Source organism: Theobroma cacao, chromosome 7, assembly GCF_053813885.1.
Source record: "Theobroma cacao isolate CCN51 chromosome 7, ASM5381388v1, whole genome shotgun sequence".
Taxonomy (NCBI): Eukaryota; Viridiplantae; Streptophyta; class Magnoliopsida; order Malvales; family Malvaceae; genus Theobroma; species Theobroma cacao.
Window position 1 is genome coordinate 2,250,963 of NC_142645.1, and position 72,089 is coordinate 2,323,051.

The 72,089-nt window shown below is 32.3% G+C and overlaps 2 protein-coding genes, 1 long non-coding RNA gene and 2 pseudogenes across 5 annotated transcripts; all 5 read right to left on the bottom strand.

Moving 5' to 3' along the window:
• Positions 1 to 5,807: 5,807 nt before the first annotated feature.
• LOC18593548 (uncharacterized) lies at positions 5,808 to 16,463 on the bottom strand. Its single transcript, XM_088808214.1, has 10 exons — positions 15,946 to 16,463; positions 14,698 to 15,526; positions 13,806 to 14,450; positions 12,818 to 13,510; positions 11,977 to 12,558; positions 10,589 to 11,647; positions 9,236 to 10,294; positions 7,874 to 8,941; positions 6,432 to 7,169; positions 5,808 to 5,966 (listed from the first exon to the last, which is right to left on the bottom strand). The coding sequence occupies exons 1-10, from the start codon at positions 16,461 to 16,463 to the stop codon at positions 5,808 to 5,810; spliced, it is 7,350 nt and encodes a 2,449-aa protein (XP_088664340.1).
• A 60-nt stretch (positions 16,464 to 16,523) lies between these two features.
• Positions 16,524 to 20,179, bottom strand: LOC108662926 (putative disease resistance protein At3g15700; annotated as a pseudogene). Its single transcript, XR_016027509.1, has 6 exons — positions 19,582 to 20,179; positions 19,309 to 19,410; positions 19,078 to 19,169; positions 18,678 to 18,815; positions 17,943 to 18,020; positions 16,524 to 17,860 (listed from the first exon to the last, which is right to left on the bottom strand). The product of XR_016027509.1 is annotated as a putative disease resistance protein At3g15700 (transcript).
• A 15,199-nt stretch (positions 20,180 to 35,378) lies between these two features.
• LOC148761422 (uncharacterized) lies at positions 35,379 to 39,658 on the bottom strand. The gene is made up of 2 exons (XR_016027340.1): positions 38,932 to 39,658; positions 35,379 to 35,741 (listed from the first exon to the last, which is right to left on the bottom strand). It is a non-coding gene; the product is annotated as an uncharacterized LOC148761422 (long non-coding RNA).
• Positions 39,659 to 46,574: 6,916 nt separating this feature from the next.
• LOC18593542 (uncharacterized) lies at positions 46,575 to 55,469 on the bottom strand. The gene is made up of 9 exons (XM_088808215.1): positions 54,952 to 55,469; positions 53,704 to 54,532; positions 52,865 to 53,455; positions 51,483 to 52,541; positions 50,130 to 51,188; positions 48,768 to 49,835; positions 47,328 to 48,065; positions 46,790 to 46,873; positions 46,575 to 46,631 (listed from the first exon to the last, which is right to left on the bottom strand). The coding sequence occupies exons 1-9, from the start codon at positions 55,467 to 55,469 to the stop codon at positions 46,575 to 46,577; spliced, it is 6,003 nt and encodes a 2,000-aa protein (XP_088664341.1).
• Positions 55,470 to 55,532: 63 nt separating this feature from the next.
• LOC108662972 (disease resistance protein UNI-like) lies at positions 55,533 to 59,169 on the bottom strand (annotated as a pseudogene). Its single transcript, XR_016027514.1, has 6 exons — positions 58,633 to 59,169; positions 58,264 to 58,343; positions 57,928 to 58,091; positions 57,423 to 57,517; positions 57,064 to 57,165; positions 55,533 to 56,884 (listed from the first exon to the last, which is right to left on the bottom strand). The product of XR_016027514.1 is annotated as a disease resistance protein UNI-like (transcript).
• Between the last annotated feature and the right edge of the window lie 12,920 nt (positions 59,170 to 72,089).

The window sequence follows — 72,089 nt, forward strand, 5'->3', positions numbered from 1 at the left end:
AGCAGGTGGATTCTTTAAAGGAGGTGATAGGCAGTGTATTATTCTGTGAGTGCTGATTTTTTTGGCAAAGGAAGGTGCAAGGAGAGAGTTTTTATTGGATATTGTCATTACCTTGAGATTTACATTGAGCCAGTGGGATTAATTTTTTTTTTTGGTTTTTAAGAAAAAGAAACACTTATTGTAAACCTTGAACTAATGGAGGTAATTGGTTTTATATATATATATATTGCTCTTGCAAAACATTGTAATTTAGAAATTAGAAGCAGAGGTATTCGTTAATTTTATTTGCCAAACGAAGAACTCGAGAAGTCAATTGCATTAGTAATTAGAGAAATTGAGCATAGCAAAAGCTTTATATGGAGAATATAACATGTATTCTTGAAGCTTACCTCACTTCGAATGGATCTTCTAAAGCTGCATGGATTTCTATTTCACCAACTCCGGAGATCGGGAAAGAACAATTAAGGACCAACCCAAAGCAAAGAAATAGAATAAGGGTAATTACTTCACCAACTCCGACTTCTTTTTTTAGATAGAAAGCAGAGAAACCAAAATACTAGAGATAGCAGCTTTGGTTTTTTTTTTTTTTTTTTTTTTTGACTTTGTGGGATCAAAGAACAGTTTTTTGTTTTTTTGTTTTTTTTTTGGTGAGTTAAAAGAAAATGAGGAAAGTAGAAACCAATGAAGATAAACCAACAGAGATGCCCTCTTTTTTTGAGTTGAAAGAAAAGTGGAAATATCAAGGAACATGAAATGGAAGAGTATGGCAGAAATCAAACTAAGTCTTTGGGGTAGTGTAGCTCGCAGATGTGGAGATGATAGAAGAAGTTAAATTTTGAGTTAACATATTGCCCTTGTTTAAATTATGTAGACCTCAATAAGTTAAATTTTGAGTTAATTAAATGATAGAAAATTATCCAATAAACTGTTGAAGGAATTTAAAAATTTTATTAATGGAATTAGAAAGTTGTCACGTATCCATTAGGATATATTTAAAAAAAATTAATCTGATAACTAAAAGGACATTTGACAATATTTTAACTTTACTAACGGAGTTAAAAACCCACCGATTATTATACAAATGATAATAATCCCAACACTAAATCGCTTCTATCTATAATCCCAACCACCCACTGCTTTTGCTAGTGGAACATGGAATTATTGATTCACTTTTGAACTATTTTTATTTTATTATTCAAGACAAGTCGCAGCAAAGACTTGGTATTCTTCCGAGTCTTTTTTTATTGTCATTTTCTTTTATTCAAATAACAATCGACCCAAACATGGTTTGCTTTATGGAATTATTAGCCTCACTTTTTTTTTTCTTTTTAATTGTTATATGTGTTGATCATTAGATTATTAAAGGGAGATAGATAATGACATCAATCATCTTTAGGAGAAAATTCCAATTAGAAAAAAGACCAGCATTGAGAAAAAATAAGCTAAAATTGTCCAAGAAAGTTTTGTCAATTGTTTTTCTCCTTGTGATAGGGAATATTTTGGTCACTGGTCGCCTAGTTGATTATCTCTGCCTCAAAATTAGTAAAGAATACTGGCAACTTGGTTATGAATAATGAATTGATTATTGAGAAGAGTAGGTGTAGCAGCAGGACATTTGGATAAATTATGGGCAACTTGGCTCAACGTGGTCCCATTGAGAAAGCTACAATAACAAAGCTACTTCTATACATTGAGAAAGTTTATTTTATTTATTGGTTTCCAGCTACAATCCAAAACATTGTTAGAAATCCTTTCATTTCACAATTCCCATACAAAACAAAAGCTTGGCAGATGAACAACATCATTATTTCTTCAGGTTTGTTTTATATGTGTAAACATTATTTCATTTCACACTTTGTTTTATCAACAAGGGCATTTATATTACTTGGCCAATTGATTGTTAGCCAACTTGATGGAGACTTGTCCATTTACCTCCATATATCATCAACTCCTCCTTTGTTTGATCTCTTCTTGATAAATAGCTTGCTCATCAAAATTTTCTAATGGCAAACCAATGTCAGGATATAGTTAACTATTTCAGAGAAAGTGAAATGCAAATTTTAACTAATCAAAATAGCTTTCCTCTGTTGTTTAAAGAGTGATTTTCTTTGTAGTTGATTTCTTAGTTTAATTAGTCTTTATTAATATAATATATTTATTTAAATATATAATATATTTCTTAGTTTAGCGATTTTCTTTTTATTAAAACATTTATTATAATATATAGCCCTGTTTAAATTACCTAGACCCCAATAAGTTAAATTTTGAGGTAATTAAATTATAGAAAATTATCCAACAAACTGTCATGGAATTTAAAAACTTTATCAACGGAATTAGAAAGTTGTCCCATATTCTTTAGGATATAGTTGAAAAATTAATAAATTAATCTGATAAATAAAAGGACATTTGCAGTTTCTGTATAAAAGGCTTGGAGCATTTGCTACAACTTGAAAAAAGGAAGCATGACAAGATTGTATTCAAATTTGCCTATAACTTCAAATTCAGTTCAGCTTCACCATCAAGAAAAGAAACTCTCAGTTCAGTTTGTAGTGTTTCAAATGCATGCATGCTTGCGAAGTTCGTTTGGTAATATATAGCACAAAAAGCATTGTGAACCCAAATACGAAACACATGGATCCCATCTCGTTTTCTAACAACAGGCGTGGCAAGCGTGGGCGTACCAATTCTAACATTGGTTTTAGACCACTTTATCAAATTTCAAAGCCATGTTGTAGTGCTTGTTTCCCCTGGCTTTCTTGGGAGAATATCAAGATTAAGTGGTGCTGTAAATCAAGGCCATCTTAGGGATGGCAGGGGACGGATTTTAATAGAGTATTCGACGTGATCATACTCGATTAATGTAATTTTTTATAATTATAATTGAAACAGATTGGAGGAATGCAGTTAATTGGATATTGAACCTCGACAGTAGATTATGGAAATGGTGGAAGACATTTCAGCAGGTGGATTCTTTAAAGGAGGTGATAGGCGGTGTATTATTCTGTGAGTGCTGATTTTTTGGCAAAGGAAGGTGCAAGGAAAGAGAGTTTTTATTTGGTAGGAATTCATGGTGACAAAGTAATATGACTTTATAGATATGGAGTGGGTCTTAGTCTTTAGAATTAAGATAGACATGTAATCTCTATATGATTTTATGGCATCCGTCTCTGTCCTTTAAGCTCATGTGCCTAAAATTCCACGGAATAATAAGTTATTGTCATTGCCTTGAGATTCACCTTTAGAATTCTGATTCTTCTGATGCAGCTTTGTTTATCCTGCAGGGAGCCTTCAAAACCAAACAAAGTGAGACATAAAGAACAAGAATTAATACTAATTTTCGTTAACAAGTAGTATAGGACATAACAAAAAATAAACAAAAATCAGTAACAGAGCAAATTGCAGATTGTTAAAGACATGATATATGACTATGTAACACAAGTCAGACAGAAAAGAGCAAATAAGCAAAACAGGGTATTCATTCATTATATATGAACTTTCAGGAGCAAGACAGAGCTTCTATTTTGATCCAGCCAAAATACAGACACTAACAAAGTCGGTGAAGTTTTTTTTTTTTTTTTTTGAGTTCAAAGAAAATTGAAGTAGAAATCAACTATAATTAAAAGGACGGGAAATTAGAAAACAACAGACTTTCACTTATCTTGTTTTGAATGCACGCAGATAATTCTGCTTCTGATAACAAAAACAGTAGTCGAACATAGAAAGTAGAAACTCTCAAGGCAAAGACTTGTTTTCTTTGGAATCCGTTGTTCATTTTATTGATACTATTTTTCTTATTCACATCCTTAGTGGAAGACAAGGGCCCCAACATCTTTTGCCTTATCATTGACTAGTTCTCTCTCAGAGAAGTAAAAAAAAAGAAAAGGATGGAGTCAAGGAGATGCCCTGCTACGGGCCCTACTGTTTGGCTTTCCAGGAAGTGTTATGGAAAGAGGATGGGAATCTATCTTCTTGGTTTAGTTTATTGTATGCTTTGCTTTCATGATCTTATCTTTTACTATTTTAAAACTTTTTGAATATTAAAGTTATGAATGAAATAATTTTTACAAATAATTCTAAATTTATTATAAGTAAAAAGTCAAGTATGGTCCAACCGAGTAATTACTTGAGCAATATGTAAACCTTTATCATGAATAAGAATAATTTTATACAGGTAATAATGTCATGTCAAGTCAAGGTTCCAATGCAGTAAACGGTAACTTGATTATCCAGCTGATACATTCTTTTAACATCTCTACATATTTATGGCTTTTGAATTATTGATCTAATACCAGAAAGAACATCTAAGCCTAATTGCTCTAATCAAAACTATTTGAACTAATTTCCAATAAATAAAAGCAAGAGCTTCAAGGAATAACCCGACCCATCAAACTTTATTTGGATTCAAAAATGAGACAGAATTGATCAGTGTATTAATATATTATAAACAACTTTAATAACCAAGGCTAATGTGACAAATTCTATGCAATAATAGAGTTCACACAATCTCTCCTTAGAATTTTATTCCTTTTCTTTATCAAAAAATCATGCCTTGTCCTTGTCCCAGTATCTGTCTCATTATTTAGTTGGGAGGGTAAAAGAAAATAAAATCCCCATTTCTACCTTCCTTCTCGTCTTCCCCATAGAACAGTGATAGTGGGCCTACACTCTGAAAAATTGTCTGTAAATGTTGTTGGTTTTACCGTATTCTCGATCCCATCTCCATTGCAACGTAGTTATAGGTATAAATGGCACCCAAACAATGCTTTTCATCCTTTTTGGCTAGTAGGACATGGAACCACTATTATGAGCACTTTTGAATTATAGGTTTTTTTTTTCTAGTCTCTTTTTATTTTCATTTTTTTATTCAAATAGCAATGGAGCCAAACATCATTTGCTTCACGGAATTATAGATCTCACTTTTTCTTTTATAAAAAAGCTTTATTTAACGGGTAATTAATATCTCAATTCTAAAATCTTAAAATATTAAAATACGTTATATATTTAGATCGTTATATTATAAATTTTAACTACTATCAAAATTGATTATTAGAGGGAGACAAATAATTAAATCCATCGACTCAATGAGAAATTTCAATTAAAAAATGGCTAGTATTGAGAAAAGCAAAGCTAAAAGGAATTTTAAGAAAGTATTGTCAAATTTTTTTCTCCTCGTGATTGGGAAAACTTTATTTAACCACTAATGGGAAAAAAAATGGGGGAAGAAATAGTTTTGGTCAATCTTCGGCTAATTGACTATCTCTACCTCAAAATAACAAAGAAACATCAATATGGAATCAAGACTCTTCTTGGCTCTTGCCTTGAAAGAATTAAGTCTACCACAGAAACTGAATTTATCAAAGTAAAAGGGAAATTTCCAGAACATGCAAGTAAACATAACTATGTACTACTCATTCATACAAGTAGTTACAGGTGACTAACATTACCGTACAAAAAAGAGTTTAACATCGTAAAAGAGAAGCAAAGATCAGCCAGCTGCAAATCAACTAATCACAGAGAAAACCATGTACTCTTGGAATACTAGAATTTCACTCAAAAGTTAAGAACATGTACCAAACAAGCAAATGCAATAAGAGTCGTAGAGTAAACTAGTTCTTCACCACTGCAAAATAAAGCTGAAAGCAGAGACGGTGCCATAAAGTAGACAGCTCAAATGTTGTTAAGCACAATCAAGTACCAACCACCTGTATCATTGAAGCAAAGAACCTGTCATAAATCATAAGCCATTAGACAAGCACCTTATTTAAGAAAAGAAATAAAATTGGGTTGAAAAGCCATATCTACCTGGGTTAGTTATCCTCTGCTTCGTCCACGTTCATATATAGAGGTAGTGTCTCTTCCTGATATCCACAAAGCCAAAATACATCGTTGCAGGCGGCCTGATTATCAACTATTTCTTCCTTAGTGATCAAACCCTCCCTTCTATCATTCTCAACTTGTTCGGGTGCCTTCAAAACAAATTAACAAAAAATAACAAAAAACAAATGACATAAAGCAATAAATCAATACTGTTTTAATTATTTTCTTCTTAAGATGCTAGGGAAGAAAAAGCCAACCATTATTAGTCTTTTTTTTTTTCCTGATCTGAGGATGAGTCAATTTGAATCTTGCTTATTGAGCAAAAAATCATACATCATTTATTAAGTCAAATGTGTGAGAATAATTATTAATTAATTTATTTTAGAAGATAATTAATTTCACGTTTGATTTTTATGAATATATACTAGAGTTTTTCAAAAATATTAATAGATATTCCTTCCATCCCATTATGGTTATCTTTCAGAACATTTTCGATCAAACGAATTCAACTTTAATTATTATTTTCCATAATGTATATCTCATCGTTAGTTCTATCAATATCATTGTCAAGAACGACTTATTAAGCCTAACAAAAGAAAAAGCTGAGTGGGTACCTCTGTTATGGCATGCACAACACGTTTTGAATCAATGCTGAAGCTTGTACTCAACTTGGGGCATTCTTTTACTTCAGCATAATGCATACAGGGGAATCGAAAATGGTAACCCTGAGACAAACTCTTGAGGCTTGGCAGCTCTTTAAGAAGCAGTCCTTGCAAGTTAGGGAGCACTATTCCCTTCTGATCATCTTCAACGTCTAAGTTAAAGACTCGCTCAAGTTTAGAGGCCCCATCAATTGAGATGATCTTGACTTTTGAAGGAGAACAGGTGATACTAAGAGGAAATAAGCTTTTCAAGTTGCTGCACTTATAAATTCTTATAATTTCAAGACTGGGGAAGGATATAGGTTGGAGATGAGCCTGTGATGATGATGCTGAAGTTTGATCCATTTCAATGATTTGTTCCAATTCCTCACAATGATTTATCTCCAAATGGGTCAAATGCGGCAAATTTCGAACAAGCATAGGAGAGAGGAGGTATTTCAACCTATTACACTTTGACACATGTAACCATCTAAGACATTGAAGGCTTGCAACTTGGATGGGACCCTGCAACTGATGTAAATGCTCTAGCTGTATATTCTCTACCCTTGAGAAGAATTGTCCAGCTTGCATTTGAAATATCTTCACACAATTTCCAACAGTTATATATTCCAAATTTACTAAACTCCAGCTTGATTGAGAATTAATTGTGTTGCACCCCTTGTCATTTCCCAAGTCAGAGAGGTATAATTCCTGCAAAGATATTAAAATATCTTAATTTCATTAGAAATTGAATAAATTACAAAGGTCCAACATATTGTTACCTAAATATTGACAGAGAAAAGTGCCTTGAATCCCAAAGAAAGTACACATCACTCTATGCATCTAATGCCTCATAAATCAAGCAATTACTTTAATATTTGTTTGATTATAAGTTTACACTATGAAACTTGATTACAAAGGTCGATTAACATATGACTTGAAGAGTACAAAATCGAAAGCGAACCTTTTTTGTATGAAATGAGGGAAATAGCAATTTTTTCTGTATATCAATCTGGAAATAGCACCCAGTCGTGCTTAGTTCAGTATAAGTGCAAACAAAGTGGGGAAGGTATTTTTTTTGTTTACAGGTTCTTGGATGGGGAGATTTTGTACTGATATTATATCTATTGCTACATTTCAGGGGTGATGTTCTGATCGCCCATATTAATGCATATTAACTTTCAGATAAAAAAACGAAAAAAATCAGAATTAACTTGTAAACTAATGTGCTATTCTTTTTTTTTTGCTTTTAATTCATGAGTTTTGATTTTTATATTCATCAAAAATAAAGAGTATAAAATTATTTTAATGGCAATTTTAAGATGTCGTTGAATTAGTTTATGAAGGTTGAAAAGATTTGAGTCCAAAGCAAAATCTGGAACAACAATTGAAGGAAAAGAGTATAAAAAAAGTACCTTTAGTTGAGCCTGCTGGTTAACTTCTTTTTGAATGGTGAAATTTGTCAATTTAGGACAATTGAAAACTACCAACTTCTCCAAGGAAGGCGATGCAATGAGAAAATTTTTCGAGCAAAAGCAACTCAAATTTATCAAGTTTCCAAGCCGGAGATCTTGTAGGCAAGGGAGCACAATGGCACGACCAACTCCATTCTCTTCTTTTGTCACATTGAACAGTTGTTGTAACTGAGGAGAATTGCTTATCCAAACGAATTTCAACCGTGGAAGAACTTGAGCCAATGGAATTTGAAAAACATATTCCAATTTTGGACAATCACTTATGGTAAGAGTTTCCAATTTTGGCCAGAGCGGAGAATAGGGATGGTCTTCTGATTCTATTTCATCATCAAATTCCAACTCAGTGATAATGTGTTGGAGTCCATTGCAATGATCTATCTTGAGTTGTTCAAGGAGCACCAAGCTTTGAGCAAGGAATGGTGAGAAGAGATATTTCAATCTATTGCAATAACTAATTTCTACAAACATCAAGCTTTGGAGGCTGACAAAATGGGTGGACCCTTTCCATATCAACTTCAATTCTGGTAATGAGTGCAACTCCATGAGTGTTAATTTTGACAGCAGTGGTCCTTGATTTTCTTTTGTATCATGTAGAATCTCATCTGTCTGAAATACTTCTTGCAATTGGCCACAATTAATAACTTTCACTTCCTTTAGATTTTGTGGCATGGGAGATAAAGAGACCATTTCCATGCAATTCGTTGCTTCCAACTTCTCTAGTTTCTGTAGAAATCCCTTTGGAATCCGACCGTTGCACAACATTTTGAAACCAGTCATTTCTTGTATGACTAATTGCACCAAATTGAAGAAGGCATTGGTTGAGACATGGCCTTCTGTTGTATCAATCAAGCATTCCAGCTCCTTGCCATCTTTAAGTCGAAGAAAAGTTAATTCATTCAGTCCCTTTGGATCCACATTTGGAACCAGATTTTTCTGATACATGACTCCTTTCAGCGTAAGACTTTTGGCATTGTATAAGAACTCCTTCATGGCATGCAATCCAAGGTCCTGATAAATTCACAACAAAATGCTTAGTCAGGCAGATTTTGTGCTGGTATCTACATTGCTACACTGGTATAACACCTCAAAATCCTTTTATACATTTCAGGGGTGATGTTCTGATCACCCATATTGATGCATATTAACTTTCAGAAAATCAGAATTAACATGCTAATTAATATGCAATTCTTTTTCTAACAGCAATTTTAAGATACCGTCGGATTAGTTTATTAATGTTGAAATATTTGAGTCAAAGGTAAATTTTAGAGCCACAATTGAAGGAAAAGAGTATAAAAGAAGTACCTTTAGTTGAGCTTGCTCGTTAACTTCTTTTTGAATGGTGAAATTTGTCAATTTAGGACAGTCCCAAAATACTAAATACTGCAAGGATGGCGATGTGATGAGAAAATTTTCTGAGAAAAAGCAACTCAAGTTTATCAAGTTTCCGAGTTGTAGCTGTTGTAGGCAAGGGAGTGCAATGGCACGATCAACTCCATGCTTTTCTTTTGCCACATTGAAGACTTGTTGCAATTGAGGAGAATCGCTTATCCAAACGAATTTCAATCGTGGAGGAACTTGAGCCAAAGAAACTTGAAAAACATATTCCAGTTTTGGACAATTACTTATGGTTAGAGTTTCCAATTTTGGCAAGAAAGGAGAATGGAGATGGGCGTTTGGTTTGATTACATCATCACAGTCCAACTCGTTGATAATGTGCTGCAGTCCATAGCAGTGATATATATTGAGATGTTCAAGAAGCACCAAGCTTTGAGCAAGGGATGGTGAGAAGAGATATTTCAAGCTGTTGCAAAAACTAATTGCTAAATACTTCAGGCTTTGGAGGCGAACAAAATGGGTGGACCCTTTCCATATCCACTTCAATTCTGGTAATAAGTGTAGCTCCATAAGTGTTAAATTTGACAGTAGGGGTTCTTCTGTATCACGAAGAAGCTCATCTATTTGAAATACTTCTTGCAACTGGCCACAATTAATAACTTTCACTTCTTTTAGATCTTGTAGCGCGGGAGACAAAGAGACCATTTCCATGCAATTCGTTGCTTCCAACTTCTCTAGCTTTTGTAGAAATCCCTTTGGAATCCGACCGTTGCACAACATTTTGAAACCAGTCATTTCTTGTATGACTAATTGCACCAAATTGAAGAAGGCATTGGTTGAGACATGGCCTTTTGTTGTATCAATCAAGCATTCCAGCTCCTTGCCATCTTTAAGTAGAAGAAAAGTTAATTCATTCAGTCCCTTTGGATCTACATTTGGAACCAGATTTTTCTGATACATGATTCCTTTCAGCGTAAGACTTTTGGCATTGTATAATAAATCCTTCATGGCATGAAATCCAAGGTCCTGATAAATTCACAACAAAATACTTAGTCAGGCAGATTTTGTGCTGGTATCTACATTGCTACACTGGTATAACACCTCAAAATCCTTTTATACATTTCAGGGGTGATGTTCTGATCACCCATATTGATGCATATTAACTTTCAGAAAATCAGAATTAACATGCTAATTAATATGCAATTCTTTTTCTAACAGCAATTTTAACATACAGTTGGATTAGTATATTGACGTTGAAAGATTTGAGTCAAAGGTAAATTTTAGAACCACAATTGAAGGAAAAGAGTATAAAAGAAGTACCTTGAGTTGAGCTTGCTCGTTAACTTCTTTTTGAATGGTGAAATTTGTCAATTTAGGACAGTCCGAAAATACTAAATTCTCCAAGGATGGATATGTGATGAGAAAATTTTCCGAGAAAAAGCAACTCAAGTTTATCAAGTTTCCGAGTTGTAGCTGTTGTAGGCAAGGAAGTGCAATGGCACGATCAACTCCATGCTTTTCTTTTGCCACATTGAAGACTTGTTGCAATTGAGGAGAATCGCTTATCGAAACGAATTTCAATCGTGGAGGAACTTGAGCCAAAGAAATTTGAAAAACATATTCCAGTTTTGGACAATTACTTATGGTTAGAGTTTCCAATTTTGGCAAGAATGGAGAATGGAGATGGGCGTTTGATTCAATTCCATCATCACAGTCCAACTCGTTGACAATGTGCTGCAGTCCATAGCAGTGATATATCTTGAGCTGTTCAAGCAGCACCAAGCTTTGAGCAAGGGATGGTGAGAAGAGATATTTCAAGCTGTTGCAAAAACTAATTTCTAAAATCTTCAGGCTTTGGAGGCGAACAAAATGGGTGGACCCTTTCCATATCCACTTCAATTCTGGTAATAAGTGTAGATCCATAAGTTCTAAATTTGACAGCAGCGGTTCTTCTGCATCATGAAGAAGCTCATCTATTTGAAATACTTCTTGCAACTGGCCACAATTAATAACTTTCACTTCCTTTAGATCTTGTAGCGCGGGAGATAAAGAGACCATTTCCATGCAATTCGTTGCTTCCAACTTCTCTAGTTTTCGTAGAAATCCCTTTGGAAACTGACCGTTGCACAACATTTTCATGCTAGTCATATCTTGTATGACTAATTCCAGCAAATTGAAGAAGGCACTGGTTGAGACATGGCCTTCTGTTGTATCAATCAAGCATTCCAGCTCCTTGCCATCTTTAAGTGCAAGAAAAGTTAGTTCATTCAGTCCCCTTGGATCTACATTTGGAACCAGATTTTTGTGATACATGACTCTTGTCAGGGTAAGACTTGTGACATTGTATAATAACTCCTTGACTGCATTGATTTCAATGTCCTGATACATTCACAACAAAATGAAAGATATGAGAATAATATGAATAAAATTTAAAGATCTGGGCCAAAAAAATTATCTTTTCCAATGAAAGCTTATTAAAATCAAAAAATAAACCAAAGCTTAGAGTATCAATTTATGTAGTAAAAATTACACTTACGAGTAGATGTGAATGTAGTAAAAATTATTGATGGAAAATATGTTTTTTTATGAGATAAATAATCAATTTATAATTACCAGAAGTAAAACTGAAACGAACACAATGTTAAAGGAATTACTTTCAACTGAAATTGCCACGTAAGTCCTTGTTGATTTTGGGAATGACTCATTACTTGGGGTCGGGGACCAACATTGGAAGCTTCCAACCCTTTGAAAGATGGCAACTTGACAAAACAGTTTCTTGGACAAAAGCTCCTCAAGTTTTCTAAGTCTTCAAGTCTTAAAAACTGTAATTTAGGGAGCATAATATCGTGCTTATCTTCTTCTTTTGCCATGTTGAAGACATGCATTAGTTGAGGGCAATCAATTATCTGAACTGATTCCAAGTACGGAAGTCCTTGAGCCAAAGTGATGGGAAACACATATCTCAAACTTTTGCAACTAGCTATCTCAAGAGATTTTAATTTTGGCCAGCACAGAAGAGAGCGATCCTTGTTTGAAACTATTTCATCACCAATTTCTGCTTCGATGATTAAATGCTCCAAACAGTTGCTTTCCTTTATCTTGAGTTCTTCCAGATGCACCAAAGCTTGAGCAAGGGTAGGTGAAAAGAGATACTCCAGTTTAGAACACGAGCAAATTCTCATAGTTTTAAGATTTTGGAGGTTAACAAGATGAGTGGGTTCTCTCCATATGCACCTCAATTCTGGTAAGGACTCCAGCTCCAAACAAAATAAATTTGAGAGTGGTGGTGCCTGATTTTCCTCATATAAAAAAATATTATAAATTAATAATTATTTAAATATGAATTCATTGTACTTGTTCAAAGAAGTACTTAAATATTAAAGACATACATTTTTAAAAAATTTAAAAGGAAGTGTAAAAAGCCATAATTTACAAAGATTACAACTGATGATTACTTATTTATTTGATAATTTAACAAAAAAAAAAACATAATTAGATAAAGAACAAATGATAGAATTATTAAAGGAAAGATGGAGAGATAAGAGGTACCGCGAACTCGGCCATATCTTGGGCAAAAGCAAATACTTGCTCTAATTTCTTGCATGCAGATATCTTGAGTTGTTCTAAATGCAACAAACTTTGAGTAAGCCAAGGTGAGAAGATAGATTTCAGCTTATCACAACCATCAACTTTTACATCCTTCAGACTTTGTAGGCTTACAAGATGAGTTGGCTCTTTCCATATATTCTCCAATGCCGGTAATGAGTTTAGCTCCATAAGTGTTAAATTTGACAACAGCAATCCTTGATTTTCTTTCGTATCATGAAGAAACTCATCTATTTGAAATACTTCTTGCAACTGGCCACAATTAATAACTTTCACTTCTTTTAGATTTTGCAGCGCAGGAGATAAAGAGACCATTTCCATGCAATTCCTTGTTGTCAACTTCTCTAGTTTTTGTAGAAAGCCCTTTGGAAACTGACCGTTGCACAACATTTTCAAACCAGTCATTTCTTCTATTACTAATTCCACCAAATTGAAGAATGCATTAGTTGAGACATGGCCTAGGGTTGTATCAATCAAGCATTCGAGCTCCTTGCCACCTTTAAGTGCAAGAAAATTTAAGTCATTAAGTCCCTTTGGATCTACATTTGGAACGAGACTTTTTTGATACATGACTCTATTCAAGGTAAGATTTTTGACATTGTGTAATAACTCCTTCAATGCTTGCAATTGAACGTCCTGATAAATTCACAACAAAATGAAAGATATTAGAAAAATAGAAAGGTAGATAATACTCCTTAAATCAGAATTGAATTTTTTTCTATGCATCAAATTTAAAAATTGAGGCAAAAGAAAACTGTTTTATCTTTTCATTGAAAGCTCATTAAAGTTGAAAAACATACCAAAGCTTGGAATATTCTTATCTGTAGATATTGATTTACTAAAAGAAAGATGTTTTTCTATGATCAGATAAATAATCAATTAATAATTATCAAAAGTAAAATTGAAACAAACGAAAATATAACAGAACTACCTTCAATAGAGACCACGAGCAAAGACTTTCGTGAATATGGAAATGAGCCATTGATTCGGGTGGGAGACCAATATTGCAAGCTTGGAATTCCTTCAAAGATGGCAACATGACAAAATAGTTTCTTGGACAAAAGCTCCTCAAGTTTTGTAAGTATTCAAGTCTTAAAAACTGTAACCGAGGGAGCAGAATATCGTGCCCATCCTCTTCTTTTGCCATGTTGAAGACATGCATTAGTTGAGGGCAATCAATTATCTGAACTGATTCCAAGTGCGGAAGTCCTTGAGCCAAAGTGATGGGAAACACATATCTCAAACTTTTGCAACTAGCTATCTCAAAAGATTTTAATTTTGGCCAGCACAGGAGAGAGCGATCCTTGTTTGAAACTATTTCATCACCATTTTCTGCTTCCATGATTAAATGTTTCAAGGAGTTGCTTTCCTTTATCTCGAGTTCTTCCAGATGCACCAAAGCTTGAGCAAGGGTAGGTGAAAAGAGATATTCCAATTTAGAACATGAACCAATTCTCATAGTTTTAAGGCTCTTGAGCTTAACAAGATGGGTGGGTTCTCTCCAAATGCAGCTCAATTCTGGTAAAGACTCCAACTCCAAACAAATTAAATTTGAGAGTGGTGGTGCCTGATTTTCCTGGCATAAAAAATTTATTAATTAATAATTATTTAAATCTAAATTAATTGTACTTGTTCAAAAAAGTACTTGAATATTAACGACATACATTTTTAAAAAATTTAAAAGGAAGTGTAAAAAGCCATAATTTATGAAGATTAGAACACATGATTACTTATATATTTGATAATTTAACAAAAAGAAAACGTAATTAGATAAAGAACAGATGCTAGAATTATTAAAGGAAAAATGGAGAGATAAGAGGTACCTCCAGCTCAGCCATATCTTGGGCAAAAGCAAAGACTTGCTCTAATTTCTTGCATGCAGATATCTTGAGTTGTTCAAGATGCAACAAACTTTGAGCAAGGTAAGTTGAGAAGATAGATTTCAGTTTATCACAACCATCAACTTTTACATCCTTCAGACTTTGTAGGTTCACACGATGAGTTGGCTCTTTCCATATACTCTCCAATGCCGGTAATGACTGCAGCTCCAAGCTTCTTAAATTTGAGATTGACAGCATCTGACCATTCATTTGAAACACTGATTGCAACTGTCCACAATCGCAAATGATCAATGTTTCTAAGTTTTGTAAGAAGCTATTCGGTGATTCACCATGGCATAACTCTTTCAAAGAAGTCATTTTACCAATGTCTAAGTTCACCAAATTAGAGAATGCAGTGGTTGGACTCTGTTCTCGTGTTGTATCAATCAAGCATTCCAGATCGTCACAATATGCAACCTCAAGAGAAGTCAATTCATTTAGTCCCCACTGATCTACATTTGGAACAACAGTTTTGTGTTCCATGATATTGTACAGAGTCAGCTTTTGCACATTGCGAAACAGCTCCTTAAATGCATTGAACAATGAGAAATCACTAATTGTCAATATTCTCGAGATATGCTTCTTCGGAAATTCAATATCTGTGTTTACAGATATACTGTAGCTTTGTAGTTTAGGGAACACAAAGTTTTCTTGAGAACATTGATCAGTAGAAACACTCAATGTTAATGTAGTCAAACGAGACAATGAATTCAACTCCAATAAGTTAGCATTGTTGTCTCTCGGCACGTGTAGCTTTTGGAGTGACGTTAACCTGTTACACACAAATACGAAATATCATTAAGGCTGAAATAACACATTCAAGCAAATGATAAAAATGGCTAAGTAATGAAATGAATAAGATAACATGCTTAGAGAAAATGTGTGCATTCCAACCAAAAAAGGCGAGCTTCCATGAACAAGAACAGATCACAAAAAGTATAAAAAGTAGTCCAATCATGATAGTGCAGACCAAATGGAGTAGCATGAATCCAGGATACTAATCAAGCATGACAAATCATCGAAGACAGAGGCCATAGAAACAAGAGACCAACATATCAAACAGTCTCATAAAAATCCAACAATGGAAAGGTGAATATATTCGCACAATCAGATTGCCAGCGGGAAACAACAAACTTAAATACTTAACTAAAAACAACAAGATAAACAGTTTTAATGACATTTAAGTATTACCTTGATAGCAAGTTAGGGGGGACATTGATGGGTCCATCTCCAGAGCAAGAAAAATATAGTGACTTTAGTCTACGCAATTCCAATAATTCTTCAGGTAGCTCTTCAAAGTGAACACTACTCAATTCTAAAAACTCAAGGTTTTTCAGATTTCTCAATGATGAGATATCCTCTTGCAGGCCACACCTTACAATGCTCAGAATTCGAAGATTTTTTAGGAATTGAAATGCTTCCATGGAGAATACATGACGTTCAAGAAATAAAATTTGGAGGGCTTTCATTCCTTCAAAAAATGTACTCGGGACTATTTGGTAGTCCCTTCCTGATAAAATCAAGGTCTTGAGTTTTGAAAATTCTAATCTCTCAGGAAAATTATCTATCTTACTATTCCATAAGGAGATTGCTGTATAACAATCAAAATTTTCACTGTTAGGCCATTCCGTCAACTCATTTTTTACCATGAACATTTTTTCCCCTGTGGATGTTATCCAATGAGCAAAATCACGAACCACATCATGCATTTTTACAGATTCTTCATCATCAGTTTGCAATAACAAACCAGACTTTTGGAGTTTGGATAGTGCTAGACGAATTTCCCTCCTTAAGTCTTCAATTAAGTTAATATTACCAAACAATCCCAGACCAATGCCGAATACAGTCAACAACGCAACACTAATCTCTTCATCTTCTAGAAAAAGAGAACACAACAAGAAACATGACTGGATATTATCTTCCTTCAAATAATCATAACTAAGCTTAAGGCATTTATAAATACCTCCGCAAACATGTTGATTATCCAAATGTCTTGACTCCTTAAGTCGTAGATTTGCTGCTATCCACCCATCAAGACTTTCAACTTCTAGAGCTTTCGCCATAGTTACAATTGCAAGAGGCAAACCCTTGCCTTCAAGAGCAACCTCCTTGGCTACCTTCAAGGTGGGAGAGTTATCTTTTAGACCAGCGCTATCTTTGAATAAAGCCCATGCTTCATCGTCAGATAAGATTTTGAGGGGAACTTTCCTTTGACAGGGCATTCGAGTGCAAACTTCTTGAAGACGCGTGGTTAAAAAAATATTGCAACCCTTGTGATCATCACCGAATGGAATTCCAATAATCTTCAAGTCAAGTTCTTCCCAAACATCATCCAGGATTATAAGGATGCTCTTCTCGTCTTTGATTCTCAACCACAATTGTTCTGCTCTTCCTTCTGGTGTCTTCTTTTGAAAATCTAAATCTAGGAAGTCTGCAATTTTATCTTGAATATTGTTGATGTTTGGATTTTGGGACACGGTTACAACCACAACTTTATTGAAGAGTTGTTTGGCTTGGTTTCCCACTTCTTTTGCCAAAGTGGTTTTACCCACTCCTCCCATCCCATATAGTCCAATCATGTTCACATCACCATTATTCAGAGCCTCCATGATCTCTTTGAAAGCAGAATTTGAAGATTCAGAAGACATGAAATCCTTAGATGGAATGAACTCTAATCCTGGAAGAGTAGCTCGGTAACCTACTCGTTCAAAATTAGAATTCTCTAAAAGTTGAGAGATACAAAGTCTCTTCTTAGCTACTTTGATGCTTAAGCAGTATCGCCAGCCCCAACTAGGACACCAATTGAAACACTTGTTACGTTCAATTTCATCTTCCAAACTCTGAGCTTCTCCCAATTCTTTCTCTGCCCTTGTTAGCCACTCCTCAACATCCTTCTCAATTACCTGAGTTTGCTTTTTTGCCTCAGCGACATCATTTTTCACTCGAACTTTTCTCAATTCAAGTTGGTCTCGTTGATTCTTGAAATCTTTAACAATTTTGCCAAAACGGAAAAAATAACTGAGGTAAGGTGATGCGTATTCTGTTGCCAGGTTCCCCGCGGTATTGGTTGCAACAGCGGTAACAAGTTCAGCCATTCTTTGATGATCTGATAGTGAAGAGCAATTTCTATGAGTAAAAATTTTACATAGAGACAAAACCAATTAGGAAATGTTTGGAATGTATCTTACCCTGGCAACAATACTTTTTTGAAATATGTGAATCACAATAGAACAATTGTCGATCAACCAACTTGAAAATTGAGAATGCTGCACAAGCAGAAATTATTCACTGGTCACCAACTCCGGAGATCAGGAAAGAAAAATTCAGGAGCAGTCGAAAGCAAAAAATAGAGTAAGGGTAATTAAAGAAATAGAGCAAAGAAATAGTCTAGAGTTGCATGGTTTTCTTCTTTTAAGATAGGAAGCAGAGAAATCAAAATACTAAAGCTAGCAGCTATGGGCTTTTTTTTTTTTTTTGACCTTTGTGGAGCCAAGGAAAGGAAAAGTAGGAATCAGAGAACAGATTTAATCAAAATACCGAGGAAATATATAAGAATTTTCAGGAGCCAAGATCAAGGGACTGACAAAGTCGGTGAAGTTTCTTTGAGTTCAAAGATAACCGAAGGCCAAGGAATCAATGCATACAAATAATTCTGCTTTTCATAGCAAAAACAGTCCTTAAATATACAAAGTAGGAACTCTGAGGCAGGAGGATTTTTTTTTTCTTTTACATGTTAGAGTAAAAGCATAATATTATCATTCTACAAAATAATCTCTTAACATTCAAAATATCTATATATTTAGTTTTTTCTCAATAACTACAGCTTTTATTTGACAATGTTGTAATTTGGAAATAGAAAATATCTAGTCAAATGTAAGACCAAACAAATAAATCATAGAAGAGAAAGATGAACATTTACATACCAAGGAAAGCTATAGATGAAGTTTCAGGAGCAAGACAGAGCAGCTTCTATTTTAATCCACGCAATCTCACAAAGTCGGTGAAGTTCGTTTTTTATCTTTTTAAGTTCAGAAAAAACTGGAGTAGAAATGAACTTTGCACTGCAATGATCAGAAGGCCAGCGAATTAAAAAAATATTAGACTTTCACTTATCTTCTGTTTAATGCATATAGATAATTCTATTTCTGACAGAGCAAAACAGAAAAAGCAAAGTAAACAGAGCAACTCAGATGTTAAGAATATAGAAAGTAGAAACTCTTAAGCCAAGAGGAATTTTTTTTCTTTCCCTAAAACAAAGAGATGAGCTTATGGAAGCAAATTAATATACTGTAAAAGGTGCTGAAATCCTTTCTTGGAACTTACCTCTCTATTCTCACCACTTGAATGTGAAAGGGTAAGAGACACACAAAGTTTCTAGCTCTCTGCTTCACACAAATGCCATGGGTGTAGTTTAACTGTAGAAAAACAAAACAGTTAATTTGGACATAGAAGATAATTAAGTGCCGATTTTGCATGTAAAGTTTGCAGATGTATACTCAATTGCAAAAACCAAGACAAAAATAAGCCATGGAAGAAAATGATGCATATATATACCAAGGAAAGATGAAGTTTCACGAGCCAAGGCCAAGCTTTTCATAAGTGATCGAAGAAAACTCAAGTAGAAATCAAGTTTGTACTGCAATAACCAGAAGCCCACTAGCAGAGGGAATTAAGAAACAACAAATATCTGTCAATCTAAGATGAAAAGAATAACTTAATTTGACAATAGAAAATACGTGTCAATGCATCTAAACTTTCAAATATCTAAACTCAAATGTAAAGCCAAGACAAATAAACCACAGAAGAAGAGGATGAACATTTACATACCAAAGGAAATATACATGAACTTTGAGGAGTCCGGACAGAGCTTCTATTTTGATCCAGCCAAAATGTATTACAGACACTGACAAAGTCGGTGAAGTTTTTTTTTTTTTTTTTGAGTTCGAAGAAAACTGAAGAAGATATAATAAACTTTGCACTGCAACGATCAGAAGGCCAGGAAATTAAAAAAACAAAAAGACTTTCACTTATCTTCTTTAGAATGCATGCAGATTATAATTCTCCTTCTGAATACAAAAACAGTAGTTGAACATAGAAAGTAGAAACTCTCAAGGCAAAGACTTGTTTTCTTTGGAATCTCTTTTTCTTTTTATTGTTACTATTTTTTTCTTGCTCAAATGCTTAGTGGAAGACAAGGTCCCCAATGTCTTTTGCCTAATCATTGACTAGTTCTCTCTCAGACAGATAAGAAAAGAACAAAGAAAAAAAAAAGAAAAGGATGGAGTCATGGAGATGCTCTGCTAAGGACCCTGCTGTTTGGCTTTCCAGGAAGTGTTATGGAAAGAGGATGGAAATCTATCTTCTTGGTTTAGTTTCTTCTATGCTTTGCTTTCATGATCTTATCTTTTACTATTTTGTAAGCTTTTTGAATATTAAAAGTTTTGAATAAAATAATTTTTACAAATAATTCTAAATTTGTTATAAGTAAAAAGTCAAGTATTGTCCAACCAAGTAATTGCTTGAGCAATATGTAAACCTTTATCATGAGTAAGAATAATTTTATACATGTATTTATGTCATGTCAAGGTTCCGACGCAGTAAACAGTAGCTTGATTATCCAGCTGATACATTCTTTTAACATCTCTACATATATTTATGGTCTTTGCCTCAAGACATAAAGAAATTAGTGGAGAGTAATTGACATAAGTGGCCATTTTTTATTGAATTCAAGGAAAATGACTTCACAACTTCTATCATGACTTTGCATTGAGTTATGCTAATGAAGCACAGTTTTCTCTATACCAAATTTACCATGATTTCGAAAGCAAGTTCACACCTTCAATTCAGTTTTTCCTTTTGGTCTTACGGATTGGAGAAGAAAACTGATCTATCAAGAGTTGTCTCTTTTTCTTTATCAGTATTTTCTTGATGATATGATTTTTCGTTGTCATTTCCTGTCTTCTTGTTGCGTACCCTTCTATTTTGCTTCAAACAACTCTTTTTTTTTTCATTTTCTCATTAATTAAGAAGATAAAGATTACCAATGGGACATAGACATCATTTCTATCAAACCTTTTGAATTATTGATCTAATCCCTTTATTATTGCGTTTTAGATTTTTGTCATTTTGCAATCATTTTTCCCTTGGTGGTCCATTTATTTCTGACTTTCTTGCTTGGTAGGTTTAATGGCTTTCATGGAAAAATACTTGCCCTATTTTTTTTTTTTGGGATTAAATTCTGTGTTCAAGGGATTGAAGCTTTACACTTCGTTTAACACAAGGAAAAATGGCGAAATACATCAAACGATTCACATAGTGCAAGGATCATGTTTTGCATGGAGAGAAGTAGAGGGTCAAGGTACATCTCTTTATATTTATGGTCTTTGCCTCAAGACATAAAGAAATTTGTGGAGAGTAAGACAACTGGCGAGTTTTTATTGAATTCAAGGAAAGTGACTTCACAACTTCTATCATGACTTTGGATTGACTTATGCTAATGAAGCATAGTTTTCTCTAAACCAAATCTATCATGATTTTAAAAGCAAGTTCACACCTTCAATTCAATTTTTCTTTTTGGTCTTACGTCTCTTTTTCTTAATCAGTATTTTCTTGGTGATATGCATTTTCGCTGCCATTTCCTGTCTTCTTTTTGCTTATCCTTCTATTTTGCTTCAAACAATAATTTTTTTTCATTTCTCATTAATTAAGAAGATAAAGATTACCAATGGGACATAGACAACATTACTATCAAAGCTTTTCAATTATTGATCTGATCCCTTTATTATTGTCTTTTAGATTTTTGTCATTTTGCAATCATTTTTCCCTTGGAGGTCCATCTATTTCTGACTTTCTTCCTAGGTCGGTTCAATGGCTTTCATGGAAAAATACTTGCACTTTTTATTTTATTTTTTGGACTAAATTCTGTGTTTAAGGGATTGAAGTTTTACACTTTGTTGAACACAAGAAAAAATGGCGAAACACATTAAATGATTCATATAGTGCAAGGATCATGTTTTGCTTGGAGAGAAGTAGAGGGTCAAGGTACATCTCTATTTTTTGAACCATCATTTACAGATACTTACGAACGTTTTCCTCCAAGGCTGGTAATCTAATACAAGAAAGAAGATCATCTAAGCCTAATTTGTTCTAATCAAAACTATTTTGAATTAATTTCCACTAAAAAAATTAAGAGCTTCAAGGAATAACCCGACCTATCAAACTTGATTTAAATTCAAAAATGGTATAGAATTGATCAGTGTATTAATATGTTATAAATTGTTATGAAAATTACTCAAAAACAATAAAGATAAAATTCAACAAAATCAAGCAAACATAAAAATATAAAAATTTACATGATTCGACTTGTTGTCTACGTCTATGGAGTAAAACTGTAAAACCAAGACAAATAAACCATAGAAGAAGAGGATGCAAATCAAAAGAAATATACATGAACTTTTGAGGAGCTTCTATTTTGATCCAGCCAAAATATATTACAGACATGCACTGACAAAGTCGGTGAAGTTTTTTTTTTTTTTTTTTTGAGTTCGAAGAAAACTGAAGTAGATATAATAAACTTTGCACTGCAACGATCAGAAGGCCAGGAAATTAAAAAAACAAAAAGACTTTCACTTATCTTCTTTAGAATGCATGCAGATTATAATTCTGCTTCTGATAACAAAAACAGTAGTAATATATAGAAATTAGAAACTCTTAAGGCAAAGACCTGTTTTCTTTGGAATCTCTTCTTCTTTTTACTCTTAGTATCTTTTTCCTGCTCAAATGGTTAGTGAAAGACAAGGGCCCCAATGTCTTTTGCCTAATCATTGACTAGTTCTCTCTCAGACATATTAGAAAAGAAAGAAAGAAAAGAATGGAATCATGGAGATGCTCTGCTGGTTGGCTTTCCATGAAGTGGCATGGAAAGAGCATGGGACTTGCGAGGATGTTAATGTATAGAAAATTTTTGAAATTCTGCTTCAAATGTCTTTGAACGAAAAACATAAACTTAGTGTTATTTATGATTCTTTTGTAATTAAGTAATACTTGGTAAATTCTCCTCTAATAATGAGTAATGACCTACTTTTCAAAGCTTTTTTTGAACTTGTTGCCTGCCTAAATCTTTTAAGTTGGACATAGAAAATAATTAATTTAGTGCCAATCTTGGGTGTACGACAATCACAGAGCCATAGAAGAAAACCAAGAAATGATGTATACTCAAATGCAAAAACCAAGAGCCATAGAAGAAAATGATGCACATAGATGGTTGAGTTTTAAGTTGACTAGAATTGTAGATCTTATTTGATTAGGATTCTTGTTTGTGTACAACATTGAGTAGTTGTATGGTTTTAAACTTCTTAATTCACATTGAGTCCTAATCACATTCTACTTTGGACTTTTATACTATAAAAGTGGATATTTAGGCTTTAGAATTGCAAGTAGTGCTTTGAGAGCTTTAGAGAGGGAACACCTTGTAACTCTGTCTTTTACTTTAGGTGGAGCTAGAGTGGTTTGGGTGAGTGTTCTTGGGAGGTTATTGAGAAAAAGTGTACAAGGGATCTCGGGTTGGTTTGGGAAACCATAAAGGTCAATTTATTGTACTTTAATTTCTCAATAATAGAAAGAACAGTTTCAATCCATGGACATAGGTAAGAGACCGAATCACGTAAATTCTTGTATTTTTCTGTTTGCTTAATTTCTCTAGGTTTTATCTTTATTGTTTCTTGGGCAATTTTCACAACAAACTAGTATCAGAGCTTCGAGTTCAATAAATTCAAGATTCAATAAAGATGTCGAAAGTTACTAGTTCTACAAATTTTTCAATTGAGAAGTTTAATGGGAAGACTAGTTTCACGCAGTGGCAGAGAAGGATGAAAGACCTCCTTGTGCAGCAAGGTTTAATGCGCCCCTTGCTAGGAAAGGAGGAAAGGCAACCAAATGACATGAAGGATGTTGAATGGGCAGAGTTGGAGCAAAGGTGTGTAAGTACTATTCGACTTTGCATTAGAGATAACGTGTTTAACCATGTTATTGATGAGGATTCTGCTCCAAGGTTATGGGCAAAGTTAGAGAAGATTTACTTGGCGAAAAGTCTTTCCAACAAGTTGCAACTTAGGCGAAAGTTGTATCACTTAAAGATGGAGGAGAATGGAGACCTCATGAAGCATATGAACGAATTCGATGGGATCATTAATCAGTTGAAGAAGGTTGATGTGAAGGTGGAGGAAGAGGAAAAGGCACTATTGTTCCTAGCTTCGCTTCCAGACTCCTTTGAGGTATTTGTGGAATCTCTGATATGTGGGATAGATACAATAACGTTAGAATAAGCACAAGCAACGTTAATGTCTCGTGAAGCCCGAAAGAAAAGTAAAGAAGGGGATAGAGATCCAAGTGGCTTGGCATTGGTAACTGACGTTTATAGGAGGAAGTCAACCAGTAAGGGATTTAAGGGTGGCAAGTCTAGATCCAACAATGTTCAGTGCTTTCAATGCAAAGGGTATGGACATATTAAAAGGGATTATCCTACAAAAAAGGATGAAAGTAATGAGAGCAAAGGTGAGTGTGCTTTCATTGCTGAAGGTGATGATTGTGATGTCCTTACAATCTCGAAAAATATGGATGCAAATTCTGATTGGTATTTAGATTCTGCTTCTACTACTCACATATGTTATCAAAAAGATTGTTTTGATTTACTTCAAGAAGGGGTGGCTGGGAATTTGAGTTTGGGTAATAAGTCAATAGTGAAGGTCATGGGTCTTGGAGTGATGAAAATCAAAATGTTTGATAGGGTTGTGCGCTCTTTGGGTGGTGTGGCCTATGTCCCAGAGATGCGTAAGAATCTAATATCATTGAGCTTGTTAGACTCTAAAGGGTATGGATATTCTGCTTGTGATGGAGTGGTAAAAGTCACATAAAACAACATGGTCCTGATGAGGGGGAATTTGAATAATGGCTTATATTGTCTAGAATGTGAGGCCTCGAAGGGATGAGAATAGTGCACAGGAGATGGTAGCTACCAAAGTGAGATTTCATTTGCTGAGGAGTTGATGAAAGGTTCCCATGGTGTAGACGATGGTGAAAGGACGAAAAATCTTGCCAATAATGAATTGGGAGGGTCGTCGAGGTCCCTTTTCGAAGTCAATTAGTGCCATTGACTTGACTACTACACAGGTGCATTGGCTGTTTTGTGGAATCGAGTGTTGGACCATGTTTGATTCGATATGTGTAGTCGTGGTAATTATAAAGGCCAATGATTTGAAAAGTCTTATGCTTGGAGAGTTGTTCAAGGTGTTGGAAAGTAGGTGGAGTTAGGAAATTGCAAATAGGTGCGACTGGTGGAAGAAGTTTAAGGAGTTTGAATTCAAGTCAAAGGTGGAGATTTGTTGAGTTTTAGATTGACTAGAATTCTAGATCTTATTTGATTAGGATTCTTGTTTGTATACAACATCGAGTAGTTGTTTAGTTTTAAACTTCTTATTCTACATTGAGTACTAATCACATTCTACTTTGGACTTTTATACTATAAAAGTGGATATTTAGGTTTTAGAATTGCAAGTAGTGTTTTGAGAGTTCTAGAGAGGGAACACTTTGTAACTCTGTCTTTTACTTTAGGTGGAGCTAGAGTGGTTTGGGTGAGTGTTCTTGGGAGGTTATTGAGAAAAAGTGTGCAAGGGATCTCGGGTTGGTTTGGGGAACCATAAATGTCAATTTATTGTACTTTAATTTCTCAATAATAGAAAGAACAGTTTCACTCCATGGACGTAGGTAAGAAGTCGAACCACGTAAATTCTTTTATTTTTTTGTTTGCTTAATTTCTTTAGGTTTTATCTTTATTGTTTCTTGGGTAATTTCCATAACATATATTTTGGCTGAATTACGATAATCAAAGAAACAGGTGGAAATCAAGTTTGCACTACAATAATCAGAAACCCGCTAGTAGAGGGAGTTAAGAAACATCAGTTGATTCTTCTTCGTCCAGCGAAAACACTTCAATACAGGAGAGAAAATTTTGAATAAATGATGTGATCGTTCTATCATTGTCCTTTCTATTTTTGTCATTTTGCAATCATTTTTCCCTTGACGTCCATTTATTTCTCACCGACTTGCTTCCTCTGTTTAATGGCTTTCATGGAAAAATACTTTACCATATATGGTACAAGGGAAGAGAGATTCCCGGAGCTTTCATATAGATTTTTGTCCCTTTTATTTACTCCAACTCCCGCTTTACTTACTCCCTATTGATGAAAAGGCAAGACAGACTCACAGCTTTTGTCATGACTCGGAACTCCCATCGGGCCCGTGACAACCGTCGTGACGTCTCGATAGGCACTCATTACCCCGAATGCCGATCGAAACCCCGCAAGGCTTAGCATCAGCTTCCGCATCTCCCTGATGAGTGACAGTTATTAAATCTTGCATTTAAAAAAAATCATAAGTCATTTCCAAATCAAACAATAAAATATTATTTTCTAGCTCATAGGGGCATTTTTGTCATTTTTCTTTGATAATACCGAAACTCGCAAAAAATATGGTGTAAAAGCTTAATATGTTCATACATATTTTAAATCAGATAACTAAAGTATAAAATTACTTTTACAATGACACGTGGGCCCCCAACTAACCAATAAGATGCGAGTCTGTGAACCTATAATTTTGACAATGCAAGGCTAACTGAAGTCCTTGATGCAATCGGCTATCTACCGGCTATCCCGAACCTGAAATGTGGGGAATTGAGGGTGGTGAGATTATAAAATCTCAGTGAGTAAACAGACACTATCTAAACTATCTAAAGGCGAGTAAATTGAGACAATTAAAAAATAATTAACTTCAGTAAATTTTTCACATCACGAATATTCATTTCAACCAAATAATCAATATGGCTCGTGAATTACTCAAAACTTGGCTCATGCCAAATCCTATACTCGGTGACACCTGGACCAAGGGTATCTAACCGAGCCCGTCAAGGTTGTTAAAAATTCATATTTCGCATAAATCATATTTTTATTTTGAAACATAGTCATTCCTTGGCGTTGGCTGAGTCTCACCCTCACGCGGTGGACCACGTGAAGTGCACTCAAAAAGCCCACCTCAGGAGATACCCTACGCGCCTCCATGACCGAGGTCAGAATATAAAGGAGTTTACCGTGCCCCTCTAATAGGCTGGCCCACAGAACCCTCCACCTGATTTATTGGAGTTTACTGCAGTAGCTAATCTTTTATCTACCACCTGATTTATAAAATCTTTTTCTGCATGACATGGCAATTTATGGCAACCTAGCCTCTCAAGACTAAATACACAGTACAAATAATTCTAACACCAAAATCAGTTTAGCCATTCATGCTCATTTATTATCATAAGCCATTCAATTTAAAACCATAAATTTACAACACAAGTAGGCAGTATCCAATTACTCTATTTTCAAAACCAGTATTCGATTTTTCAGAAAATTTATAAAATCATTTTATAAAATCACAATTTCTCTTAAAAATAGCAATTTACCATTTAAACCCATTTTTCATAAAATCGCATAATTGTATAAAACTACTCTAGATAATTAAGACGATAATAAGTTTACTCACAGTTTTCGAAAATTAAATTCGGGTACTCCAACTATTACTCATCGGGTGCGATTTCTTTACCCTTGCTAGAGGATTCGCCACCTTGACAAATTATACAATTAAGAGGTTTACTACTTTGGTACTAATCCAAAATAAACTAATTTATACTACTAATGCATGATATGAAGTGCAAAATGTCTAAATTTTACCTAAACGAGATGTTAGCCTATTTCGGTCTTTTACTCGATAAATCGATATACGCGTCCGTTTAAACTCCAAATTAATTTTTTTCGATTTCTATACCTCAATTCCACCCAAATTGACTTAATGTTCCTCAGTGTGGTGCAAATTAATAGTCCCGATAGTAAATTACGAAAATACCCCTAGTGGGTAAAAATTCATATTTTTACTTTGAAAATTCTCATTATTTTTCTAGGCTCATAATTCATCATTATTCATCATAATTTCTCAAATAAACATCAAGATCAGCAGCCAATATTCTCCTAGAAAATTCGGCATAATGGGTTTCAATGGGAGAAAATTATTTCTCTAGCTTATTGTTGATATATTTCAATATAACCTAACTAAAATCACTTAATTCAATTAAAATCAACCAAAACTCAAGTTCAAAGCTCATCCATGGAGGTTTGGCCAGCATGGGTGTCCATACCTACTTTCTAATTTTGCATGGAAATGAGAAAAAAATGCATGGGTAGTGAAAATCACAAGGAAAATCAATGAAATTTACCTTTTTAATGCTTGATTTCTTGATTTCTCTTGATTTTTCCCAAAATTTTTTCAGCTAGGGTTCTTATTTCTTTTCCCCCTTTTTCTCTCCTGGTTTGGACAGCTGAAGAAGATGAGAATTCTGGAATTTTGACATTTTTAAAGGCTAAAATAATATAATATTATTTTATTCATTTTTTTTGTTTTATTAATTCCTTAAATTCTAGCCATCCATTTATTTCCAAATTTTCACCATACACTTGTCCCACATATCCATAGCTTAGATAAAATTCTCAGACTTATCCAAAGTCTTGGTGGAGTAATTTTTGAAATTTACACTTTTACCCTCATAAAAGTCAAAAATTACATTTTTACCCCCAAAACTGAAAAATTGCCCATAGGCATATTTTTCATCCCTTATACTCATACCATTCTCCAATTTTTCAAATATGATCTAAATTCTCTATAAATCTCAAATTTTGTCCGCGAGTGAAAAAATTACGATTTTACCCCTACACTCCAAAAATAACCGAAATTAAACTTTTTCACTGCCAAAACCTCAGATTATACTCCAATACTCAAATCATACTCCAATAAGTTAAATGGGGCCAAAAAAATCTTTTCTAAAAATTTTCATTTTGTCCCCAGGTGGCAAATGACCATTTTGCCCTTAGATAGTGAAAGTTTCGGTTTGACTCCAAAGTGATCCTCGAACTCCGAATTACCATTTTGAGTCATCCCTGAACTCTGAAACTCTTAATTTCACCTCAAAATTCCTATTTGAACTAGTTCGAGGCTTAATCGACTTAATAGTACCATTAGGGGCAATATCGTCTTTCAACGATTCCTCAAACTTCCTAAACATGCAAACATTCTATTGAGCATATAAATGGCGTTGTAATTATTTTATAGAACAGGGTTTGACAGCTTTTTCTGTGTCATTGATGCTTAGTTAGAATGACTAATCGACGGCTTCCAATTATGTTGCTATTTTCGTAATTTTCTGATCTACCTGGTTGGTTTAATGGATTTCATGTTAAAACACTTGCACTATTTATTTTATTGTTGAGATTAACTTTTATGATCAAATTATGCCCCCAATGGATTTAAAAATATTATTTGATGAATGTACAAAAATAGGTAGCAATGAACATATAGCATGTTAGTACTGACTATTGAGATTGTAATCGATTATTGTGATAAAATATTTTGACTGAAAACAAACGGATAACAATCTGAAATGCCTGTAGGAACCTGCTGAAATGCATACCTAGCTTTTTTACCACGCTTGTCATCTGAAAAATGGGAAAGCCCAAGCAATAATATACCTATTTTCTTCTTTTTCTCTTCCTTGGAGTTAAAAGAGAAGCAAAAACGAAGATAAATCCTTCTTGACTTGGAAGTTGCATGTGGGAACAATGTCAAAACTTAAAAAAGGAAAAGAAGGAAATGAAGAAGGAAAGTATGCACGCACTAAGCAGCTAGCTGCACATTCTTAGAATGGAACACAATATTAATGTCACCATTAATTGAGAGTATATTGTCATTGACTAAGTTTTTTGGCTAATTCCCTCTCAAAGAAAAAAAAAATAAGAATGGAGATGCTCTGATAAAGAAAATTCTAACTAATGTAAAATTATTGGCTTCATGTTTGTGGTCCTAATCATATTAATGTCTTCTTATAAAAATTTCAAAAAATTAAATTACTTTAATGATGCATAAATTTCTCATAAATAAAATTTAACATTATTTAAAAAGGTAATTTAGTTCACACCTTTGATTGTCTCTTTTGTAATTGAGCATTACTCAGTAAATTTTAAAAAAATTTTGTGAACTTGTTGTCTGTCTAAATCATTTAATTTAGACATAGAAAATAATTTAATGTCAATTTTACATTTAAAGTATGCAGATGTTTACTCAAATGCAAAAACCAAGAGCCATAGAAGAAAATGATGCACATATATACCAAGGAAAGATGAAGTTTCAGGAGCCAAGGCCAAGCTTTTCTATATTGATAAAAGAAAACTCAAGTAGAAATAAACTTTGCACTACAATAATCAGAAGCCCACTAGCAGAGGGAATTAAGAAACAACTGTTAATTCTTCTCTTCGGCTAGCAAAAGCACTTGAATATAGAAATTTTTGAGTAAGTGATATGATCCCTCTATGATTGTCCTTTAATTTTTGTTATTCTGTAATCATTTTTCCATTGAGATCCATTTATTCTCACCTACTTACTTGCTCTGTTTAATGGCTTTCATGAAAAAATACTGTACCATATATAATTAAGAGGGAGATTTTCAAAACTTTCGTGGTTTAGAGATTAATATAATAAATAAAAGAATATGTGACAATATTTTAATCTAATTTGTGGTTTAGAAACTAAACTGAAAATGTATAAAATAATATTCTTAAAATTATTCTGAAAAGGCACTCTATAGGTAAATCTCTACTTTTTGAACTATCATTTACAGATCATGTTTTTTTTTCCCCCACATTTGATTCCTTGTTCTTTATCAGAAAATCATGCCTCTTCCTAATCTCTGTATCTGTCTCATTATTTCATTGGGAGGGTAAAAGAAAATGAATCCCCCTTTCTCCTCAAAGAGAATGTGATAGTGGGTCCACACTCTGAAAAATTGTCCGTATGAAGGAAGAAATAGTTTTGGTTAGTCGCGACCTACTTTCTGAAAAATTGCTGGACTCTTGTCCTGAGAGAATTAAGTTTAAGGTGGGAACCGAATTTATCAAAGCAAAAGGGAGATTCTCGGAACTTTTTTGATAATTTTGATTCATTGTGGAATCAAACACAATATCAATGTCACTATTTATGGAGAGTGTATTGTCATTAAAAAAGTATTTATTGACTAATTTTCTCTCAAAGAATAAAAAAAGGATGAAGATGCTCTGTTGAAGGAAATTTTAATTAATGTAAAATTGATTTCATATTTGTGATTCTAAACATAATAATATCTTTTTCATAAAATTTAAAAAATTAAATTATTTTAATAAATAAAATATAAATTTTCACTAAACAAAATTTTAAGCATAATATCCAACACCTTTATCCTTGGAGGCCAATCCCTGTGAGAACAACAACCAGAGCAGGGTGCGAGCAAGCACCCACTAGGAGAATAAACAAAATTGATCACATAAAGGACCCCTGTAACAAAAGACAAATTCAGTGTGAACAATCAGCAAAAGTTGGCCCCCAGAAGCAATCAAAAAACTTGTCAAGAGCAGCTGCAAAAGAAATGAAAGTCACACTTTTTTTTTTTCTTTTGTGCTCCTATATAAGCAAATGGGCGGTGGAATCATCGATTCACTTTTGAATTATTAATATTTTTTATCATTTTTTAATTACTTTTCAGTATTTATTTTTAACCAACTTAATTAGTTTATATGAAAAACAATTAATTCTCTTTGTAAGCAAAAACTATTATTATTATTTCGTAAATGTTGTTAAGAGTAAACACTACACTTGATTATCCTTATTTATAATTCATTTGTAATTAAACATTATTTGGTGAATTCTCTTGTAATAATGAGTAATGACTTACTTTTAAAAGCTTTTTGTGAACTTGTTGCCTGCCTAAATCAATTAAGTTGCACATGGAAAAAAATTTAGTGCCAATTTTGCATGTAAAGTTTGCAGATGTATACTCAAATGCAAAAACCAAGAGCCATAGAAGAAAATGATGCACGTATATACCAAGGAAAGACGAAGTTTGAGGAGCCAAGGCTAAGCTTCTATTTTTATCAAAGAAAACTGAAATAGAAATCAAGTTTGCTCTACAATAATCAGAAGCCCACTAGCAGAGGGAATTAAGAAGCAACAGTTAATTCTTCTTCGGCTAGCAAAAACACTGGAATACAGGAGATAAAATTTCGAATAAATGATGTGATTCCTTATTATTGTCCTTTATATTTTTGTCATTTTACAATCATTTTTTTCTTCAGATCCATTTATTTCTCACCTACTTGCTTAATGGCTTTCATGGAAAAATAGTTGATGCCAAAAACGAAACCTTATCCTTCAATAACCAGAAATCAACTTTGCACTACAATAACCAGAAGCCCGCTAGCAAAAGGAATTATGGAACAACCGTTTATCCTTCTTCAGGTAGCAAAAACAATTGAATACAGAAACTCCAAGGCAGGAGAGAAAATTTTGAATAAATGATGTGATCCTTCTATTTTTGTCATTTTGCAATCATTTTCCCCTTGAGCTTCCATGTGTTTCTCACCTTTAAATAGTATTATTCTTTCAAACAAAAGAATACCATCGAAAACAGGAGCCACAGCCATTTGGCCATTAGATAGTTGATGCTCCTCCCATCTTTTTCCTTTCTTCTTGTGGTCTATGAGGTGATCTCTTATCCAAAACTGAAAAAGAAACATCAATTAAGATGGTGGGTAGTAAATAGGTGAAGCTTTCTTTCCATTCTGATGCAGTCACAGGTCCTAATTTGTACATCCTTTTCTTCTGAGTGAGCTGTCATTAGTCACGGTATCGTGTAGAAGGGTCTATTTCATTAATAAAATTGTTGATTTTCAAAAATATAAAATAAAAAATTTAAAGAGTATTATAACCTTTTATTTTGCTTTAAACTTTTTTTTTATTTTTTATTAATTAAAAAGATGAAAATTGACAGTTTCTTTGCAGCTTTTGTTAATGCGACAAGACATTATATTGATTCCTACAAGTATGAGTAATTGACGTGATCTCTCTATTATTGTTCTTTATGTTTGTTATTTCCCTGTTGTGTACATTTAATGGCTTTCATGAAAAAATCTGTCTCTGGCTACAAACTTGATAGGACCAAAGTATTAGAATACCGATATCAACCAACCAATTTACTAGATAATGGATGCATATATGGACAAATATATTTATAAATATTGATAAAAAATGTGTGAAAATGATGAAAATATACAGTAAATGTTAGAAATTTGGAATCAAATTTAGCATATGTTTATACATATTTTAGAATTATAATATAAAAATTATATCATACTAATTAACTCTACACATAGTATTTTGTTAAATATTTATAGGGTCAAAAAAAATCTCTATTATATTATAATTTATATTATAAATATGGAAATAAATTGAAGCTAATTTGTGAAATATTGACTTCCAAACCCAAATATTAAAAGCCGAATCGATTAATAATACCTAATACCATATTAAATTATAATTAATTGAAAATATTTGGCTTCATGTTTATGCACCTAAACATAATAATATCTTCTTAGTAAGATTTTAAGATATTGAATCTTTATAAACCTATTGAAAATAGAATAAAAATCAACAAGCGCCATTTGAATTACTTTAATGAAGCATAATGTAACAACTCAAGTTCAAGTATTCGTCTAGCAACTAAGCCACGTGGCCCTCAAGTTGCTAATAATGATGGATTTGAATTGTTATATAAGTTTTAACAATCATATTCACATAAGATATGGGTAATGGAGTATCACAATCCCACTCACTGAAATCCTTGATGTCCTTATTAAGGCATTCGCAAGACCAAGATCCCTCACGTTAAACTGGTGCAAGCTTTGATGTTATTTATAACAACCTAAATCTAAGCACTAACCCAACAACCTTTTAGGCTTCGGTCGCATGATTCTTAAAAGCTCAAGTTCTAGTAGTAATAGACGTGGCTTTTTATATAAGTTTTAACAATCACATTCAAATAAGATGTGAGATGTGGGGTATCACACATAAATACTCCTAAAGAAATATTATCAACATTTTCTATTGTTTAGATCATTTTGATGAAAATATTTTCCATCATCATTGGTGAAGTTATTTGGGTGTTAAAATGATAAATAGGAGTTGATTACAAAATAATGAGGCCATTAGGTTTTCACATTAAAATTAAGAATGGAAATGAAAATGAGCAAAATTAATAATAATATTTTCCAATGCATTTAACCACATATTATAAAGAAAGTAAGTTTCAATTTTAAAAAAATTTCTATCTCATCATTGTTTTATCATAACATTATAAAAATATCAATATTTATCAATTATGTAAAACATTCAAAACTTATATTTATAAATGTGTATTCATTAAATGACGATCTTTGAAATATTTTTTGTTATAATTATTAGTAAGATTTATTCAATTTATAAATAAAAATATTAATTGCATTAAATGATTTCATTAAAAAGTATATTTTTAAATTTTAACAGTATTGAATAATTTAAATATTAAAATTTTAAATTAATTTTTTTAAAATTAAATATTAATATTTTTTATTTTTTTTAATATTTTAAATTAAATATGAATATTCATCAAACTTATTATCCCAAGTTTAATATAAGAAAAGTTATTTTATTCTTTAGGAAATGTCTTACGCCGCTGTATGTTCAGGGACTCGATTTCCTCTTGATAACGCTTTTGTCATTTGGAACAATTAAGCCCTTTTGTACGTATACTACTCATTTTATCTTCATAGCTTGACTTTTTATGTCACTATAAGTCTTTTATCTACAAGATTCAAAACTTATTATGAAATATAAATTTTTAAAATTAAAAAATTTCTACTTTAAAAAAAAATTAATTATAATTGGTATGGTTGGTCATTTAATGGCTTTCATGTAGCGCATTACTTATTGGAAATAGAAAATATCTTTTCAAATGTAAAACCATAGAAGAAAAGGATTAACATTTACTGAACATCTCTTTAATGTTTTTTAAACTGTTTCTTTTCTTGGTGATATGCCTTTCCTCTTTCATTCCTGCCTTATTTTTGCTAAACCCTTTGCTTTGCGTCAAACACCTCCTTTTATTTACTCATTAAGAAGGTGGATTTGATCATCTTATTTTTGCCCTTTTAATAGTTACTTACTCACTATTATTGATCATCTTATTTATTGATCCTTTATTATTGTCATTTTCTGTAATTTTCTCATCTACTTGGTTGGTTGGTTTAATGATTTTCATGGAAAAACACTTGCACTAATTATTTTCTCTTTGGGATTAAATTTTATGATCAAACTATGCCCTCAAGGGATTCAAAATTTAATGACAAAATATAAAAAGGTTCAAGATTCAAATTAATATTTTTTCTAAATTTTTCCTCCCTCCTAATGTATTGAAAGAAGTACAGATAAAAAATGCATCCAAAGAAATAACTAATTTAGATTATTTAAGACAAATATTTTATTTGACTAAAGAAAATAAGGCGTTATTTTCAAAAATTTTATAATAATTGTCTCTAAATTTTTTATTGTCCTCTGTAAGGGCCTACAATTATTTGATAGTTCTAGGGACCTAGATTATTCACACAAATTATGGAAAAATTCTCCATCCATTAAATTAAATCTCCTGGCCAAAAACAAAACTTTATCCTTCAATAACCAGAAAATCAACTTTGCACTACAATAACCAGAAGCCTACTAACAAAAGGAACCGTTTATCCTTCTTCGGGTAGCAAAGACAATTGAATATAGAAACTCCAAGGCAGGAGAGAAAATTTTGAATAAATGTTGTTATCCCTCTATTTTGTCATTTTGCAATCATTTTTCCCTTGAGCACCATCTATTTCTCACCTTTAAATAGTATTATTCTTTCAAACAAAAGAATACCATCAAAAACAGGAGCCACAGCCTTTTGGCCTTTAGATAAGTTGATGCTCCTCCCATCTTTTTCCTTTCTTCTTGTGGTGTATGAGGTGATCTCTTATCCAAAACTGAAAAAGAAACATCAATTAAGATGCTGGGTAGTAAATAGTTGAAGCAAATAGGTGAAGCTTTCTTTCCATTCTGATGATGTCACAGGTCCTAATTTGCACATCCTTTTCTTCTGGGTGAGTTGTCATTAGTTACAGTAACGTGTAGAGGGGTCTAGTTCATTAATAAAATTGTTGATTTTCAAAAATATAAAATAAAAATATTTAAAGAGTATTATAGTTTTTTGTTTTGCTTTAAACTTTTTATATTTTTAATTAATTAAAAAGATGAAAATTGACAGTTTCTTTATAGCTTTTGTTAATGCGACAAGACATTATATTGATACCTGCAAGTATGAATAATGAACGTGATCTCTCTATTATTGTCCTTTATATTTGTTATTTCCCTTTTATGTACATTTAATGGCTTTCATGAAAAAATATCTCTCTAGCTACAAACTGTATAGGACCAAAGGATTAGAATACCGATATCAACCAACCAATTTACTAGATAATGGTTGCATATATGGACAAATATATTCATAAATAACGATAAAAATGCATAAAAATGATGAAAATATATAGTAAATGCTAGAAATTTAGAATGAAATTCAGCATATATTTATGCATATTTTAGAGTTATAATATAAAAATTATATCATACTAATTAACTCTACACATAATATATTATTAAATATTTATAAGGTAAAAAAAAAAAGAAAAATTTCTGAAGAATAACCCTCCTTGATAAGAGCATTTAAAAAATAATCATTAAAATAAATTTAACTGTTTTTAACCATATTTAGCCATGATTTGATAAAAATACCCTTGAAACTATTTCAAATAAATTAAACCATTCATCACAATTTTTTTCCATTTCTGCTTCCGATTTCTCTCTCTCACCATCAAGCTCTCTCTAATTTTATCGGTTTCTCTTTTCGGCATTCATCTACTATACTCTTAATTACTCTCTCTCACACTTTTAGATTTTTCTCTCCTACGCTTTCAAGACACCAAGTGACGATTTTAATGTGCTTGGAGTAGGTGGTTATTTGAAAATTTTGATTTTTAAATATTTTAGATAAAACTAAAACAGTAAAAATTATCACAGATGTTTGAAATAGCTTTTAAATGGATCAATTCGAGGACCTAGACATGAATATACTTAAGAATTTGAAAATTATAAACTTAGGTTTTTAAAGGAATTTTTTTATTTTTAGTCGAAATAGGTGTTTTAGATAATAAAATTTATGTTTTGATTTATGAAATATGTTAGAAACACTTTAATCGGTACCAAATTGTTAAAAAAACAAAAAAAAATGAAAAGAGTTTAGAGGATTTGAAGTTTTAGTTTGTAAGTAACAACAACATTTTAAGCATTACAGTATAACAAAATGTTTTTGAACATAGAGTGTAATAATAATATTTTTTTAACATGCGGTCAAACTATAACATTCTTTTCAACATGACGTGTAACAACTTTTTTTAACCATGACATATAACATGTTTTTGCATATGGCATGTATCAACAATAATTATTTTTTCAACATTGCGTGTAACAACCTTTTTTAACCATAACCTATAATATATTTTTGTATATGGCGTGTAACAACCTTTTTTAACCATGATGTGTAACATGTTTTTGTACATTACATGTAACAACAATAATTTTTTTTTCAACATGGCATGTAACAACTTTTTTTAATTATGACGTGTAACATAATTTTGTACGTGGTGTGTAATATCATGGGGTGCAGTTTCATTAATGGTGATTTTATCCAATTTGGATAAAAACAGTTAAAATTATAAAGAAGGTTATTTTTGAAAATATTTTATCTTTAAGGGTTATTTTTAAAAATACCCCCAAAAAAATCTGTATTATATTATAATTTATATCATAATATAGAAATAAATTGAAGCTAATTTGTGAAATATTGATTTCCAAAGCCAAATATTAAAAGCCGAACAGATTAATAATACCTAATACCATATTGAATTCTAATTAATGGAAAATATTTGGCTTCATGTTTATACTCCGAAACATAATAATGTCTTCTTTGTAAGATTTCAAGATATTGAATCTTTATAAACCTATTGAAAATAGAAAAAAATCAACAAGCTTCATTTAAATTACTTTAATGAAGTATAATGTAACAACTTAAGTCCAAGCATTAGCCCAACAACTAAACCACATAGCCCTCAAGTTGCTAGTAATAATGGATTTAAATTGTTTTATATGAGATTGAACTAGTATAGGCTTTGATATTATTTGTAACAATCCAAGTCCAAGCACTAGCCTAGTAACTTTTCAAGCCTGAATCACATGGTTCTTAAAAGCTCAAGTTACTAGTAGTAATAGACTTGACTTATTATTAGGTCTTAACAATCACATTTAAATAAGATGTGGGATGTGTGGTATCACACATAAATACTCTTAAAGAAAAATTATCATGATTCAAAAAGCAATTAAGGGTCTGTTTGGTAATAAGAAAATAACTTGTTGGGAGAAAAATTTTTTTGTGTAAAATATTTTATAGGAGAATTTAATATTTCATATTGTTTGGATAAGCTGTTAAAAACATTTTCTATTGGGTAAAATACCTTGGCCCCCCTAAATTTTGTTTGAAATTATACAGAGGTTTATTAGTTTTCGAAATGGACATTCTACCCTAAGACAACAAACACCGCTAACAGAAATAATGAAAAGACTAAAATATCTTTTTTTTTAAAAATAAAAAAATAGGGAGCCTCGGTGCTGCCCTTGGGGAGCTTGATTGGGGGCTCCTTAAGCACCGGTGCTCCATTCGGGAGCCTGATTTGGGGCTCCCTCGGTGCTCCCCAATGGGGAGCTATTTTTTTTAATTAATAAAAAATAATAAAATTATATAATTGTAATTATAAGAATTAATCAAGTGTAAAATTATCTTTCTACCCTTCCTACGTTAGCATGTTGACGAAAATACTAACTGTTAGACCTAAGTGTTTAGCAAAAAATATTTTTTTGAGACAGAGTGTCTATTTTGAAAACTAATGGACCTTTATATAATTTCGATCAAAACTTAGGGGGGTTAGGGTATTTTATTCTTTTTCTATTATTTGGATCACCTTGATGAAAATATTTTCCACCATCATTGGTGGAGTTATTTGGGTGTTAAAATGATAAATAGGAGTTGATTACAAAACAATAATAATATGTATTCTTGAAGCTTACCTCACTTCGAATGGATCTTCTAAAGCTGCATGGATTTCTACTTCACCAACTCCGGAGATCGGGAAAGAACAATTAAGGACCAACCCAAAGCAAAGAAATAGAATAAGGGTAATTACTTCACCAACTCCGACTTCTTTTTGTAGATAGAAAGCAGAGAAACCAAAATACTAGAGATAGCAGCTTTGGTTTTTTTTTTTTTTTTTGGCTATGTGGAGCTAAGGAAAGGAAAAGTAGTAGGGATCAAAGAACAGTTTTTTATTTTTCTTTTTTTTTTTTTGTTTGTGAGTTAAAAGAAAATGAGGAAAGTAGAAACCGATGAAGATAAACAAACAGAGATGCCTTCTTTTTTTGAGGTGAAAGAAAAGTGGAAATATCAAAGAACATGAAATGGAAGAGTAAGGTAGAAATCAAGCTAACTCTTTGGGATAGTTTAGCTCGCAGATGTGGAGATGATACAAGAAGATGCTTGAATGAAAACTCTATGACGACAAAGTAGTAAGAGTAGGTACAGGCAATTTGGAACTATTACGATGCAATGGAAAAATATTAGCAACTTGGCTTACACTCCCCATGTACGATTCTCTTTTCTTTGATATGCGAAAGCTAATGCTATTCATTGAGAAAGTTTGTTTTATTTATTGTTTTTCGGTTGGCTTTTCTATAGTTTGTCCCCCCTTTTTGTTTTCTCTTGGTTATGGGTGGTGCTCGAGACTCCAATGTTTATTTCTGCCTCTCGCTAAAAGCTCTTTGGCCAGCATGAGCTATCGACATTATTATATAATGTTTATTGATTTGAGGATTTTTGTTTACTACTAGGGACAATTGCAAGTGAATGTGTTAGATATTTTATTCAAATTTTAATCGGAAATCGGTAAAATTTCATTAGTTGAAAATTATTTGGTGATTAAATTTGATTAAAGGGTACATAAACTTAATGGTTAAGAGTTTTTGATGGGTAGAAATTCATGGTGACAAAGTAATATGGACCTATAAATATGGAGTGGGTCTTAACCTTTAAAATTAAGACAGAAATGCAATCTATTTTTCAAATTGAGTTTTTTGTCAGAGTTTCACAAAATTGTAGAGATGTGAGAAATAGTATGGTAAACACTGGTTGCATGAGATCCAAGGTATTGTAAACCTTGAACTAGTGGGAGTAGTTTTTTATATACCTTTCTCTCTTCCTAAACATTGGGATGATTAGAAATTTAGAAGTAGAGTTATAAGTTGATCAAATTCATTTGGTTTCAAATTTCTTTTCCTTTTTTAAGTTAATTTCCTTTTAAAAAAATTATATTATGTGGCCGAAGGATATGAGCTCTTAGTGAAAATGTATTTATATTGTTGAAATCAAATAAAAACTAAAAGAAATACCAACAAAATATTGATGCTCCTTCCAACTTTAATCTCTTAGTTTTTTCCTTTATACTTGGTCTTTGAGGGGATAGCTTTTGAGTAGAAATGCCTACTTCCAACAATTACTAGTCAATTTACAATAATTGGAAAATTTTCATTAAAATATTTATATAATATATTGCCCTTGTTTAAATTACGTAGACCTCAATAAGTTAAATTTTGAGTTAATTAAATGATAGAAAATTATCCAATAAACTATTGATGGAATTTAAAAATTTTATTAATGGAATTAGAAAGTTGTCACGTATCCATTAGGATATATTTAAAAAAAATTAATCTGATAACTAAAAGGACATTTGACAATATTTTAACTTTACTAACGGAGTTAAAAACCCACCGATTATTTTACAAATGATAATAATCCCAACACTAAATCGCTTCTATCTATAATCCCAATCACCCACTGCTTTTGCTAGTGGAACATGGAATTATTGATTCACTTTTGAACTATTTTTATTTTATTATTCAAGACAAGTCGCAGCAAAGACTTGGTATTCTTCCAAGTCTTTTTTTATTGTCATTTTCTTTTATTCAAATAACAATGAACCCAAATATGGTTTGCTTTATGGAATTATTAGCCTCACTTTTTTTTTCTTTTTTATTGTTATATGTGTTGATCATTAGATTATTAAAGGGAGATAGATAATGACATCAATCATCTTTAGGAGAAAATTCCAATTAAAAAAAAGACCAGCATTGAGAAAAAATAAGCTAAAATTGTCCAAGAAAGTTTTGTCAATTGTTTTTCTCCTTGTGATAGGGAATATTTTGGTCACTGGTCGCCTAGTTGATTATCTCTGCCTCAAAATTAATAAAGAATACTGGCAACTTGGTTATGAATAATGAATTGATTATTGAGAAGAGTAGGTGTAGGAGTAGGACATTTGGATAAATTATGAGCAACTTGGCTCAACGTGGTCCCATTGAGAAAGCTACAATGACAAAGCTGCTTCTATACATTGAGAAAGTTTATTTTATTTATTGTTTTCCAGCTACAATCCAAAACATTGTTAGAAATCCTTTCATTTCACAATTCCCATACAAAACAAAAGCTTGGCAGATGAACAACATCATTATTTCTTCAGGTTTGTTTTATTAATAATCAAATTGATTTCATTTCACACTTTGTTTTATCAACAAGGGCATTTATATTACTTGGCCAATTGATTGTTAGCCAACTTTATGGAGACTTGTGCATTTACCTCCATATATCATCAACTCCTCCTATGTTTGATCTCTTCTTGATAAATAGGTTGCTCATCAAAATTTTCTAATGGCAAACCAATGTCAGGATATATAGTTAATTATTTAAGAGAAAGTGAAATGCAAATTTTAACTAATCAAAATAGCTTTCCTTTGTTGTTTAAAGAGTGATTTTCTTTGTAGTTGATTTCTTAGTTTAATTAGTCTTTATTAATATAATATATTTATTTAAATATATAATATATTTCTTAGTTTAGTGATTTTCTTTTTATTAAAACATTTATTAAAATATATTGCCCTGTTTAAATTACCTAGACCTCAATAAGTTAAATTTTGAGCTAATTAAATTATAGAAAATTATCCAATAAACTGTCATGGAATTTAAAAACTTTATCAATGGAATTAGAAAGTTGTCGCATATTCTTTAGGATATATTTAGAAAAATTAATAAATTAATCTGATAAATAAAAGGACATTTGCAGTTTCTGTATAAATGGCTTGGAGCATTTGCTACAACTTGAAAAAGGAAGCATGACAAGATTGTATCCAAATTTGCCTATAACTTCAAATTCAGTTCAGCTTCATCATCAAGAAAAGAAAATCTCAGTTCAGATTGTAGTGTTTCAAATGCATGCATGCTTGCGAAGTTCGTTTGGTAATATATAGCACCAAAAGTATTTTGAAACCAAATATGAAACACATGGATCCCATCTCTTTTTCTAACAACAGGCGTGGCAAGCGTGGGCGTACCAATTCTAACATTGGTTTTAGATTATGCTTGTTTCAAAGCCATTTTTTAGTGCTTGTTTCCCCTGGCTTTCTTGGGAGAATATCAAGATTAAGTGGTGCTGTAAATCAGGGCCATGTTAGGGATGGCAGGGGACGGATTTCAATAGGGTATTCGATGTGATCATACTCGATTAATGTAATTTTTTATAATTATAATTGAAACAGATTGGAGGAATGCAGTTAATTGGATATTGAACCTCGACAGTAGATTATGGAAATGGTGGAAGACATTTCAGCAGGTGGATTCTTTAAAGGAGGTGATAGGCAGTGTATTATTCTGTGAGTGCTGATTTTTTGGCAAAGGAAGGTGCAAGGAAAGAGAGTTTTTATTGGGTAGGAATTCATGGTGACAAAGTAATATGACTTTATAGATATGGAGTGGGACTTAGTCTTTAGAATTAAGATAGAGATGTAATCTCTATATGCTTTTATGGCATCCGTCTTTGACCTTTAAGCTCATGTGCCTAAAATTCCACGGAATAATAAGTTATTGTCATTGCCTTGAGATTCACCTTTAGAATTCTGATTCTTCTGATGCAGCTTTGTTTATCCTGCAGGGAGCCTTCAAAACCAAACAAAGTGAGACATAAAGAACAAGAATTAATTAATACTAATTTTTGTTAACAAGTTGTATAGCACATAACAAAAAATAAACAAAAATCAGTAACAGAGCAAATTGCAGATTGTTAAAGACATGATATATGACTATGTAACACAAGTCAGACAGAAAAGAGCTAATGAGCAAAACAGGGTATTCATTCATTATATATGAACTTTCAGGAGCAAGACAGAGCTTCTATTTTGATCCAGCCAAAATACAGACACTAACAAAGTCGGTGAAGTTTTTTTTTTTTTTTTGAGTTCAAAGAAAATTGAAGTAGAAATCAACTATAATTAAAAGGACGGCAAATTAGAAAACAACAGACTTACACTTATCTTGTTTTGAATGCACGCAGATAATTCTGCTTCTGATAACAAAAACAGTAGTCAAACATAGAAAGTAGAAACTCTCAAGGCAAAGACTTGTTTTCTTTGGAATCCCTTTTTCATTTTATTGTTATTATTTTTCTTATTCATATCCTTAGTGGAAGACAAGGGCCCCGACATCTTTTGCCTTATCATTGACTAGTTCTCTCTCAGAGAAGAAAAAAAAAAAAGAAAAGGATGGAGTCATGGAGATGCTCTGCTACGGGCCCTGCTGTTTGGCATTCCAGGAAGTGTTCTGGAAAGAGGATGGGAATCTATATTCTTGGTTTAGTTTATTGTATGCTTAGCTTTCATGATCTCATCTTTTACTATTTTATAAGCTTTTTGAATATTCAAAGTTATGAAGGAATAATTTTTACAAATAATTCTAAATTTATTAGAAGTAAAAAGTCAAGTATGGTCCAACCAAGTAATTACTTGAGCAATATGTAAACCTTTATCATGAGCAAGAATAATTTTATACAGGTAATTATGTCATGTCAAGTCAAGGTTCCAATGCAGTAAACAGTAACTTGATTATCCAGCTGATACATTCTTTTAACATCTCTATATATTTATGGCTTTTGAATTATTGATCTGATCCCTTTATTATTCTTGGTGATATGCATTTTCGCTGTCATTTCCTGTCTTCTTTTTGCTTACCCTTCTATTTTGCTTACAACATTCTTTTTTATTTTCTCATTAATTAAGAAGATAAAGATTTCCAATGGGACATAGACATCATTGCTATCAAATCTTTTGAATTTTTGATCTGATCATGTTTTGCTTGGAGAGAAGTAGAGGGTCAAGGTACATCTCTACTTTTTGAACTATCATTTACGGATCCTTAGGAACGTTTCCTCCATGGCTGGTAATCCAATACCAGCAAGAAGATCATCTAAGCCTAATTTGTTTTAATCAAAACTATTTTGAACTAATTTCCAATAAATAAAAGCAAGAGCTTCAAGGAATAACCTGACCCATCAAACTTGATTTGGATTAAAAAATGAGACAGAATTGATCAGTGTATTAATATATTATAATCAACTTTAATATCCAAGGCTAATGTGACAAATTCTATGCAATAATAGAGTTCACACAATCTCTCCTTAGAATTTTATTCCTTTTCTTTTTCAAAAAATCATGCCTCGTCTTGGTCCCAGTATCTGTCTCATTATCTGATTGGGAGGGTAAAAGAAAATGAATCCCCATTTCTACCAGAATTGGCCCTTGGGTGAAGCCACCCAAGCAAGGGTTTTAGGCCCCCAATTTGAGAAGGCCTCAATTTTAATAAAGATTTATAATTTTATAATAATTATAATATAATTAATTATATTAAAAATATATAAAAATTAAAAAAATATAAAAGTTAAAAATAATTAATGAAATTATTTGTTCTTTCACTTTTTTAACTATGTACCTAATAAATCTTAATTTTCTATTACTTTCTTATTTCTAAAATACTATTAATTCTCAACTATATTATCTTATTTTCAATAAACTAATAGTCATATGTATTTAATAATCTCCAATAACTATTTTTTTCTTACTTATTTCTCTTATTTCCAATCAATGCATTTAACGATTTCTAACAGCTTTTTTTTTTCCTATATATAAAACTAGTTTTTTTTTTCAATGTATAATATCTACTTTTGAAATCTTCCTTTCTCATTTGCTCTTTCTTCCTTTAACTTCAAATTTTCTCTAAAGAATACACAACAAATCTACTCTTTTTATTATCTTCATAAAGCTGTAAGCCTCATTTGAAAGAATATTGCCTCAATGTTAAATATTCTTTAAAATATAACAACTATTCCGATATTGATGGTTTAGATTTATTTTCAAAGTTAAAAATTTCAAAAGAAATTATACAGAAAGAAAACAGTACAATTGATATACTTAATCATACAAGAAGACTCGATTCTTTTCCAAATGCATATATAGCTTTTAGAATAATGTTAACAATTCAAGTAAGTGTTGCTTCAGGAGAAAGAAGTTTTTCAAAACTAAAATTAATAAAATCTTATTTAAGATCAACAATATCTCAAGAAAGATTAAATGGATTTGTTATATTATTAATTAAAAAAGAAATATTTGAAGAACTTGATTATAAAAATTTAATTAAAAATTTTGCATCTCAAAAAGCTAAAAGAATAAAATTTTAATAAAAAAAAACCTCATTGAAATATTTCGCTTTAGGTCTTTGAATTTATTGGGCCGTCCTTGATTTCTACCTTCCTTCTGGTCTTTCCCATAGAACATTTGATAGTGGGCCTATACTCTGAAAAATTGTAAATGTTGTTGGTTTTACCTTATTCCCAATCCCATCTCCATTGCAATGTAGTTATAGTTATAAATGGCACCCAAACAATGCTTTTCATCCTTTTTGGCTAGTAGGACATGGAACTACTATAATGAGCACTTTTGAATTATTGGTTTTTTTTTTCTAGTCTCTTTTTTATTTTTTTATTCAAATAGCAATGGACTCAAACATCTTTTGCTTTATGGAATTATAGGTCTCACTTTTTTTTATAAAAAGCTTTATTTAACAGGTAATTAATATCTCAATTCTAAAATCTTAAATTATTAAAATACGTTATATATTTAGATCGTTATGTTATAAATTTTAACTACTATCAAAATCGATTATTAGAGGGAGACAAATAATTAAATCCATCAACTCAATGAAAAATTACAATTAAAAAATGGCTAGTATTGAGAAAAGCAAAGCTAAAAGGAATTTTAAGAAAGTATTGTCAATTTTTTTTCTCCTCGTGATTGGGAAAACTTTTATTAACCACTAATGGAAAAAAAAAATGGGCGAAGAAATAGTTTTGGTCAATCTTCGGCTAATTGACTATCTCTACCTCAAAGTAACAAAGAAACATCAACATGGAATTAAGACTCTTCTTGGCTTGCCTTGAAAGAATTAAGTCTACCACAGAAACTGAATTTATCAAAGTAAAAGGGAAATTTCCAGAACATGCAAGTAAATATAACTATGTACTACTCATTCATACAAATACTTACAGGTGACTAAAATTACAATACACAAAAGAGTGTAACATTGTAAAAGAGAAGCAAAGATCAGCCAGCTGCAAATCAACTAATCACTGAGAAAACCATGTATTCTTGGACTACTAGAATTTCTCTCAAGAGTTAAGAACATGTACCAAACAAGCAAATGCAATAAGAGGCGTAGAGTAAACTAGTTATTCATCACTGCAAAATAAAGCTGAAAGCAGAGACCGTACCATAAAGTAGACAGCTCAAATGTTGTTAAGCACAATCAAGTACCAGCCACCTGTATCATTGAAGCAAAGAACCTGTCATAAATCATAAGCCATTAGACAAGCACCTTATTTAAGGAAAGAAATAAAATTGGGTTGAAAAGCCATATCTACCTGGGTTAGTTATCCTCTTGTTCGTCCACGTTCATATATAGAGGTAGTGTGTCTTCCTGATATCCATAAAGCCAAAATACATCGTTGCAGGCGGCCTGATTATCAACTATTTCTTCCTTAGTGATCAAACCCTCCCTTCTATCATTCTCAACTTGTTCGGGTGCCTTCAAAACAAATTAACAAAAAACAAATGACATAAAGCAATAAATCAATACTGTTTTAATTATTTTCTTCTTAAGATGCTAGGGAAGAAAAAGCCAACCATTATTAGTCTTTCTTTTTTCCTGATCTGAGGATGAGTCAATTTGAATCTTGCTTATTGAGCAAAAAATCATACATCATTTATTAAGTCAAATGTGTGAGAATTATTATTAATTAATTTATTTTAGAAGATAATTAATTTCACGTTTGATTTTTATGAATATATACGAGAGTTTTACAAAAATATTAGTAGATATTCCTTCCATCCCATTATGGTTATCTTTCATAACATTTTCAATCAAACGAATTCAACTTTAATTATTATTTTCCATAATGTATATCTCATCGTTAGTTCTATCAATATCATTGTCAAGAACGACAAATTAAGCATAACAAAAGAAAAAGCTGAGTGGGTACCTCTGTTATGGCATGCACAACACGTTTTGAATCAATGCTGAAGCTTGTATTCAACTTGGGGCATTCTTTTACTTCAGCATAATGCATACAGGGGAATCGAAAATGGTAACCCTGAGACAAACTCTTGAGGCTTGGCAGCTCTTTAAGAAGCAGTCCTTGCAAGTTAGGGAGCACTATTCCCTTCTGATCATCTTCAACGTCTAAGTTAAAGACTCGCTCAAGTTTAGAGGCCCCATCAATTGAGATGATCTTGACTTTTGAAGGAGAACAGGTGATACTAAGAGGAAATAAGCTTTTCAAGTTGCTGCACTTATAAATTCTTATAATTTCAAGACTGGGGAAGGATATAGGTTGGAGATGAGCCTGTGATGATGATGCTGAAGTTTGATCCATTTCAATGATTTGTTCCAATTCCTCACAATGATTTATCTCCAAATGGGTCAAATGCGGCAAATTTCGAACAAGCATAGGAGAGAGGAGGTATTTCAACCTATTACACTTTGACATATGTAACCATCTAAGACATTGAAGGCTTGCAACTTGGATGGGACCCTGCAACTGATGTAAATGCTCTAGCTGTATATTCTCTACCCTTGAGAAGAATTGTCCAGCTTGCATTTGAAATATCTTCACACAATTTCCAACAGTTATATATTCCAAATTTACTAAACTCCATCTTGATTGAGAATTAATTGTGTTGCACCCCTTGTCATTTCCCAAGTCAGAGAGGTATAATTCCTGCAAAGATATTAAAATATCTTAATTTCATTAGAAATTGAATAAATTACAAAGGTCCAACATATTGTTACATAAATATTGAAAGAGAAAAGTGCCTTGAATCCCAAAGAAAGTACACATCACTCTATGCATCTAATGCCTCATAAATCAAGCAATTACTTTAATATTTGTTTGATTATAAGTTTACACTATGAAACTTGATTACAAAGGTCGATTAACATATGACTTGAAGAGTACAAAATCGAAAGCGAACCTTTTTTGTATGAAATGAGGGAAATAGCAATTTTTTCTGTATATCAATCTGGAAATAGCACCCAGTCGTGCTTAGTTCAGTATAAGTGCAAACAAAGTGGGGAAGGTATTTTTTTTGTTTACAGGTTCTTGGATGGGGAGATTTTGTACTGATATTATATCTATTGCTACATTTCAGGGGTGATGTTCTGATCGCCCATATTAATGCATATTAACTTTCAGATAAAAAAACGAAAAAAATCAGAATTAACTTCTAAACTAATGTGCTATTCTTTTTTTTGCTTTTAATTCATGAGTTTTGATTTTTATATTCATCAAAAATAAAGAGTATAAAATTATTTTAATGGCAATTTTAAGATATCGTTGAATTAGTTTATGAAGGTTGAAAAGATTTGAGTCCAAAGCAAAATCTGGAACCACAATTGAGGGAAAAGAGTATAAAAAAAGTACCTTTAGTTGAGCCTGCTGGTTAACTTCTTTTTGAATGGTGAAATTTGACAATTTAAGACAATTGAAAACTACCAACTTCTCCAAGGAAGGCGCTGCAATGAGAAAATTTTTCGAGCAAAAGCAACTCAAATTTATCAAGTTTCCAAGCCGGAGATCTTGTAGGCAAGGGAGCACAATGGCACGACCAACTCCATTCTCTTCTTTTGTCACATTGAACAGTTGTTGTAACTGAGGAGAATTGCTTATCCAAACGAATTTCAACCGTGGAAGAACTTGAGCCAATGGAGTTTGAAAAACATATTCCAATTTTGGACAATCACTTATGGTAAGAGTTTCCAATTTTGGCAAGAGCGGAGAATAGGGATGGTCTTCTGATTCTATTTCATCATCAAATTCCAACTCAGTGATAATGTGTTGGAGTCCATTGCAATGATCTATCTTGAGTTGTTCAAGGAGCACCAAGCTTTGAGCAAGGAATGGTGAGAAGAGATATTTCAATCTATTGCAATAACTAATTTCTACAAACATCAAGCTTTGGAGGCTGACAAAATGGGTGGACCCTTTCCATATCAACTTCAATTCTGGTAATGAGTGCAACTCCATGAGTGTTAAATTTGACAGCAGTGGTCCTTGATTTTCTTTTGTATCATGTAGAATCTCATCTGTCTGAAATACTTCTTGCAATTGGCCACAATTAATAACTTTCACTTCCTTTAGATTTTGTAGCATAGGAGATAAAGAGACCATTTCCATGCAATTCGTTGCTTCCAACTTCTCTAGTTTCTGTAGAAATCCCTTTGGAATCCGACCGTTGCACAACATTTTGAAACCGGTCATTTCTTGTATGACTAATTGCACCAAATTGAAGAAGGCATTGGTTGAGACATGGCCTTCTGTTGTATCAATCAAGCATTCCAACTCCTTGCCATCTTTAAGTAGAAGAAAAGTTAATTCATTCAGTCCCTTTGGATCCACATTTGGAACCAGATTTTTCTGATACATGACTCCTTTCAGCGTAAGACTTTTGGCATTGTATAATAAATCCTTCATGGCATGCAATCCAAGGTCCTGATAAATTCACAACAAAATGCTTAGTCAGGCAGATTTTGTGCTGGTATCTACATTGCTACAGTGGTGTAACACCTCAAAATCCTTTTACACATTTCAGGGGTGATGTTCTGATCACCCATATTGATGCATATTAACTTTCAGAAAATCAGAATTAACATGCTAATTAATATGCAATTCTTTTTCTCACAGCAATTTTAAGATACCGTCGGATTAGTTTATTAATGTTGAAATATTTGAGTCAAAGGCAAATTTTGGAGCCACAATTGAAGGAAAAGAGTATAAAAGAAGTACCTTTAGTTGAGCTTGCTCGTTAACTTCTTTTTGAATGGTGAAATTTGTCAATTTAGGACAGTCCCAAAATACTAAATTCTCCAAGGATGGCGATGCGATGAGAAAATTTTCTGAGAAAAAGCAACTCAAGTTTATCAAGTTTCCAAGTTGTAGCTGTTGTAGGCAAGGGAGTGCAATGGCACGATCAACTCCATGCTTTTCTTTTGCCACATTGAAGACTTGTTGCAATTGAGGAGAATCTCTTATCCAAACGAATTTCAATCGTGGAGGAACTTGAGCCAAAGAAATTTGAAAAACATATTCCAGTTTTGGACAATTACTTATGGTTAGAGTTTCCAATTTTGGCAAGAAAGGAGAATGGAGATGGGCGTTTGGTTCGATTCCATCATCACAGTCCAACTCGTTGATAATGTGCTGCAGTCCATAGCAGTGATATATATTGAGATGTTCAAGAAGCACCAAGCTTTGAGCAAGGGATGGTGAGAAGAGATATTTCAAGCTGTTGCAAAAACTAATTGCTAAATACTTCAGGCTTTGGAGGCGAACAAAATGGGTGGACCCTTTCCATATCCACTTCAATTCTGGTAATAAGTGTAGCTCCATAAGTGTTAAATTTGACAGTAGGGGTTCTTCTGTATCACGAAGAAGCTCATCTATTTGAAATACTTCTTGCAACTGGCCACAATTAATAACTTTCACTTCCTTTAGATCTTGTAGCGCGGGAGATAAAGAGACCATTTCCATGCAATTCGTTGCCTCCAACTTCTCTAGCTTTTGTAGAAATCCCTTTGGAATCCGACCGTTGCACAACATTTTGAAACCAATCATTTCTTGCATGACTAATTGCACCAAATTGAAGAAGGCATTGGTTGAGACATGGCCTTCTGTTGTATCAATCAAGCATTCCAGCTCCTTGCCATCTTTAAGTGCAAGAAAAGTTAATTCATTCAGTCCCTTTGGATCTACATTTGGAACCAAATTTTTCTGATACATGACTCCTTTCAGGGTAAGACTTTTGGCATTGTATAATAAATCCTTCATGGCATGCAATCCAAGGTCCTGATAAATTCACAACAAAATGCTTAGTCAGGCAGATTTTGTGCTGGTATCTACATTGCTACACTGGTATAACACCACAAAATCCTTTTATACATTTCAGGAGTGATGTTGTGATCACCCATATTAATGCATATTAACTGTCAGAAAATCAGAATTAGCATGCTAATTAATATGCAATTCTTTTTCTAACAGCAATTTTAAGACACCGTTGGATTACTTTATTAACGTTGAAAGATTTGAGTCAAAGGTAAAATCTAGAACCACAATTGAAGGAAAAGAGTATAAAAGAAGTACCTTTAGTTGAGCTTGCTCGTTAACTTCTTTTTGAATGGTGAAATTTGTCAATTTAGGACAGTCCCAAAATACTAAATTCTCCAAGGATGGCGATGTGATGAGAAAATTTTCTGAGAAAAAGCAACTCAAGTTTATCAAGTTTCCGAGTTGTAGCTGTTGTAGGCAAGGGAGTGCAATGGCACGATCAACTCCATGCTTTTCTTTCACCATATTGAAGACTTGTTGCAATTGAGGAGAATCGCTTACCCAAACGAATTTCAATCGTGGAGGAACTTGAGCCAAAGAAATTTGAAAAACATATTCCAGTTTTGGACAATTACTTATGGTTAGAGTTTCCAATTTTGGCAAGAATGGAGAATGGAGATGCGCGTTTGGTTCAATTCCATCATCACAGTCCAACTCTTTGATAATGTGCTGCAGTCCATAGCAGTGATATATCTTGAGCTGGTCAAGAAGCACCAAGCTTTGAGCAAGGGATGGTGAGAAGAGATATTTCAAGCTATTGCAAAAACTAATTTCTAAAATCTTCAGGCTTTGGAGGCGAACAAAATGGGTGGACCCTTTCCATATCCACTGCAATTGTGGTAATAACTGTAGCTCCATAAGTGCTAAATTTGACAGCAGCGTTTCTTCTGCATCATGAAGAAGCTCATCTATTTGAAATACTTCTTGCAACTGGCCACAATTAATAACTTTCACTTCCTTTAGATCTTGTAGTGCGGGAGATAAAGAGACCATTTCCATGCAATTCGTTGCTTCCAACTTCTCTAGTTTTTGTAGAAATCCCTTTGGAAACTGACCGTTGCACAACATTTTCATACTAGTCATATCTTGTATGACTAATTCCAGCAAATTGAAGAAGGCACTGGTTGAGACATGGCCTTCTGTTGTATCAATCAAGCATTCCAGCTCCTTGCCATCTTTAAGTGCAAGAAAAGTTAGTTCATTCAGTCCCTTTGGATCTACATTTGGAACCAGATTTTTGTGATACATGACTCTTGTCAGGGCAAGACTTTTGACATTGTATAATAACTCCTTTACTGCATTAATTTCAATGTCCTGATACATTCACAACAAAATGAAAGATATGAGAATAATATGAATAAAATTTAAAGATCTGGGCCAAAAAAAATATCTTTTCCAATGAAAGCTTATTAAAGTCAAAAAATAAACCAAAGCTTAGAGTATCAATAGTGTATATTACACTTACGAGTAGATGTGAATGTAGTAAAAATTATTGATGGAAAATATGTTTTTTTATGAGATAAATAATCAATTTATAATTACCAGAAGTAAAAATGAAACGAACACAATGTTAAAGGAATTACTTTCAACTGATATTGCCACGTAAGTCCTTGTTGATTTTGGGAATGACTCATTACTTGGGGTCGGGCACCAACATTGGAGGCTTCCAACCCTTTGAAAGATGGCAACTTGACAAAACAGTTTCTTGGACAAAAGCTCCTCAAGTTTTCTAAGTCTTCAAGTCTTAAAAACTGTAATTTAGGGAGCATAATATCGTGCTTATCCTCTTCTTTTGCCATGTTGAAGACATGCATTAGTTGAGGGCAATCAATTATCTGAACTGATTCCAAGTACGGAAGTCCTTGAGCCAAAGTGATGGGAAACGCATATCTCAAACTTTTGCAACTAGCTATCTCAAAAGATTTTAATTTTGGCCAGCACAGAAGAGAGCGATCCTTGTTTGAAACTATTTCATCACCATTTTCTGCTTCCATGATTAAATGTTTCAAGGAGTTGCTTTCCTTTATCTTGAGTTCTTCCAGATGCACCAAAGCTTGAGCAAGGGTAGGTGAAAAGAGATATTCCAATTTAGAACATGAACCAATTCTCATAGTTTTAAGGCTCTTGAGCTTAACAAGATGGGTGGGTTCTCTCCATATGCACCTCAATTCTGGTACAGACTCCAACTCCAAACAAATTAAATTTGAGAGTGGTGGTGCCTGATTTTCCTGACATAAAAAAATTTATTGATTAATAATTATTTAAATCTGAATTAATTGCACTTGTTCAAAAAAGTACTTAAATATTAACGACATACATTTTTAAAAAATTTAAAAGGAAGTGTAAAAAGCCATAATTTACAAAGATTAGAACAGATGATTACTCATATATTTGATAATTTAACAAAAAGAAAAAGTAATTAGATAAAGAACAGATACTAGAATTATTAAAGGAAAAATGGAGAGATAAGAGGTACCTCCAGCTCAGCCATATCTTGGGCAAAAGCAAAGACTTGCTCTAATTTCTTGCATGCAGATATCTTGAGTTGTTCAAGATGCAACAAGCTTTGAGCAAGGTAAGGTGAGAAGATAGATTTCAGTTTATCACAACCATCAACTTTTACATCTTTCAGACTTTGTAGGCTCACATAATGAGTTGGCTCTTTCCATATACTCTCCAATGCCGGTAATGACTGCAGCTCCAAGCTTCTTAAATTTGAGATTGACAGCATCTGACCATTCATTTGAAACACTGATTGCAACTGTCCACAATCGCAAATGATCAATGTTTCTAAGTTTTGTAAGAAGCTATTCGGTGATTGACCATGGCATAACTCTTTCAAAGAAGTCATTTTACCAATGTCTAAGTTCACCAAATTAGAGAATGCAGTGGTTGGACTCTGTTCCCATGTTGTATCAATCAAGCATTCCAAATCATCGCAAGATGTAAGCTGAAGAGAAGTTAATTCATTTAGTCCCCACTGATCTACATTTGGGACAACAGTTTTGTGTTCCATGACTTTGAACAAAGTCAGCTTTTGCACATTGGGAAACAGCTCCTTAAATGCATTTAATGATGAGCAATCACTAATTGTCAATATTCTCGAGATACGCTTCTCCGGAAATTCAATATATGCATTTACTGCTATACTGTAGCTTTGTAGTTTAGGGAACACAAAGTTTTCTTGAAAACATTGATCAGTAGAAACAATCAATGTTAATGTAGTCAAACGAGACAATGAATTCAACTCCAGTAAGTTAGCATTGTTGTCTCTCGGCACGTGTAGCTCTTGGAGTGACGTTAACCTGTTACACACAAATATGAAATATCATTAAGGCTGAAATAACACATTCAAGCAAATGATAAAAATGGCTAAGTAATGAAATGAATAAGATAACATGCTTAGAGAAAATGTGTGCATTCCAACCAAAAAAGGCGAGCTTCCATGAACAAGAACAGATCACAAAAAGCATAAAAAGTAGTCCAATCATGATACTGCAGACCAAATGGAGTAGCATGAATCCAGGATACTAATCAAGCATGACAAATCATCGAAGACAGAGGCCATAGAAACAAGAGACCAACATATCAAACAGTCTCATAAAAATCCAACAAGGCAAAGGTGAATATATTCGCACAATCAGATTGCCAGCGGGAAACAACAAAATTAAATACTTAACTAAAAACAATAAGATAAACAGTTTTAATGACATTTAAGTATTACCTTGATAGCAAGTTAGGGGGGACATTGATGGGTCCATCTCCAAAGCAAGAAAAGTATAGTGACTTCAGTTTACCCAACTCCACTAATTCTTTAGGTAGCTCTTCAAGATCAACTTTAACCGATTCCAAAAACTCAAGGTCTTTCAGATTTCTCAATGATGAGATGTCCTCAAGTAGGTGACACCTTCTAATGGATAGAGTTCGAAGATTTGTTAGGAATTGAAACGCTTTCATTGAGAATTCAAAACGTACAAGAACTAAAATTCGGAGGGTTTTCATTCCTTCAAAAAATGTACTCGGGACTATTTGGTAATCCGTTCCCGATAAAATCAAAGTCTTGAGTTTTGAAAATTCTAATCTCTCAGGAAAATTATCTATCTTACTATTCCATAAGGAGATTGCTGTATAACAACCAAAATTTTCACTGTTAGGCCATTCCGTCAACTCATTTTTTACCATGAACATTTTTTCCCCTGTGGATGTTATCCAATGAGCAAAATCACGAACCACATCATGCATTTTTACAGATTCTTCATCATCAGTTTCCAATAACAAACCAGACTTTTGAAGTTTTGATAGTGCTAGACGAATTTCCCTCCTTAAATCTTCAATTAAGTTAATATCACAAAACAATCCCAGACCAAGTCCAATTACTGTCAACCGCTCACTATCAATCTCATAATCTTCTGGAAAAAGAGAACACAACAAGAAGCAAGACTGGATATTGTCTTCCTTCAAATAATCATAACTAAGCTGAAGGCAGCTATAGATATCTCCACAAATATCTTGATTATCCAAAGGTCTTGAGTCCTTGAGTCGTTGATTTGCTGCTATCCACCCATCTAGACTTTCACCTTTTAGAGCATTTGCCACAGTTACAATTGCAAGAGGCAAACCCTTGCATTCACGAGCAACCTCCTTGGCTACATCATTCACGGTGAGAGAGACATGTTCTAGACTAGCATTATCTTTGAATAAAGCCCATGCTTTATCTTCAGATAAGATTTCCAGTTCAAATTTCTCTTGACAATTCATTTGAATACAAACTTGTTGAAGACGTGTAGTTAGAAGAATTTTGCAACCCTCGTGTTCACCGCCGAATGGAATTCCTATAGTTTGCAATTCAAGTTTTTTCCAAACATCATCGAGAATTATGAGAATCTTCTTCTCGCCTTTTAATCTCCGCCATAACTCTTCTGCTTTTCCTTCTTTCGAATTTTTCTCGAATTTTAAACCAAAGATATCTGCAATTTTATCTTGAATTTTGTTGATGTCTGGAGTTTGGGACACTGTAACAATCACAACTTTATCAAAGAGCTTTTGTTCCTTTTCCTGTACTTGCTTACCCACTACTTCCGCCAAAGTTGTTTTACCCACTCCTGGCATTCCGTACAATCCAATCATGTTCACACCATCACTTTTTAAAGCCTTCATGATCCCATTGAAAGCTGAATTTGAAGATTCGGAAGTCATGAAATCCTTGGGTAGTAGGAACTCTATTCCTTGAAGAGGAGGACGCTGGCCGACTCGTTGAAAATTATAAGTCTCTATAAGTTTAGAGATACAAAGTGTCTTCTTCGCTACTTTGATACTTAAGCAGTATCGCCAGCCGCAACTAGGACACCAATTGAAACACGTGTTACGTTCTATTTCTTCATCCAAACTCTGAGCTTCATCCAATTCTTTCTCTGCCTTTTCTAGCCACTCCTCAACGCCCTCCTTAATTACCTCAGTTTGCCTTAAAGCCTCATCTCTAGCATCTTTCACCTCATCTCTTTTTGATTTAAGTGCTTCTAGCTGATCCTTGAATTGCTTAACATTTCTGCCAAAATGGAAAAAGTAAGCAACATAAGGTGAGGCGCATTCTGTTGCCAGGTTCCCCATGTAATTGGCAATAACAGAGACAAGACATTCGAGAGCCATTCTTTGATGATCTGAGACTCAAAAACAATTTGGAAGAGTAAAAAGTTTTGCAAATATAAAACAAATACACAAATAAAGATGAAAGAATTACTTAATTTGAAAATATAAAACAAATGTCGATGCATCTAAATTTGCGAATATAAAACAAACACAAATAAACTAAAGAAGAAAAAGATGAAGATTTACGTACCAATCAAATCTATAGATGAACTTTCAGGAGCCAAGACGGTGAAGGTTTTTTTTATTTTTTTGTGTGTGTTCAAAGAAAACTGAAGTAGAAATGAACTCTGCACTGCAATGAACAGAAGGTCAAGGAATTAAAAACTAACAGACTTTCACTTATCTTCTTTTTAACACGTATAGATAATTCTGCTTCTGATAGAAAAGAACAGAGCAAACCAGAAAAAGCAAAGTAAACAGAGCAACTCTTTAAGGCAAGAAGATTTTTTTTTTTTAAAGTATCGCCATTCTTTTCCTAAAGCAAAGAGGTGAACTTACAAAAAGAAATTAATAGTGGAAAAGGTACTGAAATCCTTTCTGGAAACTTACCTCTCTATTCTCACCACTTGAATGTGAAAGGGTAAGAGACAAAACACAAAGTTTCTAGCTCTCTGCTTCACACAAATGCCATGGGTGGAGTGTAACTGTTTAAGATCAAAACAGTTAATTTGGACATAGAAAATAATTCAGTGCCAATTTTGCAGGCAAAGTTTGCAGATGTATACTCAAATGCAAAAACCAAGACAAAAATAAGCCATCGAAGAAGAAGATGCACATATATACCAAGGAAAGATGAAGTTTCAGGAGCCAAGGCCAAGCTTTTCTATATTGTTCAAAGAAAACTCAAGTAGAAATCAAGTTTGTACCGCAATAACCAAAATCCCAGTAGCAAAGGGAATTAAGAAACAACAAATATGTGTCAATCTAAGATGAAAAGAATAACTTAATTTGAAAATAGAAAATGTGTCAATGCATCTAAACTTGCAAATATCTATACTCAAACGTAAAGCTAAGACAAATAAAGCACAGAAGAAGAGGATGAACATTAACATACCGAAGGAAATATATATGAACTTTGAGGAGCCAATTAGACCGAGCTTCTATTATGATCCAGCCAAAATATATTACAGAAATTAACAACGTCGATGGAGGTTTTCTTTTTTCCTTTTTTTTTTTTGAGTAGAAAGAAAATTGAAGTAGAAATCAACTTTGCATGCACTGCAATGATCGAAGGGCCAGGAAATTAGAAAACAACAATTTTGCCAAAACGGAAAAAGTAACTGAGATAAGGTGATTCTTTGATGATTTGATACCGAAAAGCAATTTCTATGAGTAAAAAGTTTTACAATGGAGGCAAAAGCAATTACGAAATGTTTGGAAAGTGTCTTACCTTCGCAAGAATACTTTTATGAAATATGTGAATCACAGGAGAACTAATTGTCAAACCGACCAACTTGTAAAGTGAAAATGCTGCACAAGTAGAAATTATCCACTGGTCATGTGTATAGTAATTAGAAATATATCTCACATGTTAGAGTAAAAGCATAGTATTATGATTCTATAAAATACTTTCTCAAAATTTAAAATATCTATTTATTTCAGTTTTTTCCTAATAACTACAGATTTTATTTAACCATCGTTGTCATGGCTGGGAAAGAAGTAAAATGCAAATTAATTAATTTTATTTGCCAACTGAAGAAATCAAGATGTCTAAAGAGAAATATTAAGCATAGCAAAAATTATATATGGAGAAGCTTACATCACTTCGAATGGATCTTCAAAAGCTGCATGGATTTTTTCTTCACCAACTCTGAAGACCGGGGAAGTAAAATTGAGGACTTCTTTCTTCAGATAGGAAGCAGAGAAATCAAAATCAGAGAGCTAGCGGCTTTGGGATTTTTGTTTTTTTGGGGGCTTTGCGGAGCTAAGGAAAGGAAAAGTAGGGATCAAAGAACAGTTTTTTTTGTCTGAGTTTAAAGAAAATGAGGAAAGTAGAAACCAATGAAAATAAACCAACAGACATGCTTTCTTTTTTTGAGTTGAAAGAAAAGCGGAAATATCAAGGAAAATGAAATGGAAGAGTAAGGCAGAAATCAAACAATGTTTGGTGTAGTGTAGCTGGCAGATGCGGAGATGATAGAAGAAGAAGCTTGAATGGAAACTCTGCCAAGACAAAGTAGTAAGAGTAGGTGTAGGAAATTTGGAGTACTAAAATTCAAATTAGGAACAATGGAAAAATATTAGCAACTTGGCTCACAGTCCCCATGTAAGATTCTCTTTTCTTTGATAATCTAGCTACAATGCGAAAGCTAATGCTATACTTTGAGAAAGTTTGTTTTGTTTATTGTTTTTCGGTTGGCTTTTCTATAGTTAGTCTGTCCTCCTTTTGTTTTTTCTTCCTTGGTTATGGCGGTCCTCGAGACTCAAATGTTTATTTCTGCCTTTGGCCAGCATGAGCTATCAACATTATTATATAATTTGAGGGTTTTTGTTTACTACTGGGACAATTGCATGTGAATATGTTAGATATTTTATTCCAATTTATTATATACCTTTCTCTCTTCCAAAATATTGTTATTATTAGAAATTTAGAAGTAGAGTTATACGTATGTTGATCCTTCATTTGGTTTCAAAATTTATTTTCCTTTTTTAAGTTAATTTCCTTTTTAAAGAAATTATATTATGTGGCCGAAGGACATGAGCTCTTAGTGAAATTGTATTTATGTTGCTGAAATCAAATAGAAACTAAAAGAAATATCATCAAAAACAGGGGTCAAAGGCTTTTACCTTTTTTATATTGATGCTTATTCCAACTTTCATATTTTAGCTTTTTCCTTTATATTTGGTCTTTGAAGTGATGGCCTTGGAGTGGTAATGCCTTCTTCCAACAATTACTAGTCACCAATTGTGATCAGGGTTGTTAATTAATCCAAGAACCTTAAATTTGAGACTTTAATTATTTCTTCTCATAAATTTTGGATATCAAAATTTCGAACATATCAAAATTAATTATGAGAATTTCACTCTAAATTAAAAGTAATTAATTAATACTTTTCATTCCAAATATATGGTTTGAAAACAACGTTTTAATGTTTATTCTTGGACCAAAAAAATTTTTTGCCTAGTGCCAAAACTATCTCTAGCTTTTAGTTTGGATTGGGGAAGACCCTTGTAGGACTCAAATAGTCAAATACATTCGTCTTAGGATCTTGGGCTTTGGTTGAAAGTGCAAGACCTTTGACCTGAAATGCCTCTTGTATTCCACAACTTTTGATTTTTAATTCTATCAAATCTAGGATGCATTTTCCCTAATCTTTTCCTTTTCTAATACAATAATCCCAACCACCACAGCTTTTGCTAGTGGAAAATGGAATTATCCATTCACTTTTTTATTATTTTTATTTTATTATCCAAGAACAGATGCAGCAAAGACAATTGGTATTCTTCCAAGTCTTTTTTTATTGTTATTTTCTTTTATTCAAATAACAATGAACCCAAACATATTTGCTTTATGGAATTATTGGCCTCACTTTTTCATTTCTTTCTTTCTTTTAAAAATATTTTAACAAGTAAAAATATCTCACTCTAAAGTCTTATATTATTAAGCACACAATATGTGTTGATGATTATTAAAGGGAGATTGATAAGTAAATCCATCATCTCAAGGAGAAATTTCAATTAAAAAAATGATTAGCATTGAGAAAAATATTGGCAACTTGGTGATTAATAATCAATTCATTATTAATAAGAGTAGGAAGTTTGGAAAAAAATATTGGCGACTTGGTGGTGAATAATGAATTGATTATTAATAAGAGTAGGTGTAGGAGTAGGACATATGGATAGATTATTGGCAACATGACTCAACGTCGTCCCATTGAGAAAGCTACAATGCCAAAGCTACTTTCATACATTGAACAAGTTTGTTTTATTTACTGTTTTCCAGCTATAATCCAAAACATCGTTAGAAATCCTTTCATTTCACAACTTTCATGCAAAACAAAAGCTTGGCAAATGAACAACATCATTATTTCTTCAACTTAAATTTTTTTAATGATTCACGATAATCTTTTTTATTTAAAGGTTCACAATAATCTTCTTTATTTCCTCTCAATTCTATCAATTTTAAAGTGGAAGACCCTTGACCTGAAATGCCTCTTGTATTCCACAACTTTTGATTTTTAATTCTATCAAATCTAGGATGCATTTTCCCTAATCTTTTCCTTTTCTAATATAATAATCCCAACCACCAAAGCTTTTGCTAGTGGAACATGGAATTATCCATTCACTTTCGAATTAATTTTATTTTATTATCCAAACAAAGGTGCAGCAAACACTTGGTATTCTTGCAAGCCTTTTTTTATTTTTATTTTTTTTCTCAGCAAGTGATTTCTTGTTATTATTTTCTTTTATTCAAATAACAATGGACCCAAACATCTTTTGTTTTATGAAATTATTAGCGTCACTTTTCATTTTTTTCTTTTATTTAAAATATATTTTAACAAGTAATAATATCTCACTCTAAAGTCTTATATTATTAAAGCATGTTATATGTGTTGATGATTACTAAAGAGAGATAGATAAGGAAATCCATCATCTCAAGGAGAAATTTCAATTAAAAAATGACCAACATTCAGAAAAATATTGGCAACGTGGTGATTAATAATCAATTGATTATTAATAACAGTAGGCGTAGGACATACCCAAAAATATTGCCAACTTGGTGATTAATAATCAATTGATTATTATAATAAGAGTAGGTTTAGGACATACCGAAAAATATTGGCAACTTGGGTCAACGTCGTACCATTGAGAAGGCTACAATGCCAAAGCTACTTGCATACACTGAGAAGTTTGTTTTATTTGTTGTTTTCCAGCTAGAATCCAAAACATTGTTAGAGATCCTTTGATTTGACAACTTCCATACAAAACAAAACCTAGGCAGATGAACAACATCATTATTTCTTCAACTTTGATTTATTAATAATCAAATTAATTTCATTTAACATTTATCAAAAATAGAGCTTAACCTTGAGAAAAATGAAATTCAGATACATCTATAGTGTATATTTTTTTCATAAACTCCTTTACCCTTTTCATAATAAGATATCCTGTCATATTCACGCGTTCTTTGCATTGAACAAACTATTTACAGAGAACTTGCTCTAATTTCAGGAATTTTGCAATTTTGTGTTGTTTGGCATCATCTTTTTCAATGTGGACTGATAAATACTCTGATTACCTCTTATTGTAAAATCAAGGAAAATAAAATGAAAGAGTAGGTTTTGTTGAGTCAATAGAAGAGCAAGGGAAAAACCAAACAAAATCTTGGGATAGTGTAGCTTGCAGATGCGGAGATGATACAAGAAGATGCTTGAATGGTAACTCTATGAAGACAAAGTAATAAGAGAAGGTATAGGAAAAATGGGGAAATATTGGCAACTTGGGTCAAAGTCGACCCATGTGAGTTTCCCCACTAATTAATAAACAAATATTATTCTATGTTCTTTGATTATAACTAGCTACAATGTGAAAGCTAGTGCTATACATTGCGAAAGTTGTTTAATTTATTGTCTTATATTGGCTTTTCTCTATTTTTATCCCCTTCATAAGCCCTCATGTCTTCAATTTCTTACTCTTTTTCCTTCTGAAAAAGCAGCAGCTCGCGTGAGTGAAAGTAGGTAAGAATTAAGCAGCTAGCTGCACAATTCCTGGCGTGAAGCATGGTTCACTTTTTGTCTATGGAAATGCATTCTCCTTTTACCATAAATAGATTAATCATCAATTGATTACATTTCACACTTTGTTTAAGAAGTAGTAGCCTAATCCCACCCACATACATAATATTAAAATAAAACAAGAGCATTTACTTGGTTAATTGATTGCTAGCCAACTTGACGGGGACTTTTGCATTTACCTCGATATATCATTCTACTCATTCTTTGAATTCCTCTTGATAAACTGACTGCTCTTTTAAAAAGATTATAACAATTAATCAATCTTTAATCATTATGACTAAAATAAGTCTTCTGTCTTATCAAGGTTAAAGACTTGGATCAACATTATGTACCAATGTCATCATCAATTTATGACAAATTTACTTTTCAAAAAAACCAAAAAAAAAATTTTCCTGTATACTTGCTCTTGGAGATGGTGGCCTTGGAGTAGCAATGACTTCGTCCAATAATTACTAGTCACCAATTGTGATTTCTTCTGCCTGGCCTTCTCATGCAGATTTTTAGTTGTTGTTTTCTTGAACCTTTTATGAGGCGGTCCCTTTCTGTCATGCTGTTGGACCTTTTTGCTGGTTGATATTTTATAATCTTTCTCCTCTGGGAAGGAGCTTGTACAGAACTTGTATAGGATGATGGTATAGGTGTTAATAGTGTAGAGCTTCCTGCTTCTTGCAAGGTTTTGATTGCTGCGGGTTTTTGTAAGGATGTAATGGGATAGCCTTATCCCTTTCTTCTTTTGAAATATAATCTTCTTTCTGCTCTTTAAAAAAAAAAATTGAGAGTTTAATTATTTCTTCTCATAAATTTTGGATACAAAAATTTCAAACATATCAAAATTGTTGATGAGAATTTCACTCTGAATTAAAATTAATTAATTATTATAATTGGTTCCAAATATAAGGTTCAAAAACAACATTATAATGTTTATTCTTGGACCCCAAACAATTTGTTGTTTAGTCCAGACGATTAATAAAAGTTTATTCTATATATCCAAAGCTTTTACTTTGGATAGCAAAATTAGATAGGTTTCTTAAACTTACCAAATAAGAAGATATATTGATATTTGGAATTAGATTTATTTGATAACAATTAACTTAAATTTGGGGAAGACCCCTGTAGCATTCAACTAAGTCATGTATATTAAAAATATTTTTAATAACACGTTTAAAAATGTGTTATCTTAATACAAATTTGTTGTATTGTCTTATGTTCAAAGTGGAAGACCCTTGAACTGAAATGCCTCTTGCATTCCACAACTTTTGATTTTTAATTCTATCAAACCTAGGATGCATTTCCCTAATCTTTTCCTTTTTAATACTATAATCCCAACTACCACAGCTTTTGCTAGTGGAACATGGAATCATCCATTCACTTTTTAATTAATTTTATTTTATTATCCTAGAAAAGGTGTAGCAAAGACTTGGTATTCTTCCAAGTCTTTTATTTTTTATTTTTTTCCTCAGTAAGTCTTTTTTTATTGTTATATTTTTTTATTCAAATAACAATGGACCCAAACATCTTTTGCTTTATGAAATTATTGGTCTCACTTTTTCATTTCATTTTTTTTAAATATCTCACTCTAAAGTCTTATATTATTAAAGCATGTTATATGTGTTGATGATTATTAAAGGGAGATAGATGAGGAAATCCATCATCTCGAGGAGAAATTTCAATTAAAAAATGACCAGCATTGAGAAAAATGTTGGGAACGTGGTGATTAATAATCAATTGATTATTAATAAGAGTAGGCGTAGGACATATCGAAAAATATTGCCAACTTGGTGATTAATAATCAATTGATTGTTATAATAGGAGTAGGTTTAGGACATATCAAAAAATATTGGCAACTTGGGTCAACGTCGTCCCATTGAGAAAGCTACAATGCCAAAGCTACTTGCATACACTGAGAAGGTTGTTTTATTTATTGTTTTCCACCTACAATCAAAAACATTGTTAGAGATCCTTTCATTTCACAACTTCCATGCAAAACAAAAGCTAGGCAGATGAACAACAACATTATTTCTTCAACTTTGATTTATTAATAATCAAACGGATTTAATTTAACACTTATCAAAAATACGGATCAACCTTGGGGAAAATGAAATTCATACGTTTTTACAGTGTACATCTTTTTCATAAACTCCTTTACCTTCTCCATAATTAGATATTTGGTCATATTCACACATTCTTTGTATTGAACAAATTACTTATAAAGAACCTTCTTTAGCTCCAGGAATTTTACAATTTTGTATTGTTTGGCATCATTTTTTTCAATGTTGATTGATAAATACTCTGATGACCTCTTGATCGTATTTGATAGTGTTGCTTTGCTCACTTGCAAATTAAACTTTTCTAATACTCACTGTTGCAATTGCTTTTGGGTACAATTTGAATTTTTTATATTGTATTCACACAATACTTTACGCATTTTATCCATTATTGTTGATTTCCTTACACCATTGAGATGCGAAGCCATTTTATTTAATCTTACCATTTGTGATATTGTATGTTCTTTTGTATATATGTTTTTGCTGGCCTTAATATTCATGAAGTATATTAATTAAACCCTAAACCCTATATCTTGATAAATTATTTTTTTATTAATTAATATATTAATTTATAAATTAAATAATATCTCGATTAATTAATAAATTTTCTTGAAGTATTAATTTATAGAAGTTTTATTATACTTCACCAACTCCAGAGATCGGGAAACCAAAATTAAGGAAAGGAAGCATAGCACGGATCAAACAAAAGTAATTTAAGAGAACAATTTATTTTATTTTCTTTTTCTGAGATAAAATAAGACTAGGAAAATGGAAACCAATGAAAATAAACCAACAGAGATGCTTTTCCTTTTTGAAAAGTGAAAAAATAAAGGAAGAGTAAGGCAGAAATCAAACGAAGTCTTTGGGGTAGTGTAGCCGGTAGACTTGGCGATGATAGAAGACAATGCTTAAACGCAAACTCTATATATGACGACGAAGTAATAAGAGTTGGTATAGGAAAATTGGAATACTAATATTCAACTTACGAACAATGGAAAAATGTTGGCAACTTGGTGTTTAATAATCAGTTGATTATTAATAAGAGTAGGTGTAGGAAATTTGGAAAAATGTTGGCAACATGGCTCAATGTTGTCCCATTGAGAAAGCTATAATGCCAAAGCTACTTTCATACATTGAGAAAGTTGGTGTTTTCCAGCTATAATCCACAACACTGTTAGAGATACCTTCATTTCACAACTTCCATACAAAACAAAAGCTTGGCAAATGAACAACATCATTATTGGCAATTTAATTTTTTTAAAGATTCAGGATAATCTTCTTTATTTAAAGATTCAAGAGCAAAGACAAATCCTTCTTTACATATGGGAGGCTCTGGTCTCCCTAAAATTTTTAAACTTTTTTCTGTATCATATAAATTTTTTTATATATTCTCTTAATTTGACCCCTTCAAAATAATTTTTTATTTAATAATTAATACAAATAAAAAATGTCAAACCCTATTCTATAAAATAATTACGACGTCATTTACATGCTCAATAGAATATTTGCATATTTAGGAAGTTTGAGAAATCGCTAAAAGATGATATTGCCTTTAATGGTATCATTAAGTCGATTAAGCCTCAAACTAGTTCAAATAGGAATTTTAAGGTGAAATTAAGAGTTTCACAGTTCAGGGATGACTCAAAATGGTAATTCGAAGTTCGAGGATCAATTTAGAGTCAAACCAAAATTTTCACTATCTAGGGGCAAAATGGTCATTTGCCACCTGGGGACAAAATGAAAATTTTTAGAAAAGATTTTTTTTGGCCTCATTTGACTTACTGGAGTATGATTTGAGTATTGGAGTACGATTTGAGGTTTGGAAGTGAAAAATTTTAATTGTCGGTATGATTTGGAACATAGGGGTAAAATAGTAATTTTGTCACCCTAAGGGCAAAATTATAATTTTCCACCATCAGGACATTTGTCCAGCACAAGGTCTTCCTTTATCCTCATTTTTGACCATTGAATAATTGTGTGGTGGAGATAGAAAGGGTTAAAATTTTTAAAGTTTTAAAAACGGGCCAATGACATGATGCCACGTGTCATGCCTTTATTAATTTATTATTTTTTCTTTTTAAAAGGCACAAAAACCAGCCCATCTTCCACCCCATGGTCGGCCAAACCAGCAAGAAGAGAGAGAAAATAAAACTCAAACCCTAGAGAGAGAAAATCAAAGAAAAAGTGTGAATTTTCAAGGAAATTAAGTGAAAAAGGTAAGATTTTTTCTATTAAGCTTGAGTTTTCTTATTCCCAAGCATTTCTCCCTATATTCCATGATTAAATTGCATGTTTTCATGGTGATTTCATGGCTGGTCATATGGGTCTAGAGAGAGAAAATTGTTGGATTGATTTGATTTTGATATATGTTAGTGTTTAGTGTTAGTTTAGCATGTTAGTAAACAAAATATGTAGAAAAACATTCATTTTTCCCATTACCTAGCCTTAGCTGAATTTTCAAGTCAATGGTGAGGAAGAATGTGATGTTATTTTAGGTTATTTGATTATGAAATCATGGTTTTTGATATGAAAATTAATGAATTATGGAAAGAAAATCAAGTAGAAAAATTTGTGGCAATGAAGCACCATTTTGACCGAATTTTTCCAAGAAGGAATATGGATGTGGCTTTGCTGATTTTTGGGTTATTTGGCTGGACATTGGTGATTTGAAGCATTAGAAAAAAGAAATGGGATCAATTGGAGCTAAATTGGATACATATTTCAATTTATCGGGTAAAAGATCGAAATAGGTCAATACGGTGTTTAGGCAAAATTTAGACCTTTGGCATTCCATATCATGCATTAGTAGTCTAAATTAGTTTAATTTCAATTTAGCACCAATGTAGTGAATTATGTATTGCACATTGTGGATAGGTGGTGAGCCATTGGATACGGGTAAAAGACTGTACCTGCGGACTGAAAATAGGAGTATTTTTTTTCCTAATACTGTGAGTGGACAATTTATCGTCTTAAATATCTAGAGTAATTATACTTATTTGATGCTTTTATTGAATGGTAAGTTTAAATTATAAAATATTATGTTTTCCAATCAAAATGTTTTTTTTATAAAAATGAGAATTATACTGGCTTTGAAATCAAATATTGTTTTGGAAAAATTGAGTATATGAAGACTGTGTTGAAATTCATGATTTTATATGTTATTGAAATTGTGGCTTATGATACTATGGTTGCATAATGGCTAAATTTTTGGGGTTGGCATGAAATATATGAACAGTTTTGGATTGGTTTCGATAGACTGGATTAAATTTTATTCGCCATATTATGTTACTGAAAATTTTATAGGTCTGGTGGTATATTAAACGGTCATTGCAATGGTGGGGGTTTCCGTGGACTGCCTATGAGAGGGGCATGGTAACCCAATTATATATTTACCTCCGGGGGCAGATGTTGGATGAAATATCTCCTAAGGTAAGATTTGAGTGCACCTTACGTTCGGGCCACCACGTGAGAGTGAGACTCAGCCAACGCCAAGGAATGGCTGTGTGTCAGATGTGAAAATATGTTTATGGGTATGGGACATTTAACAGCCTTGGGGGTCTCAGTGGGATACCTTGACGAAGGTACTCGTGAGAATGATTCTAGCAGGGGCCAAGTTTTAAGAAATTCATAAGCAGAGAAATTTTGATGAAAAGAAATTGTTTGGTATAGATTGAAACAAATTTTGCATTATGAACATTATTGAGATACAATGTTTTTATATTGTCTCCATCTACTCGGCTATAGATGTTTTTGATGGTAATTGTTTACTCACTGGGATTATGTAATCTCACCCCTCTTCCTATCCATTTTTCAGGCTCAGGACAGTTTGTTGATAGTTGATAGACGAGAATTAATCTCGGAGTTGCATCCTGAAAAGTAAGGGTTCGTAGCCCTACACTTTCTTGGTCAGTTGGGGGCTCACGTATCACTGTAAAAGTAATTTTATTCTTCAGTTATCTGATTTAAAGTATGTATGAACATATTTAGCTTTTACACCATGTTTTTGGCAGGTTTCGGTATTTTCGAAGAAAAATGACGAAAATGCCCTTGTGAGCCAGAAAATAATATTTTATTGTTTTGATTTGGAAATGACTTATGATTTTTTGAAATGCGAGATTTAATAACTGTCGCTCACCGGGGAGATGCGGAAGCTAATGCTAAGCCTTGCGGGGTTTCGATCTGCATTCGGGTAATGAGTGCCTATCGGGACGTCGCGGCGGTTGTCACGGACTCGATGGGAGTTTCGGGTCGTGACAAAAAATAACAAAATGATTTCATATGCCTTACACAACTTTAAAGTTTTTTTTTGTTCTCTTCTTTCAATTTATATTATTATTTTTATTTCTAGTTGTTTATATTTTTCATTTCTATTCTATTTGCTCATCTATTCTAAGTTTTCATACATTTTCTTCAAATTTCTACGAATCATTAATCATATTCTTTTTCTTTTTTTTTGTTATATTATATGCGGGTTCTATTTCCTACTTACCAAGATCTTCATTTTTTTATTATGTGAATTTTATTTTCTATGATTTTAATCTTTAAAAATTAATAAATTATTCTGTAGTTCTCAAATATAAGTTGTAATTTTGCACTTGCTTAAAATTTTATCAATATATCATTTTTTATTAATCTTGATTATGTAAGAGATAATTATTTTGAGTATATCTTTTCTATGTGCTTTTCGTTTTATATTTAGTAGAAAGGAAATTATCTTGAATACATGGTCTTTAAACAATCCTCATTATATAAGAGAAAATTATTAATTTGTATATTGTATTTAACTATTTATATTTTATGCATTTTAGTTTTATATGTTTAGTATTATAAGTTTAAATAGAAATAAAATAAGAATGTTAGATGTAATTTATTTTTGAAAGGTAAGAATATTGGATGTTAACTGCGTAATTGTTTTTTCAAGTTTGATTAAAGTATGAGTAAGTTAAAAACAATTGACAAATTTTTTAAAAGAAAAGCTGCTAATCGTCCAAATGATTCTTTGCATTTGAGCCTCAATACTTCAACTCATGAACAAGAGCAATTTGATTCAAAATGTCCAAACCTCAATGCTAAAGAAATGGATGTTTTTCAATACATAATCAATAATTGATGAATTTGAATTCAAAAAAACATGTTCGAACACAACTTTCCTTAAGGACTATTGTAAGTCTTTATTTTCTTGATTTACATGTTATATAAAATTTTCTATTATCAATCTTTTTTATTGTTGGTTAAGTTCAACATATTAGTTTTTGAAATTTTTAACCTTTATTCTTATGTCTTTGGCCCCCAACAAAAGTTGACTAGCTCTGCCGTTTTTCACTATAATCTTCTTTATTTCCTCTCATTTCCAACAATTTTCTACTCAACTCAAACTCTGTACATTTCAAGTAAAACAGATATGAAACAACTAACTAGACAGATAACTTTGGAAAAAAGTTATGTTGAGTAGAATTTCTAAAATAAAAAAATTAAAAATTATTTAAACAAAGAAAAGAAAAACATACTAGAAGAAAGCATGCTACGATGCGAATTTAATTCCAATTCCAAGCTATTTTCACCATTAGGGCAAGAGATTTCATTGAAATTTATTCTTTCAACATCAATTTGTTGCTGCTCCATGGTTAGATTCATTTAAAATTAATGAATTCAATTCTATTGGAGGAAAAAAAAAAGCAATGAAGAGTCACAAGAATATAGGAAGCTATGGAGAGTTAAAAGGTGCATAAGCAAAAGGTGAGAGTAATTGAGATTAACTAATAGTGAGAATAGATAAATAGTAATATAATTCATTAAGATTTGACCTGAAAAAAAATTATTTAATTGATTGTAATTTAGAAAATTACAATTATAAGTTGTTAGTGGAGAGTGTTCATAGACAATTAATTAAGAGTGCCAATAGCCCCACTCTTTGAGCTAATTAAATTATAGACTAATGTGATAAATTCTAAGCAATAATAAAGTTCACACCATCTCTCCTTAATTCTTATCCATGAGCTTTTCTTTCCCCTGATTTTTTTCCTTTCTTTATCAGAAAATCCTCCTTAATTCCTCCTCCTGATCCCTGTATCTGTCTTATTATTTGATTGTCAAAGGTATAAATGGCACCCAGACAAAGCTTTTGTACCTTTTCTACTTGTGGCACATGGAACCATGAGCACTTTTGAATTATTGGTTTATTTCCGAGTCTCTTTCTTACTGTTATTTTCTTTTATTCAAGTAACAATGGACCCAGAAATCTTTCCCTAAACCAAAGAGATGAGTTTACAAGAAGAGATTAATAGTGGAAAAGGTACTGAAATGCTTCCTTGAAACTTACCTCTCTATAAGAGACAAATAGAAGTTTTTTGCTCTCGGCTTCACACAAATGCCATGTGTGGAGTGTTAGCTCTATCAGATCAAAAGAGTTAACTTGGACATAGAAAATAATTTAGTGTCAATTTGCATGTAAATTTTGTATATGTATCGTCTGATGCAAATTTTACAAGTTTCTAGGTGGGAACAGGGGCGGACCCTCCTTAAGGGATGGGGGTCATGATTTTTAAAAGTTTTTTCATATTATAGAAAAATTTTAAATTTTTTTTTATAAATTCTCTTGGTGACCTTTAAAATAATTTTTTATTTAATAATTAATTCAAATAAAAACTAACAAAATGATTCCATATGCTTGACTAAGTTTTAAAGTTTTTTTTATTTTTTTTCAATTTATACTATTATTTTTATTTTTATTTGTTTATTTTTTTCATTTCTATTCTATTTACTTATATATTTTAAATCTCTATAAATATTCTTTCACAAATTTCTACGAACCATCAACCATATTCTTTTTTTTTTAATATGTCATATGTGCATTTTATCTTCTACTTGTCATGTTTTTCTTTTTTTTTTTTGTTATGTGAATTTTATTTTTTATGATTTTAATCTTTAAAAATTAATAAATTATTATGTAATTCTCAAATATAAGTTGCAGTGTTATACTATTACTTAGAATTTTATCAATATATTATTTTTTTATTCAGAATAATTAATGTGTTGTGGAATTTTTGTTGCAAACTTTAAATAACAAAGATATATATATACAAATTGACAGAATATTGTATTTGTTTCAATGCAATTTTATTTATTATTATTTTTAATGGCCCTCAAAATATTTTTTTATTTAATAATTATTTTTATTCCTCAAGCCGTTTGATAAAATTAGAGTCATTATTGTCAACATATTGCTAGTTAAGCCCAGCAAATAAATTTTAACTTAATATGTTAAGCTTATCAAATTTAAAAAAAAATAAAAGTGAGTCTACTAACCTAAACCCACTAAGTTTTAATATAAATCTAAACTTATTATAACTTATTATATCTTACAATCCAACCCAATAGCTTATCATAACATATCATATCTCAATATTTTAACTCAAAAAATGCAATATGTTAATTAG

Bases quoted from the DNA above. Each gene is read 5' to 3' on its own strand.
- LOC18593548 (XM_088808214.1), bottom strand. From the start codon at position 16,463: ATGCATGATGTGGTTCGTGATTTTGCTCATTGGATAACATCCACAGGG. The intron at 14,451-14,697 runs GTACCTCTTATC...TTTTTATGCCAG, and splicing joins AAGATATGGCTGAGCTGGAG to GAAAATCAGGCACCACCACT. The intron at 8,942-9,235 runs GTACTTCTTTTA...TGAATTTATCAG, and splicing joins ACGAGCAAGCTCAACTAAAG to GACCTTGGATTGCATGCCAT.
- LOC18593542 (XM_088808215.1), bottom strand. From the start codon at position 55,469: ATGCATGATGTGGTTCGTGATTTTGCTCATTGGATAACATCCACAGGG. The intron at 54,533-54,951 runs GTAATACTTAAA...TGTGTGTAACAG, and splicing joins CCCCCTAACTTGCTATCAAG to GTTAACGTCACTCCAAGAGC. The intron at 48,066-48,767 runs GTACTTTTTTTA...ATATCTTTGCAG, and splicing joins ACCAGCAGGCTCAACTAAAG to GAATTATACCTCTCTGACTT.